The 72,089-nt window shown below is 36.5% G+C and overlaps 3 protein-coding genes across 3 annotated transcripts; 1 reads left to right on the forward strand and 2 right to left on the reverse strand.

The window, feature by feature from the left end:
- Window positions 1–28,428: 28,428 nt before the first annotated feature.
- LOC133800203 (uncharacterized) lies at window positions 28,429–29,127 on the reverse strand. Its single transcript, XM_062238154.1, has 2 exons — window positions 29,089–29,127; window positions 28,429–28,998 (listed from the first exon to the last, which is right to left on the reverse strand). Exons 1-2 carry the CDS (start codon window positions 29,125–29,127, stop codon window positions 28,429–28,431), a joined length of 609 nt encoding a protein of 202 aa, XP_062094138.1.
- Window positions 29,128–30,826: 1,699 nt separating this feature from the next.
- On the forward strand, window positions 30,827–37,594 carry LOC133800703 (uncharacterized). Its single transcript, XM_062238731.1, has 9 exons — window positions 30,827–31,482; window positions 32,565–32,750; window positions 34,120–34,212; window positions 34,405–34,587; window positions 34,673–34,775; window positions 34,855–35,040; window positions 35,275–36,419; window positions 36,582–37,003; window positions 37,104–37,594. The coding sequence occupies exons 1-9, from the start codon at window positions 31,198–31,200 to the stop codon at window positions 37,162–37,164; spliced, it is 2,664 nt and encodes an 887-aa protein (XP_062094715.1). The 5' UTR covers window positions 30,827–31,197; the 3' UTR covers window positions 37,165–37,594.
- A 16,723-nt stretch (window positions 37,595–54,317) lies between these two features.
- On the reverse strand, window positions 54,318–55,088 carry LOC133802240 (uncharacterized). The gene is made up of 3 exons (XM_062240511.1): window positions 54,928–55,088; window positions 54,615–54,833; window positions 54,318–54,537 (listed from the first exon to the last, which is right to left on the reverse strand). The coding sequence occupies exons 1-3, from the start codon at window positions 55,021–55,023 to the stop codon at window positions 54,379–54,381; spliced, it is 474 nt and encodes a 157-aa protein (XP_062096495.1). The 5' UTR covers window positions 55,024–55,088; the 3' UTR covers window positions 54,318–54,378.
- Window positions 55,089–72,089: the final 17,001 nt, after the last annotated feature.

Genomic DNA, 72,089 nt, shown 5'->3' on the forward strand with positions numbered 1-72,089 from the left:
TAATGGTGATCAATCGTAGTTTAAAAGTTGTCTTTTTCCTAACAACGATTAGGTTTTGAGGTTATCTTTTAAACTAGTAGCGAGCATAATTTGAAGTTATCCTTGATCAAAGTTCAAGGTTATCTTCTTTTCTAAGATGCTTCCAAGTTAGTGTATCACTCAATTCGAGCCTGGTTCAGTTAGGTTTAAGTGTTTGCTTAATAACCACCTGTTATCATTCAGGCCTTATACCTTGTTAAGACCAGAAACTTTTATAACTTCAATTTTTTTCATGTTAGTTTATTAAGTTTCATTTGGAATCATCCTTGATAATCCAAGTTATTGCTCTAGCTCGGTTTTTCTTTCCAACTTTCACTTTTATACTAACTTGAATTTTTCAAAGCTTGATTGCGTTATTTAAACTTTCAAGTACATCTACTTATTATGTTTATTGTCACAATCATTGTGCATACTTACTTAAACATATAAGTACGATGAGCTTATAACTGCTCAAAACTGATACTCATTTATTCATAGAAGCATGATAGGTTAGAATATTACTCAAAATTTTGTTGCACAAAAAATTTGTAATATTTTGCCTTTTATGCTCGGTTATCTCCATACTTTAACTTTTTTCCAAAAGTTCAAGACAACTTTTTAATTTAAAAGATATATAGATTTTCTCCGAGCTCGTGGTATGGTTATATTCAACACCTATATGCCCCCCAAGTAGCCAAGTTATAAGTCTTAGATTATTTTCTCCTCGGGTTCGGGTTGTTTTATAGTGCAGAATTCGAAGTTATCCTCTTTCATGATTATAATCAGGATTCGAGGTTATCTTCTTTTCCGATAACAATCATAATTCAAACTTGTCCTCTTTCATGATTATAATCAGGATTTATCTTCTATTCTGATCGCGATCACTTTATAAAGCAATCATTAATAGTGATCCCTCTGAGAAGGGGTCCTTGTTCATACCCCTAGCAGGCTTAGTTAAACCGGCTATGTGACTAGAAAATCCCTTTAAGGCCTGTCTTTAGGGTTTGGCTCGTGAGTTGATCTCCGAGGATAATCTCCATTCATTCTCCTAACATCTTAGGGTCGACTCTTCTCTCATCTCCTTAATAGAAGATTAGCTCGGTAAACCCCAAGCTGGAGAAAAGTGTTGGATTAGAGATGAAATGATATAGAGATAACGCTAACAGAGTTTTTAAAGCAAGTTTACATGCCTTGCCATTTTTTATCCTTGTTCATATCATGAAAGTAATTCTGAGCGACCAGGTTCTTTATTACCCTTACTTCATTAGTCTGTTAGTACCTGTTTGCAAAGGTAAACGAACAAAGTTGGACTATCAGTTGGTTCCTTATTAAGGCACATAAGCAAACATACTTTGTTTGTGGCTGTCGAACAAAGTATGTATCCATTCCATAAGCGAGTAGGATTGTTCTTTATTCCTGCTCATTTTCTATGTATATCATAAATGAACAAAAATGGAATATACAAAGTTAGGCAAACAGGCTCATCTTTGGGTTAGTGTGGTCATGACTTCGAGGTGAGCCCTGCAATTCTTTCGCCTTGCTTTCTTTATGTGGATGTGTAAACATGTGAAAACGAGCTCCAATCTACTTGGGTGTGAACAATTAGTGTTCTATTCATGTAGTATCATTAGTCTAGTTATTTCTTGCTTAGTGATAGTAACTTTTCCTCATCCTCGAGTATGATTTCAAGGTTCCAAGGTTGAAACTATTTTGCAAAATATTCCAACTGTATCGATTTATGAATATTGTTGGTTAATCTAGAATTCCAACTTTATCCTTATATCGATTCATTTGTGTTGGTTAATCCAGACTCGTTACATAGTCAAGCTCATGCTAATAGGCTCATTTGATCTCCTTGGACTTTGTTCGTTCCACATGTCGGCATCATGTATAAGTTATTTCAAAGACAACTTGTTCAAGTCAGCTCGAAAGTTATCTTGATAATGCATATTGATAAGCTCGACATCTCATCAGCAAAGATTACGTGCTTCTCCTTAGAATGCCTTTGATATATCATGCTCGCCCCCATGTGTGGATGTATGGGCGAACATGTTTCATTCATGGGTCAAACGAACAGGAAAAACTTCAAGATGTCTCCAACTCTTTTTTGACCTCGAAATGGTTCGAGCATAATCTTTCGAGTTGTGTGCATAAGCTTTCAATCCAACCATCCAAAGGTGACCTCGAAATGGTTTGAGCATAATCTTCCGAGATGTGCTCCCTTATTCCTGTTCGCCCCTTGTAAGAATGCATGGGCGAACAGGTTTCATTAAAGGGTTATGAAAGAGGCAAATAGGCTTCATTGAAGGGTTAAGTCAATCTGTCCCTTGTGCGTGCGAACAGGGTTTTGTGGCGACCTCGAATTGGTCCCGAGACTACTACTTTGAGCTGGGTTCCTTTATTCCTGTTCGCATAGCATGAGATTTTAATGAGCGGATAGGACCTCAAAATCCAAGTCATCTCGAATAGGCATTCATGTCATCTCGAAAACCACAAAATTGTTTGTCTAATCACTATCTTGAAAATAAGTGATGTTGAGAACATAAATTTATGTTGTAGTTTCAGCTCGGGTGATTACTGTCTCGAAGATGAACTTTGTCCCCAACTTGGTTGTAAACTGTGGTTTAGTTCGAAGATGAACTCCGTTTATGGCTCGAATGAATTTTGTGGAATGATGACCGGCTCGGGTATGAGTACCGGAAATCGCTCGGATAACTTGTGCAAAGAGGTGATCAACTCGAATGACTTATATGAGTGGCTCGAAGAGTACATATAGGTCAGCTCAAAGATAAATTTTGTTTATGGCTCGAATGTCTCCAATCTCAGAATTTTCACTAATGATTTTGAGCTGTTATTTCCATAAGATCCCTTTGTTTTTGAAGCTCTGTTTACTCCTAATAGCTTTAAAGGCTTATAAACGAACAGATAGACCTTTTTTCCATGAGAGCTCGAATTTGATCTTGAGTGTCATGAAGCATGCGAGTTGATGTCCTTGATAGCTCGTATACGTCATCTCAGAATTGCACGTGATTTAAGGTGAACGGGATTCTTTTAGGCGTGAGAACAAGATTTTGTTAGGCATGAGAACATGATTCTCTTAGGTGCTAGAACATGGTTGCATGAGTTTGAATCTTGCTAATTTTCTTCGCTTGGGTTCCTGTTTGTTCTCTGTATGTTATAGGCGAACAAGTTTCCCTTGGCAGCGTTGAAGAATTTTAAACATATTTTTACATTCATGTTCGCCTAGTATAGGCTACAATGGGTGATCAGGTTCTCTTTTCATGTGGAGACATAGAAACAAAAAGATTCTTCACATGCTTTTGACATGTTATTCCAGTCCTTCTTTGGTTGTTCTTGCCACTAATAAAGACATAGAAGCAAGTAAAATTCCATACACCAGCTTTGCAAGGTTTCCTAGCCCTACTGGCTTCTTGTTCGCCTAGTATAGGTCATTATGGGTGAGCAGGTTTCCTTTTTCGGATAGCTTGGGTTGCCTACTCTTTGTTCGCCTTTGGAGTGTATGCACAGGCAATTATTTTTTGAGGATTTATAATTTGTACTCATAGGCGAATAGATTGCATACTCATAGGTGATTAGGTTGCACTTTCTGTTCTTATGGGTTGTATACAAGTGAACAAATAGAAGATCTTTTCTAAGTTTTCAAGCTTTGTTTTGATATCCATCGATTCCATAAATGCATAAATACAAATAGGGTTTCAAGCAATGGTTTTATCATTGTTAACAACTTGAACAAGCCGCCGGTATAAGTGGATCTTTCCTTGAACCGCCGTGATTGCTTCACCTTGTAACTCAAAATCCTTGGATTTTTAATTTCAGCATTGTGCCCCAATTTGGACGCAATTAAGTGAAATGATTTTTCACATAGATTTGCGACTTGTTTTGACAAATGTGGTGTTTGCTTACATGAATGAGTCCTTTGTGCCATTAGCTTTTGACACACACGAACACACATTTTTGTTAATATATATACCCAAGTAAATGATCAGGATGGTACTATTTGGATCAATGTAGCCTCTTAAATAAAGTCATAAGCGAACATGTATTTATCTTGTTTTCCTATCACATACATTCAAACGAGTCAGTTATCAGCTATCCTAGTAGTCTAAGCTCTCTTGTATGTGGATATCATGAACTGGTTTCAAATCCTGCATAAACCCTATTTTTTTACAGTACCTTTGTTTCTAAATGCCATGTTTATAAGAAGATTTTTCTTTAAACAGAATATAATTTTCTTTTTTTAGACTTTGAGACTTTTTTTCAATTGATTAAAGAATATATTGTGATATTTATTATTGACAAAATTCGTGGTAATGGCTGGATATGAAAAGAAAGATTAAAAAAAAGTAGTTTCATTTTTTTCAAAAGGAAACTTTGTGTAATAAAGAATTTTTTTTCAACTTTCTTCATTTAAATAATATTATATTATATTATAATCCTTTAGTGCAGATCATGGGCTAAACTAGGAAATTATTAGAAATTCAATTGATCAAAAAAATTGTTGTAATGAATCTGAGCTGTCAGTCTATCCAGATACACTATCTGTTGAGTTAATTTCCCAATTTGTAACAATAGAATCTAACAGACTAGAAAAATTTTCTATATAAAGAATTTGTGCAATTCTCTCTTTCATTTCTACATATTTCGTGGACTGCTTTAAAATATTATTTCAGCTATTAATAAAGGACCAAGCAACCACAAATCCTTAGCTATTTCATTTCCTCATTTTTTAATATCATTTGTATTTTTGAGAGAGTTCTTTTTGTGATATTAAGAGTGGATACATTAATCTAGTATCTAGGAGTTGTGTAGCTTCCTTTTGTATTAATCTATTTCGTGTAGAAATAGGTGTCAGCCATTGATAACAAGTTCAACAACCTTCAGGAGAAGATTTTGCTAAGACTTTCTTCTGGGGGAAGAAAGCATTCATCAACCTTTGAAGGGAGTTCAAGATCATTTGTGTCTCATCAAGAAACTAGATTTTTGAAGGGTGTATGTTGACGCAGTTCTTCGCCAACAAATAATTATACAAATAAATAAGATGGATTAGTGCTAATTGGTGAACCGTAATATGAAAATAGTTTAATTCTAGACTTGAGAAATTAATAATATGGGATGGTGATCACTCCTTTCTTTTTAGGTGGTTCGAAGGTTAAAATCCCTCTAGTCCACCAGTTGATATTATTGATATCTCTCTGTTAATCCTTACAAAGTACTTCTTTACAAAAAATATGCCAACCCCTCGCAATGCCCAGGGTCTTGGTATTTATAGGGAGAGGATACCTGGGTTGGCAAGGGGGTCATCCCGTGACCTCTTTACCCTTCACGTCATCTCTGTGACATTGATGATTAATTCCTAAAACCTGACAGTGAAGTGTGGTCTAATCAATAGGTAAGGAGGGATAATGGGCCGCATGGCCCAAACCAGACGTGGGATGTCTGAATATGCACGTTTATACTACGTGCCCAAGAATTCAGGAATGGAATAGACACGTGATGTCTGATATATGCACATTTACATTGTGTGGTTGTCTTTACAAGGATTCGGGTGTCAGATCTATGCCGCATCACGCTTGATGTAGCGCCAGCTCGTGATATCCATACCGCTGCCCCGCTGCCTTCGAGTGAACTGCTAACTCTCTAATCAGCTCGGGCTGGACAGGTGGAAACCCGTAAGAACAGCTCCGGGTGGACGATTTACACGTGGCGGATCGAATTAGGCCCTTTTCCAGCTCGCCAATAGCTCGCGGATATATAGGGAGTACATTTGCCCCCCAAGCCCTTGCTCGTGACCCATGACGTCATCTGTGACCTTCAAAACGGGGGCTTTTAAGTTTCCTTTTCGACTCTTCATGTCCCATCCACTGCGCAGGTATCGAACACGTGGAGCACCATGGTTCACGACTGTCCAGCTTCTGAGAATTGCATTAAATGGCCTAGCCTATCTTCAGCCGTCATTTCGCCTCTCGAGTTATGACCCTCGTATCTCGCATTAATGCGATCGAACAATCCTCGTTCCTTTGTCTCTTACGTATATATAAGTTTGGCCACCTTCCGCATTAGCCACCCTTTATTTGAAATTTTTTCCTCATCTTCTCTCCTTTTTAGCCTCATAAGTCTTTCTTCTTCCGGTTATCATCCCAAAGATCCCTACGCTCTTGCCACAAGAGTTTCTTCATGAATCCAGTTCTAAAGGCTCCACCAGGATTCTGATTCCTACGCTTTTTGTGACTTTCACACGGCAAAAACACTGTAAGTCCTCTGCCTGTTGCGCGTTTTGATATTTCCATTTCTCTGTTTGGTAAACTTCTTTCTTAGTCACACACTTTAGGTTGTTTTTGGCTGGTGTTTTGTGCATAGGTTTTGATCCTAGGAGTATTGATCATATGAGAACATGTCTAGGAATGTGATGTATAGGACAAGATAATTTATGGGTAACTTTTCTGGGTAGCGTTAGGGAATGCCTGTTTGGAGAGGGGAAGGTGAGAGGTTTCTGGGGTGCAAAACCGGGTAGCTTAAGGGTCACGCTTCCTAGGCGGTTTTGCTTTTTGAAACTTTCCCTCAAAGGCAAGCATTATCCTGACCCTCCTGACACACAGATCCTTAGCAATCGGGGATCCGTTGGAAACATGGGCGCATGGCTTCACACACCACGGGCTGAGGTTACCTCAGCCCGTGTGCGAAAATCACTTCTCGCACTATATTCCATTTTCTATTTTTAGGTCGCCTACTTAAAATTTTCTTCATCTTTGTTCGTTAGGCGACCAGATGGGGCCCAGGAAGAACATACCTAAAAAGATTGCTGTCGGCTCATCATCCCAGCAAGCTAGCAAGGGGAAAGAGATAGTTGCGGAATCTCCAATCCCCCACTTCGGTCCCACCGTGGAGAAAGAGGTTGAGGTGGGACCTGACGTCTTCTTCGAGGCAGAGAGGATAGTCTCGAAGATTACGACCCAAGGGAGGGTCAACAAGATCCTGTTGTCCCATAACATCGAAATTGGGACAGGCGCTCTTGTTGCCCGACCTCCCCTCGAGGGCGAGAGGAGCTGCACGCCCCTCGACGAGGAGTTCGCGGCCTGGAGCGACGAACACCTTAAGGGCCGGGCCTTCCTACCTCTGGACCAGTACTTCGCTGATTTTCTGAATTACATGAAGCTAGCTCCCCTCCAACTGCCCCCTAACTCCTACCGTCTGCTAGCGGGGCTGAGGTACCTCTTCCTGAAGCATGAGTGGGAGGTCCCTACATCAGCGGGCATCCTTTATTTCTTCTGCCTTAAAGCCAGCCTGGATCAACGAGGGCAAGGCGATGGGTTCTACTACCTGACCCGTTTTCCCAACTCTTCTGCAGTCATCGAGCTGCCCAGCCACCCCAACGATTTCAAGGACCATTTCTTCATGTCGACGGGGTTTCACAACTGCGATCACCACTACTTCAACCATCCTCATAAGTTCTTTCTATCCTCAGCTCGCAAAATCGCCACATTGCTTTATTTCTTTTCATGTGTATTGACCTGAATACCATCGTGCAGCCATTTTTGCGAGGACGGCCAAATCAGTGACCCTCGGGGGTCAATATGAAACCTTAGCGGGGCTCCCACCAAGTGAAAAAGACTACCACCAGCTCGTATCTGATGAGATGATACTGGTGTGCAAGTTAATTTCTCCGGGCCAGACCCTGGCCTTGAGAAGGTCGCGGACTATCCCAGTAGCTCGCGAGTTGGTGCCCATCCCCGAGGGGGATGCTGCGGAAAATGACAAGCAAGACGAGGTGCCACTCGTACGTCTGAAGCGAGCTCTCGAGGTTGCCTAGGGCCTCAACGCGGATCGGATCCAATCCGGGGCAGCAGCCGACCCCTCCGGCCAAGGTAACCCATACCTGTTTAGGGACTTAGACAGGGCGGCTGCAGACCTACGACTTGCTAGGTTTAACCCAAGCCATCTCGTACATCGTCATCAAGGTGACCCAGACCTTAACATAACCCTACTCCAATGTGTAGATCAACTAGTGTTGCGCCATGACATGGGCCGCCCTAGGGGCACTGTAGTAGTAGACAACAACCTGGCTTTTAGGTCGGCCTTTTTTGAGGAGTACGGGACCAACCTTAGGTTGTGGCCCTCCCTTCTGGAGGGTGTAGTCGCTCTAGGGCTTAGGTAGTATGTAGAGGAGTCCAGTCCTGAGGCGGATCCGGACCCAGAGCCCCCTCTCACTCGCGAAGTTATAAACTTAGACTCCCCCATAGAAGCTTCGTGGCCGGAGGTCGTGGCAATAGATTCCTCCTCTAGCTCGAAGGGTAGGACCTTTTCAATACACCCTTAGATTTTTCTTGTAATCAAGTAACCCTACATGTATACTAACGCTCCCTTCTTTTTGTTTCAGGCGAAGAGATGGCACAACTCGGAGACAACGTCCTGCGGTCCATCTTCCAGGGAGGGAATCCTCCCTCCTGATTGTCCGGGCCATTGGTCAAGAAACCTTGGCTGACCAAGAAGACTCCTCCCGGGACCACCTCCAAGCCTCCCGCTAAGGGGAGGGGCCAGGTCCCTGCAACCGTAGAGAACATGCCCCCACCTCCTCCACGACCTCCGGTCCCTACTCGGTAATAGGAGGCACCAGCTGGAACCCCGCCAGCTCCCACTCCCACCATGCATATACCAGTTAACACTCAGGCTCTGAAGAAACTCCCCGAGGCCTTCCGAGGGAAGGTCTATGAGACCGCGTGTTATACGGTGGAGCATTACTACAATGCCACCCCGAGGGACTTGTGGGAGATCGAGACGAGGAGCCCCAAGAATGTCATGGAGTCTTTGCTGGGGATGACCCTCACGGTAAGTTTACTTAGTTAACTTAGTTAACTCTTTGCTTTCTCTCTAGTACATGCCTTACTATCTATGCCTTTGCAGGCGGCTATGGCTCTACACCACAGCATAGCTCGGTCCAAGGCCAGGTTTGATGAGATCAGGGGCGAGTTCCATACTGCTCAGGCCGCTCTCGCGTCTGCACAACAGCAAGAGCAAAATGCCAAGGCTGCCCTGACGGCTATCAAAGAAAGCAAAAAGGTCGCGCAGGTCACCTTGGCTGCTGCGAAGGCCGAACTGGAGGCGGTCAGGGCTAAGAAACTGGAGGTCGAGGCTGCACAAGTCGCCTTAGCTGCTGCGAAGGCCAAGCTTGAGGAGGCCAAGGCTAAGCAGTTGGAGGTCGAGGTCGCCACCGTGGCAGAGAGGGCGTCTTCCAGTAACTCTATGGAGGCCATGCTTTATCACTACTGGGCCTTCAACCAGGATGGTGACTTCTCCTTCCTGGTGCCTGAGGTGAGGGAGCCCTTCCTCGAGAAGTTCAAGGCCCGTCTTCAACAGGAGCCGCCCTCTGAGACCGAGGAGACTTCCGCTACAGGCAAGCAGGAGACCAAAGGGGTGACCTCATCAAAATGGCCTGGGGGGGCCTAGGACTTGTTTTTATTTATTTGTAACCTTTTACCATGAGGTTTTTTCTCCTCGAGACAATTGGTTTCCCTGCGTTTCATTTTAATCTATTTTTATCATTATTGTTATTTATTTTCAGCGCATTTGGTAAAAACTTAGTTCGCATTAATTTATTGACTTTTTCTTTGAAGCCACAAAGCACTGTCAATCAATTTTAACTAACTTCTAAGTTTCGGGACCTGGTTGTATCCAGGAAGGTTAACTTTAAAAAAACTTAGTTCGCGTTAATTTTTTTATTGATATCTCGTGCTTTTTAAGAAAAACATCGATTAACCAATTTGAATCAACTTCTAAGTTTTAGAACCTGGTTGTATCCAGGCATTTATTTTAAAAACTTAGTTCGCGTTAATTTTTTATTGATATCTTGTGCTTTTTAAGAAAAACACCAATTAACCAATTTGAATCAACTTCTAAGTTTTAGGACCTGGTTGTATCCAGGACATTGATTTTAAAAACTTAGTTCGTGTTGGTTTTATCGACACCTCGCGCTTTTTAAGAAAAACACCGGTTAGTCGATTTAAACCAACTTCTAAGTTTTAGGACCTGGTTGTATCTAGGACATTGATTTTAAAAACTTAGTTCGCGTTAATTTTTTATTGATATCTCGTGCTTTTTAAGAAAAACACCGATTAACCAATTTGAATCAACTTCTAAGTTTTAGGATCTGGTTGTATCCAGGACATTGATTTTAAAAACTTAGTTCGTGTTGGTTTTATCGACACCTCGCGCTTTTAAAGAAAAACATCGGTTAGTCGATTTAAACCAACTTCTAAGTTTTAGGACCTGGTTGTATCCAGGACATTGATTTTAAAAACTTAGTTCGTGTTGGTTTTATCGACACCTCGCACGTTTTAAGAAAAACACCAGTTAGTCGATTTAAACCAACTTCTAAATTTTAGGACCTGGTTGTATCCAGGACATTGATTTTAAAAACTTAGTTCGTATTGGTTTTATCGACACCTCGCGCTTTTTAAGAAAAACATCGATTAGTCGATTTAAACCAACTTTAAAGTTTTAGGACCGGGTTGTATCCATGATATATGCCCCCCAAGTAACCAGGAAGGGACCTTTCTTGGTTACTTGGAACATGCTCTTCTAACACTACACTCACGAAAACATGCAATGATACGAAGAAACTACTTCTCATTATTTAATAAAACAAGGTGGCTTTCATAACTAAGCCTTACAAAAGTATTACTGATAATATTTCTTTAGGTGTACAGCGTTCCAAGTCTGAGGGACTGCTTCTCCATTAGGCCGAGCTAGTTTAAAGGTTCCTTCCTTCACAACCTCTATTATTTGATAGGGGCCTTCCCAGTTTGGTCCCAACACTCCGTCCTTAGGATCCTTACCGACTAAGAAGACTCTTCAGAGCACCAGGTCGCCTAAGTTAAAGATGCGTTTCTTGACCTTTGAGTTGAAATAACGAGTGATCTTTTGTTGATAATGCGCGAGCTGTAGCTGCGAAGCTTCTCATTTTTCGTCAATTAGGTCGAGGGACGCGCATAGCAATTTGTCGTTATGGTCTTGGTCAAATGCCCAGACTCTATGCGAGGCTATCTTTGTTTCGATAGGATGGACAACCTCACTCCCGAAAGCCAGGGAGAAAGGAGTGTGACCCGTCGAAGTTCAGTGCAAGGTCCGGTATGCCCACAGCACCTAGGGGAGCTGTTCGGGCCAAACTCCCTTGGCTTCATCCAAACTTTTCTTAAGGCTCGCTTTTAGTGTCTTGTTCATAGCCTCGACCTGCCCATTAGCCTGGGGGTAGGCCATGGAGGAGAAGCTTTTAACTATGTCGTGCCTCTCGCAGAATTCGGTGAAGAGATCGCTATCAAACTGGGTTCCGTTATCCGACACGATCTTCTTTGGCAGCCCGATTCAGCAGACAATACTCTTGACCACAAAGTCGAGGACCCTCTTTGATGTAATCGTCGCCAGGGGCTCTGCTTCTACCCATTTTGTGAAGTAGTCAATAGCCAGCACCGCATAGCGAACTCCTCTATTTCCCTTGGGAAGGGCACCAACTAAATCAATCCCCCAGACCACGAACAGCCAAGGGGACGAGATCATCTTTAGCTCGACTGGAGGGGCTTGGGCGACCGTGGCAAACCGCTGGCACCTGTCGCACTTTTTGACATAAGAGATCGAGTCCTTTGATAGAGTGGGCCAATAATATCCTTGCCTCAATACCTTCAAGGACAGGTTTTGCCCCCCAGCGTGGTCTCCACAAAATCCCTCATGCACCTCCTGCAGAATGGTTTTCGCTTCGCCTGGCGAACACACCGCAGAAGAGGTAAAGAGAGACCACGCCGGTACAACGTCTCGTCTATCATTGTATACCTTGGAGCTTGGTAAAGTACCCTCCTTGTGTCATTTCGTTCCTCAGGTAACTTTCCTGTTGTGAGGTACTCGATTATGGGAGACATCCAGGTCGCCTTGGTGTCGATCATTTTGACCTCCATCCCGGCTTCCTCTATGCTTGGCCTTTCCAAGAATTCTACCGGTACCAGGCCCAAAGTTTTGGCCTCCCCGAAGGTGGCGAGCTTTGCCAGGGCGTCAGCATTGGCATTCTGCTCCCGAGGTATCTATTCAATTAGGTTGTGTTCAAATGCAGACAGCTCCTTCTTTACCTTGGCCAGGTAGGCAGCCATCTTGGTTCCCCGCGCTTGGTATTCTCCTGATACCTAGTTTACCACGAGTTGGGAATCGCTGTAACACTAGACGGAGCTGGCCTTCAGCTCCTGGGCCACCCTTAGCCCAGCCAATAAAGCTTCGTACTCGGCTTCGTTGTTGGATGCTTTGAATTCGAATCGCAATGCGAAGTGGAAACGATGTCCATCCGGGGATATCAAGATGATTCCAGCTCCGGATCCATTCTCGTTAGACGAGCCATCTACAAAGACTTTCCACGAGGCTTGAACCGGTTCTTCCACTGGTTCTTCTCGGAATCCCGTGCACTCTGCCACAAAATCAGCCAGAGCTTGGCTTTTTACTGCAGTTCGCGGTACGTACAGTATCTCAAATTGGCTGAGCTCGATAGCCCATTTCAAAAGACGCCCCGATGCCTCAGGTTTCTGCAAAACCTGCCTTAAAGGTTGATCGGTTATGATGTGGATTGAATGGGACTGGAAATACGGCCTGAGCTTTCGGGAGGCCATAATAAGGCAGAAAGCCATTTTTTCCATCAACGGGTATTGGGATTCAGCTCCGAGAAGCCTCTTGCTAATATAATAGACTGGCTTCTGAGACCGATCTATTTCCCTGACTAGTACTGCGCTAGCCGCATCTTCCGTGACAGTCAGGTAAAGGAAAAGAGGCTCTCCTGCTGTTGGCTTAGACAACACGGGCGGCTCGGCTAAATGTGCTTTCAGGTCGAGGAAGGCACGTTCGCATTCTTCGGTCCACTCAAATTTTTTATTTCCCCGGAGCAGGTTGTAGAATGGCAAACACTTATCGGTAGATTTGGAAATGAACCGATTAAGGGCTACTACCCTTCCTGTCAGACTTTGGACGTCTTTTCGCGACCGAGGTGATGGCATCTCGAGTAGGGACCTAATTTTATCGGGGTTTGCCTCTATTCCTCTGGTGTTGACTATGAAACCCAGAAATTTCCCTGACGCAACCCAGAAAGTATACTTTTGGGGATTCAGCCTCATGCCGTACTCTCTTAAAATCTTAAAGCATTCCTTCAGATCGGAGACATGGTTATCGGCAGTATTTTACTTCACCAACATGTCGTCAACATACAATTCCATGTTTTTCCCGATCTGATTAGCAAACATCCTGTTGACCAACCTCTGGTATGTAGCTCCTGCATTTTTCAGCCTGAAGGGCGTGACCTTGTAGTAATAAACGTTAGTTGGGGTCATGAAGCTAGTGTGTTCCTGGTCTGTCGGGTTCATGGCGATCTGGTTATAGCCCGAGTATGCATCCATAAAAGACATATGCTCGTGCCCTACCGTGGCATCTACCAATTGATCAATCTTTGGCAAGGGGAAGCAATCTTTGGGGCAGGCTTTATTCAGATCGAAAAAGTCGATGCAGGTCTGCCACTTCCCATTGGGCTTCGGGACCAAAACAGGATTGGCGACCTAGATCAGGGACTTTGCCTCGCGAATAAAACCGCACTTTAAGAGCTGGGCTACTTCCTCCTCTAAGGCCTCAGCTCGGGTCATGCCTAGGCGCCTTTGTTTCTGGGACTTCACAGGCACATTCTTGTCCAAGTTGAGGGTGTGCATGATGACGCTCGGGCCGATCCCTATCATGTCCTCATGAGACCAGGCGAACACATCTAGATTATCTTATAGAAATCTAAGCAGCTTCGTCTTCCTTTTATTACACAGGTTTTTCCCGAGCTTTACCACCTTCGAGGGGTCTTGTGGGTTGATGTTCACCTCCTCGAGCTCTTCGATGGCCTGGAGCTCGAATCTATCTTCGCCTATCCTGGGGTCAATATCATCATTCAAGGTGATATCCTCCCCATTGGCTCTCTGAGGTTTTTCTATCTCAGGAATAGGTCCTACTTCCTGAGATTCCTCATTCCCGTCCTGAATGGTCATCATCTGCTGTCCAGGTCGTGACTTTCCCTTCATGGAAATGCTATAGCATTCCCTGGCAGCGAGCTGATCACCTCGGACCGTGCATATCCCTGTGGAGGAGGGGAATTTGACTGCGAGATGGCGGATGGAGGTTATTACGTCAAATGCTATCAACATAGGTCGGCCCAGAATAGCATTGTAGGCAGCGGGACAATCGATGACCACAAATTTGAGGAGTTGAGAGATAGTCCGGGGACCCTTCTCCGGAAAATCTATACAGCATCATGGAGGTGGCCTTCAACTCGGTGACAGACAACCCCATCTTCTCCAGTGTAGACCGAAACAGCAGGTTCACCGAACTCCCATTATCGATCAGTATCCTCCTAACTCTCCGGTTGGCGAGTTGGGCAGTTATGAACAGAGGATCGTTATGGGGGATCTGGACGTGACTAGCATCCTCCTCGGTACAAATGATTGGTTGCCTCTCCAATCGTTGTTGTTTGGGTAGATGCTGCTCCGAGACGAATTCCACTCCGTTATGAGCCGTCAACTCATTGACATATCTCTTCTGGGAACCTCTGCTCGTGCCGGCCAAATGGGGGCCTTTGGAGATTGTGGATATCTCTCCCCCTATCACAGGAGGAGGGGTATCCTGATTTATTCGGGGACCGGGCTGATTTACCGAAGCTTCCGGGGTCAGCTGACTGGTAGGAACTCTGTTCCACACGTATTGAGCCAAAGGTCCAGCTCTGATGAGTGTCTCGATCTCATCCTTCAAATGCCTACAATCGTCAGTGTTGTGGCCAATGTCGTTGTGGAATCGACAAAACTTTGAAGGGTCCCTCTTGGCCTTCTAGTGCTTCAAAGGCTCCGGCTTTCTCTAGGGGAGGCGGGCAGAGTTTGCTAGGAAAATATGTTCCCTAGTGTTTGTGAGCTCGGTATAAGCCGCGTAGACTGGCTTAAATTTTTCCACAGGCTTGTTCTTCTTCGGATCATTTTGGCCGCCCTCGTTGCTCCCCTTTCTCTTACCTCCGCCCCCTTGGCTGTTCTGCACAACGGTTTGAGTCGTTTTAACAACATCCGTTTCCACTCCAATGGGCTGATCAAGGGCCTGGCTGGTTCCCGCGACCGACGCTCGCGCCTCTTCCAGGTTTATCCATCCTTGGGCCTTGTTCAGGAATTCAGCCACGGTGCTGACACCTTTTCTCTTTATCTCTTTCCACAGCCCGCCTCCAACCAGGATTCCAGTCCTCAAGGCCATAAGCTTGGAACTATCGTCTGCGTCCCTGGCTCGAGCTGCGACATTTGCGAACCTGCTCAGGTAAGCTTTCAGGGATTCCTCGGGCTGTTGCTTCACATTCGCCAGGGTGTCGACTTTGACGCATGCAACTTAAGAAGCTCGGAACGCCCTCTTGAAGTCAGCAGAAAAGGTTTTCCATGAGCTGATGGACTAATTTTTACACTGCTTGAACCACTGCCTAGCTGACCCAGTCAAGGTGGAAGGGAATATCAAACACCTTAGCTCGGGGCCGATGTTATGGGCCATCATCAGGGTGTTGAACATACCCAAATGATCCGACGGGTCTCCGTCTCCATCGAACTTAGACAGGTGGGGCATCTGGAAACTTGGCGGGTATGTTGCAGTCGCTATGCTGGGGATGAAAAGCTCGAGTTCATCCCTCGAGTCGTACTCGTCTTTTTCCTTTTCTGACAAGAGCTTCTTCATTAGCTCCTCCATCTGAGCTAAACGCTCCAGGGTTTGGTCCTTACTTCCTTGGTTGTTCTGGGGCTGTTCAACAGCTCCAGTTCCATTGTAAGCGTTAGGCGGGTTATTGTCCCTCCAAGCTTGAGCTTGGTTAGGTGGGACATTCCCATTGTCACGTACTTCGGAAAGACCATCCCCTCGGTGAGCATGACTACCATTTCTAGCCAGATCTCCCCTCTGTGAGTTGAGGTGATCTTGAAGGTCGGCCGTCGGGGTGGCCCGAGGGCTTTGCACCGAACTCAAGCAATTGCGCAGGTCTTCACCGGATCTGCCACTTTGGTGGCTCTCGGTCCAGTAACTCCCATTTGAAAAGCTTGGAGCCCGCTGCTGGAAATGAGAATTTGGGACCTCCCCGCGTGCTCGGTTGCGATGGGAGGGACCGGCGGGAGGAGGATTACTTCTGTTGTCCCCGTGTGTCAGAATGTCTCGAACTAGACGGGGAGGAGATGGGTATCTTATTGGCGACGGGGGATGCCTAACTAGTGACGCGATCCTAGTCCCGTCTGGGTGGATCAAGTTAGCTCGCGACCGTTCTACTCTACCATCTCCAGCATCCTATGCCCGGTGGTCGGACCGCGGCACTAGAGGGCTGGCTGGAGCAGTCTTTCTTCACGAGCCTTCCCCGGATCTCCTCTGCGAGCTGCCTCAAGCCCTTCTGGGCGCATTCAATGGTGGAATCGAACTAGGGGTTGAGGTTCGGACTGATCGGCTGAATTGTTGATTGGCCCTAGGAAACTCCTCAAACACAGTTTCCCGGTGGTGGTGTGACGTGGGGGTAGAACTCGGAGTTGAGGTTCTGACTGATCGGCTGGGCCTCGAACGGTTATCCCAGCGGGACTTGTGAGTCCCACTTTGCCTCTTTCCGACGTTAGTGTCGGTTGTAAGAGGGGGTAGCCGGGCCAAGACTTTTTCGATTTGCTTGCTTGCTCTGGATAGCTGACTCCTCAACTGTATGTTCTCCATCTCTATCGCCGTCAGGAAATCCGAGTTCGGATTTGGCGGCCGGGGCGCCGAACTCCCGGTGTCGTCCTGGCCCATCGGCTGCTTTCCCAGTCGCTGCTGGATCTCGGGGTTTTGCTCATCGGATATGGCGGCATGGTGGGCCTCCTGCCTATCATGTTGATCCGCCTCGTTACCATGTCTCGAACAAGTAACCACCATGATCAGGTTTTTGCGATAGCACCAATCTAAATCCTCTCAATGAAAGCACCAAACTGTTGACGCGGTTCTTCGCCAACAAATAATTATACGAATAAATAGGATGGATTAGTGCTAATTGGTGAACCGTAATATGAAAATAGTTTAATTCTAAACTTGAGAAATTAATAATATGGGATGGTGATCACTCCTTTCTTTTTAGGTGGCTCGAAGGTTAAAATCCTTCTAGTCCACCAGTCGATATTATTGATATCTCTCGGTTAATCCTTACAAAGTACTTCTTTACAAAAAATATGCCAACCCCTCGCAATGCCCAGGGTCTTGGTATTTATAGGGAGATGATACCTGGGTTGGCAAGGGGGTCATCCCGTGACCTCTTTACCCTTCACGTCATCTCTGTGACATTGATGATTAATTCCTAAAACCTGACAGTGAAGTGTGGTCTAATCAATAGGTAAGGAGGGATAATGGGTCGCATGGCCCAAACCAGACGTGGGATGTCTGAATATGCACGTTTATACTGCGTGCCCGAGAATTCAGGAATGGAATAGACACGTGATGTCTGATATATGCACGTTTACATTGCGTGGTTGTCTTTACAAGGATTTGGGTGTCAGATCTATTCCGCATCACGAGCTTGATGTAGCGCCAGCTCGTGATATCCATACCGCTGACCCGCTGCCTTCAAGTGAACTGCTAACTCTCTAATCAGCTCGGGCTGGACAGGTGGAAACCCGTAACAACAGCTCCGGGTGGACGATTTACACGTGGCGGATCGAATTAGGCCCTTTTCCAGCTCGCCAATAGCTCGCGGATATATAGGGCGTACAGTGTACAAAAGCTTGCGGCATAAGTAGAGAATGAGTCTATTTATGTATAAGTCAATTGTGATACCTTACTAATCCGTTTCATCTCTAGGCGTGACCCCGTGGACTAGGTTTTCTAAATCACGTAAAAATCTCTGATGTTGGTTTTATACTCGTTTTTATTTCTGTAACAATCTAGCCAAACAACTGTCTTAGTTGTTAGATCAAATTATGATTCTGTCCTAACAACTTAATCATTATTCCACATTTAATTAACTCGTTTAATTCTAATCACTTGGCAAACATAAAATGTGGAATTTCAAGCATAAATTTATTTATAATTTAAAATTGAATTAAAAATAAAAAAACTAAAAGATAAATAAAAATATATTCTCTAATATAATATAAATTAATTAAAGTTTTTTTAAAAAACTTAATTAGAACAAATACAAAAAAAAAATATATATCTAATCAAAGTATTTAATCTAAATCTAATTTAATTTTAATTGAATATATATGATACCTAAACTTTCTTGAGATGATAAACAAACCTAGAAAAAAGAACATATACTCAAAACATGTATTATTCTATTGATCTTAAAATCAACAACAAAATTTCCAAATTTTAGCATTTAATCCAACAATCACATTCAAAATCCCAAAAAATAATAAATATTTTTTCTTCTTCATCTTCTATCCCCAAAACTTTTTTTTCTGCTGTATTTCTATCCCTAAAACTTAAAAACAATGAATTATACCTTTTATTTAAAAAAAAAAATCATTTCCTTAATTCCACAAAAAAATAACCTTAAAACGAAATTATAACTTTCATTAGAAATCAAATCACCCAAATTAGAAAACAAATATCATCACCCTATCCTATGTTTACGAATCACCCAAATCAGCATCCAAAACAAAATTTAATTCAAACCAAAATCTCAATCTTTTAGATTCATTCATATCCCCAAAATTCAAATCCGACCTCCACCTCAAACTTCACTTTATAAGTCGCCATGGTTTACGAAGGAAAACTTAAAGCTATTGATTTGATGTGAATTATTGAACGACCAGCTTTGGCCAAAAAGAGTTGGAAGTCTTTGTTTCTTTATCTTAGGGGATTCCCTAAATAGACCTCATTGCCAAGAAGCTTCTCCACTTTCAACAAGGAAAAGATCCAATATTTAGTTTCAATGTTTGTATTAGGAGAAAATAACACTCCATATTTTGAAGATTAATTAGCTGGTTCAATCACTTTTCATAATATTCTGCATATAATAAATGAGATATACCCATATCGATTTGAAACATTAATTCCATGTATTTTGTAATCATGTTCTTCCCTAAGAACACTCTCAATACTTATGTAAAATATAAAGAAGTAGTCATTATCATATATTCAAAATGAACAAAAAAATTTTGGAAAATACAATATTTAAATAATATAAAAAAATAGAAAAGCTAGTGTGTTGTAAAAGTTAGGTGTAAATAAATTAAAAAAATAGAACAGAGTTTTAGTGATGTATTTTAAAAAATAAAGTACAGAATTATGAGTGCTTCGAGCAAGAGTTTAGCCAAAACTTCACTACAAAGAAGAAATAAGAATTGTGAAAAGAGATCTTCTTGATGGAGACCTATTTGATGATGAAAGTTATGAAAAAAGTAATTGTTCAATATCACTGAGTAGTTGATAGATCACGACAAACAAAATATATTGGTTACACCAAATTTTTTAGCTTATTTCTTGCGTATTGTAGCCAAGAGACAACTTGGGTTTATAGGTTGGGAGATCCTATTCACATATTGATCTTAGTAGAACTATGAACTCGTCGGGAGCTTGTGCAAAAATTTCAAGATGAGACATCCTATCGAGCTTGTATTTTCTCAATGAATAATGAAATGGATCGAAATGTGGGAAAGATATACCTGAGTTAGGTTTTCTCTTAACTCATGATGGTGTACACTTCTCCCAGCAATTTTACTAAGGTAGTTCCACATTATAAGGATTTTTTTAAATATTTGCATTAATTAATTTAAATAGATTAATAAATAGTTATTTTTTCTTAAAATGTAAGAAAATTATTAGTTATATTTACTATAATTAGGGTTATTGATATGTCATTAATTACATCCATTTTCACATATATAACCTTCCCATAAATTATATTAAAACTCATAGTGAAATGATACAAACTCGTGGATTAAGCTTTGTTAATAACTCAACCATGAAAAATCTTTTTTCTTTATTTCTATACAAATCACTTAATCGTTCTCTATATTTAGTTGGTGAAAAACAACATCAACAATATCTAAATTAATAAATTTATTAAGAAAATAAGCATGAATAGTAGAAAGTTTAACAGAGGCTTCATTATCCATTTTCTATCAATAAAAATTCTTAATAAATTCATTAGAAAAGTACATTCACAAGTGAAGGGGTGGAAAAAAAGATAATTTGGCTAACATTGATAATAAAAGAGAAATTTTATACTATATGCATCATAATATAGTTAAATTTTTTAACATGCCATCATAAAAATTCTCCACTAATGTGCCTCCTCCCCTATTTTGGACAAAAATACCCTCATCAATTAAAAATAGGGGAAATTTAACACTTCACACATTTCTCTCTTTATCTCTCTCTTTCATCCATCATTTACAGCCATTTTCACAACAACCTACATAACATTGTTGAATATACTGAAATCGGTGAAGAAAATGGACTGCTCAGATCTAGAAGTTTCATTTCAAGTGAAGAAATTGTCATTATTGGCGTATTTGTAGAAAAAAATATCATGGGCAAGTATCATTTCATTCTATCTACTTGTGAATATAGAATGTCATGGTTAGATATTAGATTCGAACTGTTCTGGTGTTGAGTGTGGTATTTTTTCTGCTTTTTTTGATCTGTTCTTCGGATTTGGAAATATGTGGGTGCCATTCAAAATCGATGGTAAATCAATGGCATTTTGATGGTACATCGATGGAATGTCGATACTGGGTCGAACATCTAATTTAGATGTTATTTTTTATATAATATCGATGGTATATCGATGTTGAATCAATGCCATATATGTTGCTTTGTTTCAGCATCGATATACCATCGAAATGGAATCGCGTACAGATGGTGACCATCAGCATCGATGACATTTCGATGGCACATCAATTCCATATCGATGGTACATCAATGGAATTTCGATGTTGGGGCAAACATATAATTTAGATGTTATTTTCAATATAAAATCGATGGTGTATCGATGCCATATATGTTGATTTGGTTCAACATCAATATGGCATTGATATACCATCAAAATGGAATCACGTACAGATGGCGACCATCAGCATCGATTATGCATCGAAATGTCATCGATATGGCATTGATGTTGAACTGCAATACAGATTTACATAGGCATCGATTCATCACCGATTAACCATCGATTCATCATCGATTACACTTTATTTTTATAATTTTCTTATGTTTTTTTGTGTAAATTTGTAGGTTCTAGAGTTAATATAATTATTTCTTACAACGGTGTTTGGGAACGAAAAGCAGAGAAATGGAATTTCAAAGCTGGTTTGAACACTACAATACTCGTACCAATTGATGTTGGTTACATAGAATTATTGGAGAAGTTGTATTCAAAGCTAAAAGTGGATATGTCATTGTTTGACTTAAAGTTGGAAGTGTCATTTACATGCAATAATTTTAGCGTAGATCTCATTGAAATCACGGATGATAAAGGAGTTAATGCTCTTATTCTTGAAAATTCGAAGTCCTTAAGACATTGGGTTCCTTTATGCGTTAGTTCGATTGCGAAGAACATTGTTCTTCTTAATCCATCTCCTAGAGCGAGTGTTAATATGGAAAATCATAATCAATCCTGCATGGCTGTTCCACAAACAACTCCTGGGAACTTTTTTTCCCCCAACAAATCTTGGGCATGATGATGGGTATGAATATGAGCCTTATGTCAATTACGATCCAGTTGCCCATTTTGGTGATGATGATGAAAGAGTTGAAGGGTATAGTAGTTCTAATGATAACTCTGAGGATTGGCTGTCGATGCTACCTGTGGTGCAAGTAGATAATTTAAATGTACGACCCTTGCCAAGACGTCAAGAAAGCCAAGGACATAGGACTCCTGGCTCAGAGAGCAGTCGTCCAACTACACAAGACGATAGAAATAGATGGAGTTCTCCAGCATATACTGCTGAAGATATCCCATGCCCCTCTTATGTTATCCCCACGTTATCTAGAGTGAGTTGTGGAGCAATTGAAGTTGGGAAGGTTTTTTAGAACAAGTTATAGTTGAAGACGAAGGCACACTTGTATGCAATGAAGCAGAACTTTGAGTTTGTGGTGAAGAAGTTAGGTACTGAAGTTTGGTATATCACATGCAAGGATTCTAATTGTGGGTGGAGATTGAGGGGGAAGAGAATGCCTAAATCTAATATGTTTGAGATAACTCATTTCACCAATAAACACACTTGCTCACTTGACCTCCGACATAAAGGCCATCGCCAAGATGCACCTTGGGTTATTGGTCATCGCATAAAGAAAAAATATTAGATTGGATCGAATGCGTACATGGAAAAAAACATAAGAGAAGACATTAAGAATGATTATGGCATTGAGTTGTCATATGGAAAAGCTTGGAGATGTCGAGAGAAGGCTCTTTCTTATGTCAGAGGGACACTGGAAGCATCCTACCAGAAGTTACCATCGTATCTGTTTATGTTTCAACAGAAAAATCTTGGGACATTGACATATTTTGTCACTGAGGAGGATCGGTTTAAATATTGCTTTTTCTCACTCGGAGTTAGTAGAAGAGGGTTTCGTACATTTCGTTCTCTGTTATGTGTGGACGACACTTTTTTAAAGACAAAATACGGTGGGCAGATTTTATGTGCAGTCACGCTGGATGCAAATAACCATCTATACCCAGTTGCATTTGGTATTATGGATAGTGAGAATCATGATTCTTGGAAGTATTTCGTGTCAAAGCTAAAGGAAGCGATTAGGGAAGTTGAGGACCTGACATTTGTATCTGACAGGCATGCAAGTATTACACATGCCTTGAAAACTATTTTCCCCGATGCCTATCACGGTGTTTGCTACCACCACATTAGTATGAATGTGGTTGCTAAATTTAAGACTGATCATTGTCATGTGTTGATGTATAATGCGACATATGCTTTCAGGAAATCTGAGTTCCATGCTCACTTCGAAAAAATCAAATCAAAAGACCCAGCTATTACTCAATACCTCGAAGGCATGGGTTTTGATAAGTGGTCCCGTGCGTACTTTCCTATAAATAGGTATGTCATTTTGAATTGTATTGTAATTTATCAAATCTTGTAAATGTACATTACTATTAAATGTTAGTTTTCCTGGATACTAGGTATAATATAATGATAAGCAGTTACGCTGAAAGTTTCAACAATAAGATCCGGGATGCTAGGAGTTTTACGATAACTACATTCGTCGAATTTATTCGCTTCACACTGCAGTCTTGATTCTGTGATAGGAGAGAAACTAGCGAGAAGACAACTACAACTCTTGCACCAACCTATGAGAAAGATTTGGTGGATATGGCTGAGAAAGCTTGATTCTTGATCTCTTATGCAATAAGGAGACATGAGTTCCATGTGTTAGATGGTGAGCTGAACAGTGAAGTCGAACTCCTAAATAAGACATGCACATGTGGCGTGTTTCAGCTTATTGGTATCCCATGTGGTCATGCACTATCTGGATCCCTTAAGCAAGAGGTGAACTTTTATTCGCTGTGTTAAGATTACTATAAAATTGAGACATGGAGGTCCTCTTACACAGAATCTATATATCCTACTGGTAACGAGGAAGAGTGGATTGTTCCACATGACATGATGTGTAACGCCCAGGGTAGCCAAGACCGTTACAATGTGTGTTTATAAAGGTACAAAACTTGCTAATCAAGTCGTTTAGTTGAAAACGTGTCACTAACTATTAATGAACTAGGGTTAAAAGATTTTGGTCACAAAAGATACATTTCATTTAAATAAACGTTTTATACATGGGATCCCAAAAGTAATTGAGTTTAAAGGATAGTTTACAAAATTTTCGGATATATAAAACCACTGGCCGTTCTAAGGGCAAAACAAACATTTAATTTCTTCTGTTCCTGTCCATCCCTCGATCGTGGCGGTCGAGCAGCTGACTATGTACATTCCGCCTTTAGAGCTCTCCAAATCAGGGCTGATTAAGCTTACCCTTGCCTTTACTTGCACCACGTAGCACCCATGAGCCAAGGCCCGGCCAGAAAACCATATTATCACAGCATGATGAATGAAAATAACCAGATAACTTATAAATCATAATCGTATACTCAATCATACATAGCATTCACATAGTCAGACATTTGGCATACCCAAACTCATCAAATCAACATTAAAAAATAAGTCATATAATAATCAAGGTCGATTCCCTTAGGCTGTACCCTCTGTTAACCCCCACTGACTCCAGTCCGCTTAAACCAAGCTCAATGAATATTAAGCTGTCCTCAGCTAATAGTGGCTGAGTTGTGCCCTGTGCGCCAACATTAACTCCAGAACTCTTAGGCCGTTTGTTTTATATTCACATGGCATAATACCATCGTACAATAATGCTTACAGGTATAGGGAACCCTTAGTCCCATCATAACTCACAACCGGGTGCAATTTTCTTACCTTTAACTCCGAACACTTTGATTATGAGAAATGACCCTTGAGCACGATCCCTTTCTCGAGCCCTAGCGCACCTAGTCACAACCAAGATAAGGAATTCCATAAATAATAATTGAATAAAGGTTTTCGGTCCAAGTTTTAGCCTTCGAAACATCGAATTCCACCAAACATGGTAGTGGAATCGATCCCGAGCACCCTAGGTTAGGTCCCCGCACCTAAAACCTCCTCAAAGCCAAAAATTCCCTTAAGAGTCGCGACCCTAAGCCCTCTATGCCGCGACCCGCCTCCATCCAGAGGCCCAGCCTCCCCAAACAACAGACACGGGTCACGGCCCAACACTCCCCATGTCGCGGCCCGCCCTTCTTCTTCAGCTCCCACCTGTTCTAGAGGGTCGCGACACACCAAGAACAAAGCTGCGGCCCGACACCTTCAAACCCAGGAAAAATCACCATTTTTAACAGCCAAACCTCAATCAATTTAACCCAAAACCATCCCAATATCATACTTTAATTATCACAATAGTTCTAATATACTCCCAGCAACAAAACCCATAGGAAAACTAGCTTAACAACTCATCAAAATCACATTTCAATCCTTGAAACCCCAAAGCTCAAAAACTACCTAGAACAGCCAACAATTCCCAGAATTCAAGTGCTAAACCATAATTAGAGACTTACCTCTACTGAAGAACAAGTCCACCAAGTTGTTGCTGAGCTAATTCCCAAGTCCTTAGCCTCAATTCAATCTTCAATATCAAGAACCCAAGAACACTTAATACCCAGCCAAAACTACAGAATTTAGACAGCTAAAATCATAATTCAATGCTTACCTAAATTCTTGTCTGAACCTTCAATTTGCTACTGAGATACTCCCCAAAATTCCAGCTAAAATCCTTGAGTTTCTAGCTGAATCTTCCTTTGGTTTCCATGGTTTCCTTGAGAGAGAAAGTTGAGTGAGCTGAAAGAAGGGAAGGGTCGGTTTAGGTGTTTCTACTATTTTCCTTGGTTTTTTTTTATCTATCCTTAGTTAATTAAGTTAATCCCAAGGCTCGGGGTACCAAAAACGTCCCCGAGGGCAAAATGGTAAATTTCCCCAATATTCCCTCCTAAACTCTCTAACTTCAAATATATCTCCAATTATTTATTTTCATAACCTGATAACCCAAATAAATATCTAATATCTAAAATACCCATTGACTTGCCCCGAGTCAAGTATTGGGTCTCCTTGTGACTTTCCCGCTAACTGGCTCCCTAGGATCGCCTTAAGCCACATGTTGCAAATATATCCACATAATAATGTGGTCTCCACAATTATAACATATAGTCACATAAGCATGCTTATCACAGAATCATGCATTAAAATCATTTAAATCGCATATAAACCAATTATGCCCTCCCGACACACTAATCAAGGCCCTTAAACCTTATTAGTGAATTTGGGTCGTTACATTATGACAATAAAAGTGAGAACACCTGCGAAAAAAAACCCAGTTGGTCGTCCAAAGAAGAAACAAGGTAGGCCTAAGAAGAAACGCCATCCTTCCAATGGACAGAAAGTGGTTGTAGAATGCAAGTACAACATATGTGGAGGTCTAGGCCATAATAGGGCAACTTGTAAAGTTCGAGTTTGAAATTTATGGCATCGATGTTAAAAAATTTATTTGGGTACTAATGGTCTTTGTTAATCTTTTTATTTGTGTATTAATGGACTTTGTTAATCTTTTTATTTGTGTATTAATGGATTTTTTTTAATCAAAGTGACATTGTTTATATACAAAACTAAGGAGAAATATACTATTGTGTACCATCGAATAGCCATCGAAATGATATTGTTTATATACAAAACTAAGGAGAAATCAAAATAAATGTTCTAACATATAGAAAAAGTCAAGGGTACACATTCTCGTAAAAAATGTCGATGCATAATTTATCCCTGAAGTACTGAATGTGGTCCTCGATGGCATATGATAATAGAATGTCTCTAAGAATAAACTCCAAGTGCTTGATGGAAAATACGCCACAATCTCTGCTGAAACCAAGAAATCGTATTTGTGAGTGTATTGAAAATTAAAGGAGAACAGTGTTATGAAAAACTGAAGTTGGTACGTCTAAATACCTGGTTCTAGACTATGAGACAATATCAGTGGACATGCACCGCCAATCAAAGTTTGGAACGGTGATCTTCGGTCTAGCTATTTTCAACCCGGGGTGTCCTTTAAACATACCAGAAGCGTTGAGTAAAGATGGAAGCATCCTAGTCCAAGGCTCGATCAACTCAGACAACTTATTATGGCTAAAGTTGGAATGATCTGAGTCAAATACAGTGATCATCCAATCAATGAAATTTATTTCACAAAGGACCCAATGACGATTTTCCAAGCACCAGTGGAAGTAGACCTCGTTGCAATCACCCCAAGGCTTCTTGTATTTTTTAGCATCGCCTTTCATGAAATTAAGAATGTCCTCATCCCTTTGGTAAGTCCTGCTCTTGTTCTTGAAGTCCTCATATCTAGCAGGAATATACTTTGCAAATGATGAATCAAGTATGGTGGCTTTCATGGGGTACGTCTTCGACAACTCAAAAAGACGTCTCTGTATAAGATAATTCGCAGCGTCGAGATGCTGCAAATAAATAGAGTATCGTTAAGGAAGAGTGGATTGTTAAAATGAGATGAATGTGTTGATTGCAAATATAAAAGACTTACTATTTCTGCCAACCATTCTTTTGCCACCTTCAACTTCAGGAACCAAACAGGGGTGCCATCACAACATTCCAACTTCCTCGGTCTGCTGTTGTCAATTTCACTGAGTACCCATCGGTTAAAATTTGTCAACATATCTTTATCCAACACCTTTAAAGGATGGATCGTAACTGGGTCCTTAAACTTTGGTTTCTTGGCTGCTGGAGTATAGTCCTCGTACCTTACTGGTCTCTGTTTAGTGTGCTTACCTGTAACAGGAGCATATAGTATCTAATCTCTTTAAAACATGTAAAAACTCATGGATTAGTAGTAATTAAGACCATCTACATTGGCTGAGGAGGTGTGGCTTCTCCATCAGGAGGCTCGTAACATGTGGGGAGAATGTCGTGCTCTACATCCTCTGCTAGAGTAGGTGCATGAGTAGGTATACCACCAAGTGTTGCCAGCTTCTCCAATATGACTTCTTGATTCTTAAGGATGATACCTAGAGTGACCTTAACCTCGTCCACTACACCTGATATTCTGGCCATCTCACCCAACACAACCTCATAAGCCCCATGAGCAGGAGCAGACGTAGGTTCTGCACTAGTATCTGGAGCAGTCTCCGTCGGGGCATCCTCCACAAATATGCCAGCCTCCACGGCTATCTCTGCTACCACAGCAGCCTCAGCCTCAGGATCATAAGGTCTTCCATCCTCTGGTGCAGGCTGGATCATATCCTGCAGCATCGCATACCTAGGAGCATCCCCCTCTGTCCTCTGATATATGGTGCCGAAGAAGTCTCGCTCGTTTGGTCGAGGCCTTAGGATAGAAATGCACGACAACTGTAATGGAAACAAAACAAGCAAATTAGAAATGACATAAGTTGATTAGTATAGTTAAAAAGGTCTTGAATTATTTAAATTTAAAATAGCTTACATGTCTCATCGCAAGTACATTCTTCACATGCAAATGCTTCAGCTGGCCTGTGCTCTCCCACTGTAGCATCCTAAGGAACTTGAATCCACAAGGCTTGGCGTATTCCTTCTACAAATCAAGAATCTTCTCGTATGCCCAATATTGCAAGGTTGGTGGATACCCCTTGTAGGTGTATTTTGCCTCCACTTGAACACCCTTAGAAGACTCCACCTCAATGGTCTTCTTTGCCTTCTTACCAGGTATTGTAGCTCCAATCGCTTTCATATCTCTACTGAATTATTTCACAATTGTATCGAATGAAAGGGATCCCCATGGATACTTCTCAAACTAATCTAAATCCTCGGGCATCGACAATGAATCTCGCCAAATAGCATTGTCGTTCTCAGCGGCCAATAGTATCCCCTCCACAAAGTAAACAAAACCGAGCTTGTACAAATCATCAAGTACATCGCACATACTAAAAGCTTGTTCCAACATATTGAACCTAATGTCCTTCTCGGGTTCCACATTGAAATATGTATCAAGTAGGTGGGAAGACGTAAGGTGAGGTTGAATGTCAGCGGCAAGTGGTGGACAGGAGCAGCTCAGGCCAGTCATAATGGCAAACTCATGCACCCCAAACTTACATAAGTTTGGGCCCATCAAGAAGTGCACCTCATCGCCACGCGGAGACTTCACCTTCCGCAAAAGCAGTGTATGCACCAATGCCCCAGAGAACGAAAAGATAGAGGTTGTGAAGAATGGTCCAAAAACAGACTCATTCACCCTCCCCAACAATCCATGCTCCTCAAACCTTTTTTTCAATTTTGTTAACCTCTCGGAATCCCTATAGGTCATACAACCGACATAATGATCCTCTATGGGGATCTCAAGCACTGGGATATGTTTGTGTGGCATCTACAAAATATCAAAAAAAAAAAAAAAGAATTAGTTGAATTTACAAAAAATACTCAGTCTGCTGTTGTCATCGAAATGCCATCGAATTACCATCGATTTGACATCAAAGCAAAAAGCAAAAATCAACATATACGAGCATGCATCGAAATACTATCGATATACCATTGAAACTGATTTTACAAATAAACAAACAAACTATCGATATGCCATCGAAATACAATGAACAAATAACAATTGACTAAGCCACCCTCGAATCAACATCGAAATACTATCGATATACCATCGAAACTGATTTTACAAATAAACAAACAAACTATCGATGTGCCATTGAAATGACATCGAAATACATCTAACAAATAACAACTGACTAAGCCACCCTCGAATTAACATCGAAATACTATCGATATACAATCGAAACTGATTTTACAATTAAACAAACAAACTATCGATGTACCATCGAAATACATTTAACAAATAACAACTGACTAAGCCACCCTCGAATCAGCATCGAAATTGCATCGATTATATACAAAATAAAATCAACAAATAATGTATCGATATGCCATCGAAATAACATCGATTATGCATCAAATATCTTTAAAGTAGATAACATATAAAAGCCATCAACATCGCATCGAATTAACATCGATGCATCACTATCAAACTAATGTGCTCGAATAACCATCGAAATAGCATTGAAATTAATAGATTTATCAAAATATAACTAAAACTAAGAAAGCATCGAAATACCATCAAACTAGAATCGAAATTGCATCGAAGTCAACATCGACATATCATTGAAATTTCATCGATTTTATACAAAAAAAACTGAAAACCATGCAAGCATCGAAATGGCATCGATGTACCATCGATTGCGCATCGATTGACTATTACCTTCATTTAATGGTCCATCGAAATACTATCGATGGAGCATCGTTGAACAACATTTCAATTATTTAAAAATATACACATGCATTGAATGTCATTGAATTACCATCGATTAAGCATCGAAATGGCATTGATGTGGGATCGAATGAACATCGACCCACAAATTTTTTGCAGAACTTAAACACAATCTTCCAAAACGATGCACATAGAATCAAACCCATTTAAAGCTACATTTTTGCAAAATAAAGATTAAAATCAAACCCATTTCATCGATTTAATACATTACGATTCAATTTTTTTTTTAAAAAAAACCCTAAAAACCGACTTACCGTTGTCGGGGATGGAGAAGAAGGTGGGGACGGCGGCTGTGACAAAAGAGAGAGCTTTGCTTGAGAGAGATAGTGAGAATGTGAGGAGTATGAGAGGTTGAGAGAAAATTCCACTAAGAGAGAAATGAGAGAGTTCGACTAAGATGAGAGTGTTAATGTTAGGAGTGTTTTTGTCCAAAAAATTAGAAATGACATATGTTTGGGAGAGTAAATTATCTTGGCATTTTCAAAAAATTAAGTATGTTACGGGACATATAGTATAAAATTTCCCTAATAAAATAAGCACACAAATATATATATATATATAAACAATATATTAGAACAAGTAGGTAATATAAGACCCTTTAAAATGTGCAAGAAACTATATTTACATGAAGCAAATCAATTATAATAATAATAATAAAAATAAAAAAGAAACAAACAGGTTGAGTAGGTGAAAGTTAAACATGTGCCGATATTGAAAAAACCAAATATGCCAAAAATTTAATTAATACAAAAGAAAAAAAAAACAATAGGAAAAGAAGAAATACAAACCAAAACGGGAGGTGGGAAAGGAAACAAAAGAAAATAAAAGAAAGTCATTTTAGCTTATTTTATTTTCGAGTCTTTTTTTTTTTTAATTTAGAAAAAAATAAAATTCGACTAAAAAGTTGTAATAAGCACTTTGGGATCCATTTCAACCCCTCCAGGAATCTGCAACTTCGTCTTCCCATCGTTAAAGAAGAGTTTTGGTATTTGAGTTGTCGTTTCATTGCCATTTGTGTGTCGTTTTGAAGGATTCGGTTTTCCCCTTCTTAGCAATCGGCTTATTCGGGATCAAGTTCCAATACCTCGATCAACAACCCTCGAACCCTCAATTGGTGCTCCCTCGTTCGTTCCATGGCCGTCGCCGGACTTCATCGGTTCCGGTAGAGGAGGAGGAAATTTGGGTCGTCGTTGTTGTTTTTTTTCTTTGTTTTTGGTTCGGGATTTTGTTTCTTTCATGGGCGATCTTCGGGATTGGTCGCCTGAACTAAACGGCGCCGCGTTGGAAGATATGCCGTCGTCTTCTTCGTCTTTATCTTCGTCGCCACCGCCTCCGCCGCTTCTTCAGCCGCCGCCGCTTTCATTGAATCAAACGGTGATTGGTTCGGAATACTGGCAGAGAGCGGAGGAAGCGACGCAGGGGATTATAGGTCAGGTTCAGCCGACTGTTGTGTCCGAGAAGAGGAGAAGAGCGGTTATTGATTACGTTCAGAGGCTTATTAGGGGTTTCCTTGGTTGCGAGGTGAGCATCTGTTTATATCTAATTTGTGTATGTAGTTTCTCTTCTTCGTGTATATGTGTAAAGATGTATGCATTCGCGTGTGTAGACTTTGGGGTTTTGTTCTGACGTTTGCGCTGAGTGCTAGTGAAACTCTTGTTGTAAGTATAATATATATGTATATATTGTATCAGCATTGCTATTGATAATTGAAATATGATGATTTTGAAGTCATTTAACAAGAAATGAAATATGAGAAAATAGGAAATACGTTAATGGATTTTAATTTGATTGAAGAGATATGAAAGCTTCCATTGGGTAGATTATGTTTGATTGGAGTTTTTGATATTAAGTTCTAGTGCTTGGGCCTTGTTAGTTTATCAACAGGAAAAGTTCATTAGCAAGATAGATTGCACTTCCAAAAAAAAAAAAAAACGGAAGCAGACGAAGAGAAAATAAGTAATTTGGTGGTACTTTGCTGGTATAAAGGTTGTTAAACTTCAAGTAAATGCAAGTTGGCCGACTATGTTGATGAGGTAGCTTGATATCAGTCAGAATATGTTTTCAAAGAAGACAAGTAAACTTTGTTGGGATGATTAGTTTGCTGGGTCGATATACAAGTGTCTAGTTTCATTTAGTGACTCTAGTCTGATGTTCCAATATAGAGTCTGGTGAATGAATGTCTGATTTGGCTGGTGAAAGAAAGGTTTTGGCTTGTTATGCCTGCTTAAATTCCTCATATCTGTGGCATCATGGGCATTTGGGAGGTTTTAGTTCATGTGTTGATTTGCATTAGCTGTCCTTTTTTGGGTTTTTCATAGAATTGCGGCCAGTGGTATTACCTAGGCTGTGAACTAGTTTTATTCCCACCAATAATATCAACAAAGCTTGCTAACCAAACTACATGTAACTTTATTGCTGACTGATATATATATATATATAGATATAGATATATTTATATGTATTGCCCTTTGGTAACTCATGCACCTTTTGGCATCCTTGTCTGATATCTTCTAACATCTCCTCAATTCATTACTTTTGCTGTAATATTAGTCATGGATTTTTATATCAATACATATATTTGTGCGTGTGTTTGTACTTTGCAGGTTTTCCCATTTGGGTCAGTACCTCTAAAAACGTATTTGCCTGATGGAGATATTGATTTGACTGCCTTTGGGGGTCTAAATGTTGAGGAGGCTTTGGCAAATGATGTGTGCTCAGTCCTTGAAAGAGAAGAAAAAAACAGTGCTGCAGAATTTGTTGTGAAGGATGTGCAGTTGATCCGGGCTGAGGTTTCTATCTTAAAACATAGCTTAAGTTCTTTGGTACATCTGAAATTTGATGATATATATTCTGTTTAATTCTACTTCAAACATGAATCATGCAAACATTGTTAGCCTAATCTATGTATTCTCTCTGTCTGTGCTAAGGAATCTCTTTATAGCACTCTCTTTTACACTCTCATTCATCAAAGCATGACATGTGAACATTAGTTAATTGTTTTATATTTTAAAAACATTATAAATCATTAGTGGAATACACATGTCATTCATTGATTTAAGGGAGTGCAAAAGAGAATATAAATATAATGCAGAGTGTGCAAAGGAGAGTTTAAATATAATACAGAGTGCATCTAGCAAAGGGCCAAGGAAACTCGCTCTTCTCTGAATTGCTATTTAATTCAGTGTTGTGCAATCTCTTCTTTAATATCCATTTCCTTGCTTCTTTAGCATAGACCTGTTTTCAATAAAAGTCATCTGTATATTTTTGTGTTTTGTATATATATATATATATATATGTATAATACTAATCTAAGATATATATATATCTGACGATTATTGTATTTTGGATTATTATATTAATTGGGGTTTATCAGCGTAATTTGGGATAATTTTTGTGCTAATGTCTTTTTCTTAGATTACTTATCTATACATATGCTTGATTATTTAAAACTTTTCATTGATGGATTTATGAAAAGAGCATTTTATTTTCTCTCTGCATTTACTCTCTTCTATCTAAATACATCTCTATCAAATTTTGTTTCCTTTCTGCCTCACAATGGCTGAGAACTTACCAACTTTCTTATTGCATTTATACAGACATTTCATAGTCAATGATTCCCTTTTTTTTTCATTGGTTCCTTTGATGTGCTCATTCATTTTTTTTTCTTCCACATGATGTTTGGAAGATAAATGTATTCTTTTCAAAAGTAGTTGAGGCCTCTCTCTTCTGCATCACTGATTCTATTGTGGTTTCTGGGTTATGTCTCATTGGATACTGACAGTCCTTACTGTAGAAATAATCTTTTTGTTTTATACTTATCCAGTGGAATATCTCAAATAATGAAAAAATTAATTAAGATTTGGTGCTAAACTTAATTACGTTGACTGTATGATACCATCGTATTTGATAAGTAGTCACCTGAAACTGCAAGTTCTTTACTAGTGTAGTATTGATGGTTTGGAGTTGTTATGATACATTACCTGAAAGCTTTCTAACTCTCATGTTGCTTTGCTTTAGTAATGTTTTATAACCTGCTCTTCCTGTATGTTGAATTTCTATTTTATTTTTATTTGTTTCCCTTCTTGATTGATATTGATTTTCCTATGAGTCACTTACACTATCATGTTTTCTGTAAGAACTGTGGCTTTTGTTTGGCAGGTTAAACTTGTAAAATGTCTTGTACAGAACATTGTGGTTGATATTTCGTTCAATCAGTTGGGAGGGCTTTGTACATTATGCTTTCTTGAGCAGGTATAATTCGACTATGTAGGAATAGAAATATATGGTGCTTTATTGACGTTTCATTTGTGTTGTGATCTTTCATGATACTCTTTGCCTTTGGTCTTTGCTTTATTCTTCTTATTTTCTGTTTCAAAACTTTGGTATTTCTGGAGCATAAACTCTCCTATATGCTCACTGCAATTTATATGCTTGTTGTGACAGGTCGATTGCCTCATTAGCAAAGATCATCTTTTCAAACGGAGTATTATACTAATTAAGGCTTGGTGCTATTATGAAAGCCGTATTCTTGGTGCTCATCATGGTTTGATTTCTACATATGCTTTGGAGACATTGGTCCTATATATCTTCCATCTCTTCAACTCTTCCTTGAATGGTCCTTTAGCAGTGAGTGCTTGATACTATTGGTCCAGCAAGCCTTGTATAATTGTGAATGAAAATTGACTTTCTTCTTTCCCCCTTTATAACTCAGGTTTTATATAAATTCTTGGACTATTTTAGCAACTTTGACTGGGATAATTACTGCATTAGCTTGAATGGACCAGTTCGGATATCTTCACTTCCAGAACTCATGTGTTAGTAACATCCTTCTGCATTTTCCTTATTTTACTTTTTTTTTAACCTAGATACTTATATCTTTTGGTCCTTTTGCAGCTGAAACTCCTGAAAATGCTGGTCATGACCTACTGCTTACTGATGATTTTCTGAAGGGATGTGTTGAAATGTTCTCAGCTCCTTCAAGGGGATATGAGACAAGCTCCAGAACATTTCCGCAAAAGCATCTTAACATTGTTGATCCATTGAAAGAAAATAACAACCTTGGGCGTAGTGTGAGCAAAGGTGTTATTTGCTTCCTTTCAATTAGACAGAGAATCTGAGATCACCTCTTTTCTTATTAGACTTGAGTAGGAAGTACTGATCTTGGTAATCTGCAAAAAAAATTTGCTTAGATCTTTCATGTATCATGACTATTATTTGTAGCATTTATTGGGATTTGAGGAAATTCTGCTGCTTTAAATGTTCTTTGACCAAACTAAATAGCCGGTTAAATAAAATGCTCTTTTTTTGATGCAGGAAATTTTTTTCGAATAAGGAGTGCTTTCACATATGGTGCTCGAAAACTGGGGCGCATCCTTTCCCAGCCTGAAGAGAACATCGGAGATGAAATTCGAAAATTTTTCTCCAACACATTGGAAAGGCATGGAAAGGGGCAGAGGCCTGATGTTCAAGATTCTTTCCACATGTCTGGACATGATGAGTTTAGTGCTGCATCATTCTCAGATGCAGAGTTACAAGAAATTCAGAGAGGTTATGAAGCTGAATCAAGTAGCATGACTGGGGAATATAGGTTGAACCACGAGAGATCACTGCTGCCTGGTGGAGACCCCGATGTTGAGATATCAGGGACAGAAGTCATGACTGAAAGGTATGTGGGTGAACAATATGAAAACTCTTCGAATGTGATGCCATCAATGGATTTGTCAAAACCCGAGAATTCCTCGGATGGAACTGCTGTTTCAGACAATAGTCTTCATGGGGATGCACAAGACCTTGCTATGTCAAGATTTCAAAGTCTTACTATTTCTAATGATTCACCAAAATCTTCCCCTACACGTCATGCACCTCACCTGTACTTTCTGCATTCACCAATTGCGAATGAAGAAACAAATGGTAATTGTCAAGTCAGACAGCAAAAAAACAGTGGTTCTACTGAGAATACGGCTGGTGATCAGGATGAGCACCAGTTCGTCAGCAATCATAAAATTATGTCTCCGGTTGGATCAAAGCAACATCTTTCACGCTTGAGTTCGATTGTTTTGTCCTCCGAGGACTTCTATCCTAGTTCTTCTAGTTACAGGCTGTCTACTGCCATTGCTGGAAGTCCTGAGCCTTTCAACACTTTGTCAGATCTGAATGGAGATTTTGAAAGTCACCTTAACAGTTTACATTATGGTAGGTGGTGCTATGATTGTGCCTTGAATGCATCCATTCCTCCTATGGCATCTATGGTTTCACAGTTTCACGGCAAGAAATCATGGGATGTAATACGACGATCTCTTCATCTTAAGCATAATGTTTTTTCCCAAATGAATACCAACGGAGTTGTCCACAGACCAGCTTTTTACCCCATAAATTCACCACTATTACCTGGTGGTGTAGGATTTGGGGTTGAGGAAATGCAAAAGCCACGAGGAACGGGAACATATTTTCCAAATATGGTATACTCATTCTAGCTTTTAGATTATTGAATTTCACACTTTTTATCATGGAAACCTGAATTTTTTATTGGGGTTCATATTTCTGTTAGTCTTGGTGCTAGTGGAGTATGGTGGTGTGACGACCATCTCATCTTAATGTGCTGTTTTGGATATCTTTTGCAGAATCATTATAGAGATAGGCCAATGACACCAAGGGGAAGAAACCAAGTGCCTGTTAGGTCTCCTCGGAACAATAATCGTATGGTAACAGTAGGTACGGAGAGTGGTTTGCTCGAGAGAAGTGGTCGCGATACTGCACAAGCACAAATTTCTACTCACAAAGTAAATGGGAAGTCTGTATCTGCAGACGACCTTTCTGGTTCTCCTCGGAGGAAGGTAAACACCAATAATGCCAATGGTTCAATGCATCCGTCCGAGCGTTTTGTTGAATTTGGGTCCATGGGGCATCCACCACCAGAGGCACCCTTACCGAGAGGAAGCTGGCAAACGAACTCTGGGTTGAGTCCCGTTCAAAACTCAGACACTAGCCTTAATTCACCAGCATCAGATAAGCTGAAACCGGTACTGAGTATGGATAAAGATAGGTATGGGAACTTTAACGTTGACTGATGCTTAAATTAATCATTCATTCATCGTGGCATATTCTGGGCCTCGTTTAAGCTTATGTTGTTTTGGCCCATGTAGGATTGCTGTAAAATCATACCATTTGAAAGATGATGATGATTTCCCACCTTTATCCGTTTGATCGCAATGGCAAGTGATTATCTGTTTATTTGGTTTTAAGGCAAAATCGAGTGACACAGTAAAATCTAACAAGCAGCTTGAGCCTGCGCTGTCTGCCTCACTGGCTCTTTAAACTCTTTTGGGAAGCTCTATGTGGAGTTTGATATTCACTTCTCTACATGTCTTGGAAAAAAAAAAAAGAAAAAAAAGGGCATTTTCTGTACATTTTTACTAATTATTTTGTTCTCACAAAAAAGGAAGAAAAAATACCTAGCATCTTTGCTTTGCTTTGAGGTGTTGTTTATATATAGGATGTTTGATTTTATAATATTTGCCCTACTAAGATTTTGCTCTGTAGGTAGATGTTTGAAACACAACATATTGTTGTTGATGTTGTTGTTGTTGATGACTGACGTAGCTTTGTATTTAAAGAAAATGTTGGTTCCCATTTTGCAGCGTTACAAAGGCACCTTCACTTATATTTCACTTCACAAGTCACTGCCCTCTCTTTTCTCTTGCAGTTATTTTGTTCATTGAATATAAAATGTTAACAGTGTTGCTGTCCAGCTGGTGAAAATAACAGCAATTTATATATTTTGGAATTTGAAAAAGTCATAAAGAAAGGTATAGTATGTGGGCAATGTGTTGGATCAGTTAGTCTCAATCTTATCATTTAGAATGATGATAAACTTGAGAGTTTTGTCTAGCGGCTTTTACAGCTCTTATTTTCTGCAGCTTGAAGATGGTAGTCATAATTGAAATTGTAACGGACGAGGCCCAAATTTTTATGGAATGGAAGTGGGGTAAGATATAAATATAAAATCTTCAAAGACCAGTACCTCTTTCTAAGTTCACCTCTCCGAAAAGATAGGTTCTCCCCTCATGCTGAAGAGCAATATAAGATGATATTGATGCAACTTTGGTCCTGGGATGTGTTGTTGGTATTGAGGCTTATATTCGAAGCTGAGAATATGGTGTTGTTATGAGGACTTTTTCCAGGTGGTTTGCAATCAAGGAGGGTGTGTTTGGCTATTCTTCATAGGTTGCCAATAGAGAACGGATGTTTTTAGTTTAGTCAACTATAACAATTGGAGTCCCCCATTGTCTAATGTACTTCATGATTTATACAATTAAAAATCATATAATATTTCTCAATATGTACATATATATATAAATTATAATCACACCAAATCATTGATTCATATACAATTTTAGTAACTGATCCAATTAACTTGATCGGAATGTGTCTCCTACTTATCTATTGGATTGGATCCATCCAATGTTTTGGAGTCTTCATTTAAGTGGATTTTTTATATATAAAATAAAATAAATAAGCTCAAAATCTAACTTAAATTATAATTGTAAGTCCTAATAATTTATAGGAGTCCAACATAAATATATGTTTTAAAATTATATAAATATGTGTGTAATTGGATTGGTCGGCCGGATTGAATTTTTATATATATCATTCGCCAACTGAATGATCTAATTCAGATTTTCAAAAATTAGACTTAATCCAATTTAATTACAATTGGTTATTCAATTTTGGGCGGTTTGTTTTAATTGGATTGGTTGATTTGGTAGTTTTTTTTACATGCTTTGCACACTTAATAATACTCAAATTTGAAATGTTATTTTTAGAGTTTCGATAGACATGATATTGTTTGAGTTTTTGATTTAGTAATGATATTGTTTTTGAGTTTTTGATTTAGTAATGACCCACCTTATGAGAAGTTAATGTTGGGTGAGTTCTTGGTTTTTGAGGTTGGGAAAGAGGAGAATTGAAATCAACTAAGAGAGTTTTTGATATTGTGAGTTTCAATATATCTAGTTTATTTGGTTTGATTTTAGGTATTATTTGGGTGGAAGGAATTAAAACAAAACATAAAAATGTGAATAATAATAAGAATAAGAATAGAAATAATATATATATTCATGGGGTAAGGAGATTTTGGACATATAAGAGAGATTGAATCAGATCTTCCTCAAAAAATAAAATAAAATAATATATTGAATTAATTTTATATGCATTTATTTTCACCACGTAATTGATGTAGTAGTGGCCCTATAACTTTGTAACTATGAGATATATGTTCAATCCACACCCGAAAGTAATTTGTACGTATTTATATATACATATGTAAATTTGTACCCTAGAATGGTGATGTTACATTATTTGTAACATATGTAATGAAATAATAATAATAATAAAAACTTTATATGCATTTATGATAAGGTATATTTTAGGCTGTTATTTAAGTTAGACTTTGAGTAATTTTATTTTGGTGTGATTGATTTGAGACATTTGTTGCTTTGATATTTGTTATTCATAAACTTTTCTTTTCATGTATTAAGATTTTTTTTTGAATAATTCACGTATTAAGATAGTAAAAATAGGATTAAAAAAAACGCATGATGTCACGACTTTATTTATGAGCTCATATGCCACGAAACACAAGCTCACAACCTAACGAACCTATTACTCCACTGGCTCTAAAAAAATTATATGAATAATGCAATGATGATGGTGATGTGACTGATTATGAACTTAATTATTAAAAATACAGTTTAAAAGCATTAATTATTGAAGCTCAGGTCAACAATAATTCATTAAATAAATCTCAGTTTGCGACAAAACTCATGATGCCAATCAGTTTCAGCCTTCAGTAGAGGTGTTCCACAGAAAGCATAAGAATAAAAATAGGTGGTTGTAAGAACTTAAAAATGGAAACATTTTGACAATAATGTAAATACGTACTTATATTTAGAATGTTGATCATTTTTATATATAATTTCATTTCAATTTCTCATTCTTTCTATTTGTATTCATTATAAAATTTATATAATATGGGAACAAATGTAGTCTTGATCTGAAACCGGTCACTTTTCATTTTGGAGTAATATACAACATTATCAAAGCAATGTTATTTCTAAATTGCTTCAAAAGTACTATAAATTATTCTAGATGAAACCGCACCACTCAAATAATAGGACTACATCCAAAGCCTATATATATGAAATTTCCCATACATACATATATATAATAAAAAATATACACTCATCTTTTTTTTTCTCATCTCACTCCTTTAAATAATTCTCACATAATTTTTTTTAACTTTTCACACGTTATCTAAAATTATTTAGTGCAAATTATCTATTAATAAATCATTTTTATAAAAAAATTATTTCTACCTATGTAATTTATTGTTTTTTAAAAATAGAACATCTTTGCTACTTTCAATATTAAAATTTGGTATGTATAAATTTATTTCTGTTTACCGAGTTTTTCGAAAACTAGAAATTTATTAAGAAGTAAGAGCTGAAAAGAAATAATTAGAGATGAACAATCAGAGTTTTTACGTGGTTGGACGTTAATGAGCCTTAGTCCATGAGCCAATAGTATTAGATTTTAGAGAGTTTCTGATAATGGAGCTTTCTACAAGTTTTAGCAGAGTTTTGCTTACAAGAGAAAATTCAGGGATCCCTGCTACAGTGCACAACTGACACTATTTATAGGCAGTCAAGCGCAGTGGGCTTGGGCTAGATTAATCCGGGCCCAATAGTGATATAATCATAGTTTGCTCGCTAATGGAGTCATAATACAAAAAAATGTTACATAATAACATGTAGTTAATCTGGGCCTATTAAGCCGGCTCAAGCGTGGCCAAACCTTACAGCTGCTCATTATACGTTAGCTCGGACTGGTCCGCGTGGGCTTCTAAGGGGATCCTGGGGACGGGATATGTCAGAGTAGTGGCAGTATTGTTTCCTAGGAACAATGTACGTTCTGTGTGTACCCTCTTCTGCAGGTTAGTTGAGGAGACCAACTGCTGAATTTCATGGGGACAGGTCAGCATTGGGGCTAGCTAGGCTTCCCCTATCCAGAAGTCTACTCCGAGTTCGTTTACTAATGTTCCTGTTCACTTACCGGAGTCTTGGTTCGTTCACCAGGACTCACTAGAACTCGAGTTCATTTTCCAAGGTGGACATCGTGACCCTGAGTATCTCCTTTGGATTCTTGATAAGGTCTATCTCCATCGACTAGTTAGTCTGCCACCTCAATTGGCATCCTGAAGGATGTAGGTTGGTCGGGACCAGGAAGATGAGTTAAGCCTGCATCTTAGTCCCGGTTCCTTTGTTATGCTTGCACCCATTGAGCGTTGTTGGGCTTGATGGTGCTTGGGCTATCTAGGGTTTCATCCTTTCCTGTTCACCAAGTTCAGGATGGGCCCACGGACCCATTAGGTCGTGCCATGTGTCACGGGTGGAAAACAGTGATAACAATTTCCAATAGTATATAATTTTGTCCATAATAGTATAAATTAAAAGGGTCAATTTTCTAAAAATATAGATTAAATGATCAATATTAATTAAATTATGAGTGCAAATAAGGTTATTATTTAGGGAAAAGTTGAGAATTACCCATTTTTAGGAGTAGTTAATTAAAATTAGACACTAAATATATTTAGTTGAACTTTACCCATTATTATCATGAGACTTCCCAAATTACCCTTATTTGAGCACATGGTTCTAAGTGTTGTTGTAATGTGTATTATATGTGACATATTATAGTTAAATTGGAAATACATTCTAATTGTAGTGTGTCATATATATGTGTGATAACTATATAGGAATGTATTCAATCAATGAAAAATTATTCTTTAAAAAATCAAGACTTAAAATGTAAACCATAAATCTTAAAATGTAAACAACAATCATTTAAAATATAAACCTCAAGACATAAAATCTAAACCACGACCCTTTAAAAGTTTAACCTCAAGGTTTAATTTCTAAACCACAACTCTTCAAAATGTAAACCACAAAGGTTAAAATATAAACTATCACTCTTTAAAATTTAAACTACAAGCCTTCAAATTTAAACCGCAACTTGTAAAAATTTAAACCATAAGGCTTAAAGTTAAACCACTAGAATTAAAATCTAAACCACGACAATATAAAATTTAAAGCATAATCTAATAAAATCTAAGTCACGATTCTTTAAAATTTAAATTACTAGTCTTTAAAATTTTAACCATCACAAGGCTTAAAATTGAAATCACAAGACTTAAAATTTAAACAACGTCTCTTTAAAATTTAAACTACAATTTTTTAAAATTTAAACTACGATACTTAAAAGTTAAACTACTTAGCTTAAAATCTAAACCACGACCATATAAAATATACACCATGATCATTTAAAATCTAAATCACGACTTTGTAAAATTTAAACTACTAGTCTTTAAAATTTAAACTACGACTCTTTAAAATTTAAACCACAAGACTTAAAATTTAAACTACGACTTTTTAAAATTTAAACCACAATGCTTAAAATTTAAATCATTAGGCTTAAAATCTAAACCAAGATCGTATAAAATATAAACTATGATCCTTAAAAATCTAAACCACGACTCTTTAAAATTTAAATCACTAGTCTTTAAAATTTAAACCATAAGACTTAAAATTTAAACAACAAGACTTAAAATTTAAACATCGACTCTTTAAAATTTAAATAATGCTTAAAATTTAAATTACGGTTATTTAAAATTTAAACCACAATGTGTAAAATTTAAACAAAAACTCTTTAAAATTTAAACCACAAGGCTTAAAAGTTAAACCATGTGATTAAAATCTAAATCGCGACCATATAAAATCTAAACCATGATCATTTAAAATCTAAACCATGGATCCTTAAAATTTAAACCCCTAGTCTTAAAAATTTAAACTACAAGGCTTAAAATTTAAACCATAAAACTTAAAATTTAAATCATGACTCTTTAAAATTTAAACTACAAAGCTTAAAATTTAAACCACAAGGTTTAAAAGTTAAACCACTCGATTAAAATCTAAACCGCAACCATATAAAATATAAATCACAAGACTTAAAATTTAAATCATGATTCTTTAAAATTTAAACCACAATGCTTAAAAGTTATACTACTAGGCTTAACAAAATAAAATGTATAGATTTTAAGCTATTAATTTAACTATGTATTTGTTGTATTTATGTGTTATTAAATATTATCCAAAGCTATTAGCTAACAGTAAAAAGAGTTGGATATAACGGTTGTGACTTCTTATGCTATCTTAAGGGGTATGAGTTTGACTCTTGGCAACTAGAATTGATACAATTTATGAATCCTCAATTAGTTTTGGATAACGGATAAAACTTGGATCTGACGTCACATGTTTTTTTGTTTGTTTTGAATTTGATGTAAAGAACTGTTTTTTTTTCTTTCAATAAATAAAAAACTATAGTTGATATCTGATTATTAAATAGTAATTCCTTCTACATGCTTAAAATCATTTCCTGTAGCTCTTATTTAAATAACATATCTATAGTTTTAATTATACTATATTTTTTTCTTCTTCTTGGTTGAGAATATATAATTATACTTTCTAATAATAATCTTGGTTATACAATTTGCACACCTGTAATGTCTCTCATCAACTATATAGTAACTTTAATGTTTTAATTCATGCACGCTTGGGTCATGAAAATGGCCCTATAAGAGTAATAAATGAATTAAAAACTATATCTGAGTCATATTAGATCTAAATTTGTATATGTGTCATTTAATATTGTCTGACCTCAACACCATTTCTCTTAATATTGAATAGATATATGACAAAAATAAAAGAAGTGCGTCTCTTAACTAAACATATCAAACATCTCAAACTAGGACTGTCACAATAATTAAATTTGGGGAGCTCGTGCAAAAATTTAATTTAGGGCTTTTACAAAATTAGTACAAAAGATTTAATAATCTAACCTTTTTTAATATAATTACTAAAATTCATAATATACTAAAATGACACCTACAAATTCAAAAGAAAAAAAAATACTAAATTTTAACTATATTTGTACAACCAACAATTTAAATTGTTAGAATAAGAAAATCACACTCTAAAAGTGAAGTGCACTACCTGAAACTGTCCGCCACCTCCCAAGATGTGGTTGTACTCCGTACAACCAGAATCCCTTGATGAGCTCTAGGGGAAGGGCTACTTGAGAAAGCGAGCAAATTGACTTACTTCCTATCAAGGGAAACCTAGTGTATTTCACATACTTGATACATTTTTCTTATTTTCTTCCATGTAAATCATGTATTTAATATGTAATTAAGAAAAACAATGTAATTAGCTCTCATTATAAAGCCCTAAGTATCCACAACACCACCTATAAATAGGGTTTGAATCTCTTTGTAAAATAAAGAAACACAACTTAAGCAACCCAAAATGCTGCCAATTTGTAACCTCAAAGAGAATTTGAGTATTTCAAATTCTTAAGTTAATAATACTAACTTGTGGGCTAGGCCTAATTAACGACCGAATTACGTAAAATTTTTTGTGTTAATTAGTTCTTAGCTCTACAATTATATTTTATTTCTCGTTGGAGAAATCTTGCATTAACATATAAATATTTGGATTTGGAACCGTTAGAGTTCAAATTTTGCCTATTATGTACATTAATTTTTATTAGGACACAATTTTTTTTTTATTTTTTAGCTACAAATAAAATATAACTTTGTGAAGGGAAAAAAACAGAATTCGTACCCTAACGACACCGAACCCAAAGATATATGTATACATGTAATAAAAATAGATTACAAAAGTTGATGGGACAAAAAAATGGTCCCATGATGATAAACTGTTGAGAGTTGAACTTGCATCATCAAACCGCATTACATAAATCGATTAAAGAGAAGTAGGAATAAACTTTTAGAAAAAGAAAGAGAAAGATGAGGAAAAGAAAATATTATTGGGATCCAACTTTATGTCATTATTATTTATAATAGCATGTGGAATGGTTAAGATCATTAATGTATTAAAAAAATCTTCCCAAGGAAAATATATAACACAATTCATGAAAATGTCGAATCATTAACTATATGTATTCTACAAAAACAATAATATAATATATATATATGTATATAAATAAATATAGACATACACACTTTAGATGAAAGTGAAACCTGGGTGGATTGGTAATAAACACCTTTTGAATTCTTAGTTTTGAATCCAGATTTATCACATTTGCAACATGTTTGATTTTAACTTTTAGTAGTCTAGTGTTTACTTATTATATATATATATATATTTATCTCATCATGATTCATTTCAATTATTGATCAATATATATGTACCTGTTAGTGAGTGGTTGTTTTGATAATTAATACATGTATAAATAAAAAAGTTTCAATTGATTAATTAACATGAAAATGAGTGATGATTATATTTAAATAATATCAACTGAAAATATAATATTTCATGTTGATCATTGATAATCCCATGGACAAAAATACACCAATCAGGACAAATATTTATTAGATTAAATGATATTAATTCATTTTAATTGATATAAAGAGAGATATATAAAATATATATAATTCCCTTGATTATGGAAATAGAATATTCTAACTATTTGAGAAATATAATTAAGTCATAATTTAGATCAAACAGGGATAATATAACTCAAACATGATTGACACAAAATTTGACTCGAATCTCAGCTTGATTAGTTATTTTATTTATTATTTATTAAAATATATCATAATTAATATTGTTTATAAAACATTTTTAACAATTTTCATGTAAATAAAATAAAACATATAAACATAATATATATAAGCTAATTTAATTTTGATAAGAGAACTATTTAACACAAATCAAATAAATAAATAATTATATTTATGAGAATATAATTTTTAATTAATAACAAATTGTACATAAATTCAAAATCCATATAATTATTATTAGGTTGATTGGTCACACAAATACAATACATATAATACATCTCTTCTATATAAAAAGTGTGTAGATAACGAAAATTCTTAGTTTTAACGGTTTTTTATTTTTTTCGTTAACTTTAATGAAATATTTTTATATTTAATAGAATATTCTTATATTTAATGGTATAATATAAACATGATTTAAACTTAAATAAAATTAAATAAATAAATAATTAAACAAATTAAAATAAGATATTTTTGAGATATTTTACCATGATAGTTATTTAAAAATAATAAAACCATACATTTTATAACTTAAACAAAATTTAATTAAACTTAAATTTAAACTTCACGTATTAGAATAATATCATATTAAACATATAATATAATATAATATAATGTATTATTAACTAGCAACAAACTTAACTTTAAAATTCACGTATAATATTATATTAAACATATAATGTATAATCTCTTATTGTCACTGCCAAATTAAAAAAACTAGAAAAAACATAAACTTAAACAAAAAATAATTAATTAATCAAAATAGTTCATTCATGTATACTACTTTATGTTATGACTTTTTCAATTCTTATTTTATTTCTATTATTAATTTTTTTTTTAAATATTATTGTAAGTTATATATACATGTCATGTAACCATGTAAATATATATATATCAATGTTGTATTTATATGTCATATATGTAGAAATTATTGATATAAATATTTATATATACTATAGAACCATAATTCATTCTATTATATATATAATTTTTTTTAAAAAGTGAACAAATTTTTATTAAAATTATAGACAATATTTTGCCCTAATTTTTTTAATACATTTATGTCATACATTATATTAAACATCTTTTTATTTATATTTATGATTTTTTTATTTATTTAAAATTTATATGATAATTAAAAAATATAATAAAAATAAATACATGTTTGAATAAGTATGTTTGCAACTTTAAAACTAAGCAAACGTGCATTGCACGTTGCTTCTACCTAGTATAATAATAGTTAGCTCCAATTATTACTACAAAAAAGGTTATATTGTATATAATAAAGTATAATATTATTTAAAAAAATGTATTTTACATATATATTCTAGTGAAATTGTTTACAACTATAATTGTGTATTGTCGACACTAATTTTCTACATTTAATAAAAACAAATAATAACTAAAATATAATCTAAGGTGATTAACATTTATATATATATATATAAAAATCATGGTTTCTTGGCCATAATATATATTAATTTATATATATACAATCTATTTAAGATGTGTTTTTTGTAAAATAACTATTTTAATTGTGACTATGTACAATAAGATTATTTTGATAATTTGTAAAAGGAGTTTCTAAATTTTGAAGTCTATTTTATAAAAAATTATATATATATATATATTATAATATGATAGATTTTTATTAGTCCCTTGATTGGTGTACTCCTTGTATTTTTGGCATGTGGATAATTATAATTTCATTTTTTTTATAACTCTTTACATTGTAATTATAACAGACATCTAATTATTTTTCGAAAAAATCTGAATAATTTATAGTGTCGAAATCATGATTTAAATAATCTATTGCACGTGCGTACGTATAGAAAAACAGGTACACACATAATATTTGAACCCTATTTTCGGTACCTTAAATTATTCGAAATTTCTCGAAAACTAGTGGGATGTTTGTTATATCTACAACACGCACAATCATATAAAAAAAAATAATGAATTTGACATAAAGTCCCAAAATTGACACAATTTTTTACAATTTTACCGCCACACGACAATTTTTACGTTTCTACTATTTAAGTTTAACTTTTATACAATATTATACTTTTATAAATTACACATATACTATCTTCCCTTTCACTCCACTCTTTCTCTTTCTTCTTCTTCCTCCATCATCACCTTTTCTCTCTTCTTCTTCATCATCATCATCATCTTCTTCTTCTTCTTCCTCCATCACCTCCCTGCCCAAACTCGTTCCTCCTCAATTTCGATCACTAAGTCTCCGACGTGACAACCACAATGATATCATATTTTCGTTTTGTTGATTTTTTGTTAATTTGATTTTTTTATTCCCTTAGTTGTTAGTGTATTTTATTGTGTTGCTGCTTTTTATGTTTATGTTACCTTTTTTTTGTTTGTTTATTATATTTTGTATATATTAGTACTATTTTTCATTATGCATGCAATGTGTTTGATGTAATGCTTGAATGATTGAGAAAGATTGTTTAGTGTTAGTTTTTATAATTATTTTGGTATGTTTATTTTTTCATTTTATTAAGTGTTATTTTAGGGTTTATGTTGGGCTCTTTCAGTGTTTAGGTTGTGTTGGTGTGTTGTTTTAGGGTTTGTCTGAGCAAGAAGATAAACAAGTATCTATTAAATTTTGTTTATGTTTCAAGTTTTATTCTGTTTTGTTGGTTTTTCATTTTTTTATTAGCTATATGTTATTTTTATGTTGTTCTGTAGTGATTGTGATGTTTTTGTACCGTTCTTTGTAGAGTACTTTTGTCAAAGAAGCAAGTGGTAAATGTTGACAGTGATTTTGGTTTTTTTTAATTAGTTGTTTTGATGTTGCAGTCAAGTTGTGATGGTTATTGATATTCCTGAGATAGATGTTTTCCAATTAGTACCTAAGATTAAAGTTACTCCTGATATTCAAAAAAGGAGTACCAAGCCTGGAGTAGCTTTGAAGTCTCCTTTCAGGAAAGACTGTGAATCTTCAGATGCTGGAGTTGTTTTGTAGTTTGTTTGTTGTTATACTGTAGTTATTGTTATGATATTTGTTGAGTTTTGTTTTGTTGTGTGTATTTTTTTTTTTGTTTTTTTTTTAAATTTTGTTTATTTGATGTGCATCATATAAATGCACCTTTTGTTTTCGTTTTTAAAATTCTAAATTATGTAAGAATATTTGTTTAAAATATTTTAGTTAGGTTATGCATATGTGATTGTAGACATGTTTTATTATCAATGCTAAGTTGTTTTTCAAATTTTTTGAGTTATGTTTTTTTTTTTGAAAAAAAAAAAATGCTAAAGCACCTTAATAGCAACTGAATAGAACGAATTGTAAGTGATGTTTATAAGTCACATAAATAGTGCAACAACAGGGCATAAACTATATGACAAATTATTTAAAAACTAACTGTTAATCTCAATTAGTCAAGTTGTGAAGGTTATTGATGTTCCTGAGATAGATGTTGTCCAATTAGTACCTAAGATTAAAGTTACTCCTGATATTCAAAAAAGGAGTACCAAGCCTGGAGTAGCTTTGAAGTCTCCTTTTAGGAAAGACTGTATCTTCATATGCTGGAGTTGTTTTGTAGTTTGTCTGTTGTTATACTGTAGTTGTTGTTATGATATTTGTTGAGTTTTGTTTTGTTGTGCGTGTATTTTGCTTCTTTTTTTTTTTAAATTTTGTTTATTAGATGTGCTTCATATAAATGCACTTTTTGTTTTTGTTTTTAAAATTCTGAATTATGTAAGAATATTTTTTTTAATATTTTAGTTAGATAATGCATATGTGATTGTAGACATGTTTTATTATCAATGCTAAGTTGTTTTTAAAATTTTTTGAGTTGTGTTTTTTTTTTTAATAAAAAAACAACGCTAAAGCACCTTAATAGCAACTGAATAGAACGAACTATAAGTGATGTTTATAAGTCACAGAAATAGTGCAACAATAGGGCATAAACTGTATGACAAACTATTTAAAGACTAACTGTTAATCTCAAGGAGCAATTGCAAAAAACTGTAAAGGATTGTATTATAATAATAATAATAATAATATAAAATTGATGAAATGGAAGTGCATGATGCAAATGAAGAGAGAGAGAGAGAGTTCTTTTTCAAAAAAAAAAAATAAAGAAAGAGGGAGATAGGGAATAGGTAAAAAGTATTCTTTATATATTTTTATTTCAATAAAAATAAAAGTTGCATTTGTCAGACATTTATGAGAATTTGACATGTTGCGTTTTTTTTTACTTTATTCATTCTTATCTTTTCTTTTTCTTTTTCGATGCTTGATACTCATTATATTTCTTTTTTCTTTTCAATGCCCAACACCTCTCTCTCTCTCTCCATCTCTTTCTTTCCTTATTTTCAAGAATGGTTGATGTTGTTGTTGTGTTGTTGACTGTATTCACACAAAATGGATATCTTGTCAAGTATGTTTCCTTGATTTTTAGTTGCATGTAAAAAATGAGACTACCATCATCCATTATTTTCAGGGGTGGATAGCCTTCTTTAACTTGATACTGTAATTGAATGTGTGTTGTTTTGGGGTTGCAATGTAGTTTATGCAACAATGTTTGTACCATGTCTTCATACTTGCAATCTACCGGTTCCCCATTGGCTTCAAAATCAATATAATTCTTGTTTTCATTCCATTGAATGTTGCTCTGTATCAGAATTGGTGTTGACTTCATTCATTGTAAGACAGAAAAAATAGTTTTTTGTAGTGGTTATATCACAGTTTCGAAATGTCACAACAATGCGACATCAAAATTATCGCAATGCCATAGCAACAATAAGTATATTGCGGATCGTAAACACCGTTCTTTTTGTGATAACACTTCCTAGAATGTCAGTTTAGTGTGTAATATTTCCATCTTTGCAATAATAATTAGAAAGCGAACTACATTTATACACTACAAGAAAAAGACTCTACAGCGACGACATCTATTGCGACGATTCCAAAGTCGTCGCTATATGTAGGAAAAATCCATGAATTTTTTTTTCTTAATTTATTAAAAATATAAGCGACGATATGTCGTCGCTGTAGGGCACACGACTAGGCTCTTCGTCACTGTAGGGTTCCAAGAATTTGGAGGGAACATGAGGCGGGAACAGACTCTACGGCGAAGACATGTCGTTGCTGTAGGGTCTTCGTCAAAAAAAGAGAGGGAAATATGTTTGTCTATAGCGATGATTTGTCATCGCTATAGGATGCTCAGGGAACTCAACCACCCAGAGTTGGTTTCCTATCTGCACCCCCTATAGCGACGACTTGTTGTCGCTGTAGAGTCATCGTGGAAAAAAAAAGGGAAATATGTTATTCTAAAGCGACGACATGTCGTTGCTATAGGATAGAGAGGGAACTTAACTGCCAAGAGTTGGTTGCCTATTTTCTCTCCCTATAGCGACGACATGTCGTCGCAATAAGACCAAAAAAAATATGGGAATGTGAACCGCTAAAAAATTTAAGTCAAATTTTCACTGCCTATAGTAACGACAGGTCGTCGATGTAGGGTAGACGCGTAGCACACGAGGGGATTTGTGTACTATTCACTATCCTACAATGACGACATGTCGTCGCTGTAGGGTCTCACCGTTTCAGTGAAATAGTGCGTTTGAAATCAACGACGATTGGTCATTACCTGTCGTCGCTATAGGTCACAACGATATAACACCCCAGGTAGAGCCTTCTTCTTCATTTTCTGCAAAAAATTATGAAAAAACCAGAGAAAACCAGAGAGTTCTTCACTGGTCCAAGCCTTTTGCTGCCATTTTTGCCTTGTTTTGGTTATCTAATCCTATTTTCTTTCTATTTTATAGTTTAAAATGTTTTTTTTTGTTAGTATATGTGTGTATTTTGTGTTTGGTATGAGTTTTGAAATTTTTTGAGTTATTTTTTATTTTTTTTGCAGATTACTTGTGTCTAGCTCGAGCCTTGGGATTAGATTATTGATGGAAGATAATGCTATAGCCTGAATTTTGGGTATTGTTTTTAAGTTTTTTATTATTGATTAAGTGTTAAATTAAGTTTTCAATTGTGTAACTGGTTATTTTATATTGTGTTGAATTTTGTTTTTTAGGTTAGATTTGTATATTTGTTCATTTAATTATATTTGTACTTTTTTAGGGATAGATTGTAAATATATTTATTAATTTGATTTAATTAAATATTATGTTATAAAAAAATGCATAAGATAGGTTTAGATATTAGATGATATAATTTTTTTTTATTAATATATGTATGTTTATTTTTTATGTTTACATGAAGGTATATGTATATAAATATGAATAGGTATGTATATGTATATTGTACGCCCTAAATATCCACGGGCTATTAGCGAGCTGAGAAATGACATAATTATATCATCCATGTGGATGCCATGTACCCGGAGCTGCTGTTACAAGGTCCTACCTCTTTAGCTCGAGGTAACCAAAGGCTTAATGAGATTACTAAGGAGTCGGGTCAGAAGTATGGACACCACGAGCTGAGACTACATCAAGCTCGAGATACGAGCTTGAGTTGGCACCTCTGACCTTTCATAAAGTCAACCACGCAATGTAAACGTGCATATATATCAGACATCACGTGTCTGATCCATCCCTGAATTCTCGGACACGCAGCATAAACGTGCGTGTTCAGGCACCTACGACTGGGTTGGGCCGTGCGACCCATTATCCCCCTTACCTATTGATTAGACCACACTTCATTGTCAGGTTTTAGGAATTAATCATGAATGTCACAGAAGTGACATGATGGGTAAGAAGGTCACGGGATGACCTCCCTTGCCAACCCCCAGGAGCCCTCTCCCTATAAATATGGAGACCCTGGGAGTTGCAAAGGGTTGGATTCTAATTTGTAAAGAAATACCATATAAGGAATATCAGAGAGATATCAATAATCACTACAAAAAAGGGGACTTTTGCCGGCGCAAATTTGCGCCGGCAAAACCCATGGAGTTTTTGCCGACGCAATTTTGCGCTGGGAAAGAATCGCGTCGTATCTTCGTTGCTAATTTCACTTTTTCCGACGCAAATATAATGCGCCGGCAATGGCCTTTTTTGGCGACGAAAAAATACGCCGGTAAAAATATGGATATGCCGATAAAAAAATCTGTCACGATATTGTGGAAAACACTTTTAGCGGCGCAATAATGCGCCGGCAATAGTTTACTTTTTTAGTGGCGCATTTTTGCGCCGGTAAAGGTGTATATGTGAAGTTAAGATTGAAACTTTTTGCCGACGTAATTTTGCGCCGGTAAAAGTATTTTTAAAATAATAATTTTGATTAAATTACTAATATTATTTTCAATATATTAATATTAATTAATAATTTTCAATTTTAATATATTAATAATTATTTAATTTTTTAGTAATATTATTTAATTAGAAATAAAATTAAAATTAAAATTTTATAAATAAATAAATAAAAAATTACAACTATTAATATTTATTGTCTCCACCAAACATGAAAATATAAAAGTAATTTAGTAAAATAAATGTCTCATAAATTAAATTTTAAATAAATAGAAAAAAAGTTCTACAAATGAGTACTGCCCGCCTCATCATTCCCGCCCCCGTCAGCATCATCGTCCTCGTCCGAATCCTGGTCTGGTAAGTCAACAGTAAAACCAGGAGCTAATTCACCAACCTGCTTCAACAAAGCACTAAGCAGGAGATCTTGACGCTGTTGACGACTCTCAAGTTTAGTCGTATGCTTCTTTAGGTTCTGATTTTCTAGCATAATGTCCTGATTTTGCTGCAAAATGGTGTCCACTTCAGGTGGCAATTGCCCGGACATTTGAGAAGTTAACGAAGATGCTGCCCTCTTTGCGCCAATTGCCTTCAACCTAGGCAACCCCCCAAACCCTTTCTTATAACGCGAGCGGGGTCCAAGGACATCCGTGACAATATCCATATCAGGCGGGAAATGACCGTCGACATTATCGCCGACACAAGAAGCAGCAGATGATGCAGGGGCCGTACTCTGCGATGCTCGACGTTCGGTCATCTCATTCTGCACAATAAAAAACACGTATTTCGAATTCCAATATAACATTATTTGAAAACCTAACTTATAAATTTTTAATATAACAACATATAAAATATAACTTTATTATCTATCTGCCAACATCCTATCATTAATGACTGCAGACCAGTGATTGAAAAATAATGTAATTAATTTTGTTTCTGTATCAGGGAGCAAGTGGGCTAAAGTAAATTTGGTCATGAAAATCCATTTTTGATTGAAAATCATGAAGATATTATTGATATATACGGTAGGTGCAGTTAATTCCATTAATGGGGAATTTACGTCTCCAAACATATACATCAACTACATTTGCATGTTTTTCATTCAGAAATGGATTTTCATGACCAAATTTACTTTAGCCCGCAAGCTCCCTGATACGGGGACAACATTAGTTACATTCTTTTTTTTATCTTAGTCCACAATCATTAATCATAAAAATATTGGCACATAGATTATAAAGATTTCATTGTTAAAAATTTAATTAATAATTAATAATTAATAAATATTTACTAATTGACAACAACCAATTAATAATTAATATTTATTAATTATTTACTAAACTTTTTTAAAGTTAAATGATCATAAATTAGTTAAGGTTATGCAACTTACATGTTTTGTCGCCACTGCATCACTAATCCACTTATTCTTCTTCTTGTGGAGGTGCTCGAATGTGTCGATCATGCTCGGGAGCTGGCCAGTAGATGGGTCCATCTAAAAAAGCAAATTATTTAAACATTGTGACATTTATAATATTTTCGTAAATGTAAGGATATAAGTTATTATAATTTACGTGATCATAAACATGGGCAACGATGGATTTGGAACCGTGTCCTCCTGGTATGATCATTTTAGCTCGAGCTTCTTTATTTTTCTTCGATATACGCTTCAAAAAGAAAACAGTACTCATTAATCTATATTGTAATTTTATAATTAAAAATTAATGTAAAATCTACGGCATACCTGGTGAGAATCAGAAGCCCAAAAATCACACAGAATTGCCCAATCAGAAGAAGTAATCGACACAAAAGGTTTTGACTTCGCTCTCTCATTGTCCACCTCTCCTCCAACATCTACCCAGTGTTTCTTCATCGTGTGGCGCCAATCAGTCAGATGTTTTTGCATTTGTCTTACCATGGCATCGTTGATTACTGGATTGTCTTCTGGATAAATGAATTTTTCCTAAAATCATAATTAAAATTGGAATTTGTTAAAATATTATGAAGATAGACAAAATATTTAATAATGAGTTATTAAAGGTTTAAAGAATGCTTACAGATAGTCTCTTTCGAATAACTTCGATATCAGCTGGTTTTACTTGTTCCCAAGCTAGTGTAGTTGGGGGTACGGTGCTACGCAAATAACGAGCCATGGAATTGTTGAACCACTTGCCGTACTTTTGAATAGCTTTTCCAGTTTCTTTATCAAACTCTACTTTCAAATGACTAACTTTTTTGATGGCCAGCTCCTTCTCGATATTGGCACCGTAATAAGCTCCTCTGCCTCTCTTGGAGCCACCACCTGTGTCATTACTTGTTTCGACCATTCTACATTAAAATATTCATTAATTAACTAATTCAAATTATGTATGTCTGTTGTTTTTTGTTATAAAATTAACATTTATTCATTATGGTATTTCCAAACCTACCTTATTCCGACATAGTGGATCCCTTGGAGATAGTAAGGAGTCATGTACTTCTCCTCATTTTTTTAAGATGTTTCTCAAACATCTTGAAAAAATGAGGAGCAGTACATGAATACATTGGCTATCCCCAAGGCATCCACTAGGTGCATCACTATTGTTTTTTGTTATTAAATTAACATTTTATTACTTATTGTCTTTCCCAACCTACCCTATTCCAACCTAGTGGATCCCTTGGAGATAGTAAGCAGACATGTGCTAATACTCATTTTTTCAAGATATTTCATCAAATATCTTGAAAAAATGAGTACCAGGACATGAATACATTGACTATCCCCTATCCCCAAGGCATCCACTAGGTGCATCACTATTGTTTTTTGTTATTGAATTAACATTTTATTACTCATTGTCTTTCCCAACCTACCCTATTCCGACCTAATAGATCCCTTGGAGATAGTAAGCAGACATGTGCGACTACCCATTTTTTCAATATATTTCATCAAATATATTGAAAAAATGAGTACCAGTACATGAATACATTGACTATCCCCAAAGCATCCAATAGGTGCGTGTGTACCTATATCTGATACTATCATTAATTAATGATAATAAATAAAGTTTTCATTGAATTAAATAAAAAGTTACATACACTTGTTTAAATTACATATCACTGTCCTCATCACCACTAACTACAACATCATTACGAACATCACTATCACTATCACTATCACTATCAACTAGAACATTATCGTCATCCTCATCGTCTTCATACTCGGCCAACGTGTTGTCTTCAAATTCAACTTCCTCATCGACAACAAATTCATCTGAACCTTCGCCAACCAAATCATCAACGTTGTGCACTTCAGTGGCATTGACATCAACCCGATCATACTGAAGATTATCAAAAATTGGAAGTTCTACCCACAACTGAAATGAAGAAGATTTAACTTCTTGCAATATTGGTATATCATTTGTGGTCTCAGTATCATCAACATCGGAATTTGAGAAATCCCATACATTCCTTGGAATGTATTCATTAACGAGCCTCCAATCATCCCCATTTTTCACATCTCGAAGATAATACACCAACTTCGCTTGAGATGCGAGAACGAAAGGATCATCTTTATAACATTCTTCTTTCACATATACGCTCGTAAAATTGGATTCCACTTTAATTCTACTTGTATTGAACCATCTACACTTGAATAGGACAACACTGTAACCCATCAAGTAGGACAATTCAATTACTTCTTCCAAAACTCCATAGTAGTTCACTCCTTCCTCACTTGGCACCATTACACCGCAATTTTGTGTTTTAAGCTTCATATCACGACCACGAGTCACAAATTTCACACCATTCACTATCATCCCTGGATATGAATACACGGTGCCGCTTGATTTGTTTGCGAGAGCATACAATTCATTATTCACTTCAGTAGGTGTTGACTCATGCAAACCGTTCACCTATCAACATTAACATTGAAAGTTAGTTTTGGATTGATTAAGTGGGGTTTCAGAAAAGAATTGACTAATATACATACTCTTTCTTTGAACCACTGAGGAAAATCAGTTTCTTGTTGAACTTCAAGATTCGAGCCCCCTCGTCTTCTTAATTCATCCATATGCTCACTACAAATGAACAACAATATTATGATTTTGGCATTTACTCGGTATATAAACCAAACATCATTATTGAAAAAATACTAGAAAACACACCTAAGGTACTCCTTAATTTCGGCACAATTGTTCAAGATATACCACTCAGGCTTTTGCTTTAACTGCGGATTGAGGAGCATACTTGATTTCTTACCAAATGGACGACCAACAACCTTATAAATAGAATATTCCCGATTTGGTTGGGATTCAACGCGATCGTCATTCCTCTCAGGTCGATTGAATCGAGTCTCAACCCCCGCAGGTACATTGAGCAAAAGGTTAAAGCCTCGTTCACCACGTAAGCTTCTGCGATTGAACCTTCCGGACGTGCACGATTTCTTACATACTGTTTATAAACTACCATCAAACGTTCAATGGGATACATCCACCTAAAGTGCACGGGACCGCCAAGAATTGCCTCTTTCGGAAGATGCAAAACCAAATGCACCATAATGTCGAAAAATGCTGGAGGAAATATCATTTCCAACTTGCATAAAATGGTGATAATGTTTGTCTCCATCTTCTCAAGGTCTTTCACATTCAAAGTCCGTGCACAAAGTTTTTTGAAAAAACCGCACAACTCAATAATTGGCTTCCGAACTTTAGGAACCAAAAACGACCTAATTGCGGCGGGCAACAACTGCTGAAACAACACGTGGCAATCATGTGATTTCAGCCCAGTTATCTTGCCATCATTGACATTGACATTCTTCGAAAGGTTTGCAGCAAAACCGTCCGGGAATTCAACTGACTTCACAAATTCACAGAAAACTCGACGCTCCGAGACACTGAGGGTGTAACTGGCGTGCGGTTTCTTCCACTTGTTTTCCTCTTTACGGAGGTGGAGTTTTTCCCTAATTTTCATGTCTGCTAGATCAAGTCTTGCCTTGTCAGTGTCTTTAGATTTTCCCTCTAAGTTCAACAAAGTTCCCAAGACACTGTCGCAAACATTCTTCTCAATGTGCATTACGTCCAAATTATGCCTCAACAATAACTCCTTCCAATAATCAAGCTCGAAAAATATGCTCTTCTTCGACCAATTAAGTTCAATCGGAGCCCTTTTGCGTTTCACACCACCAAATTCTTTGTGTTTCCCAGGATGTCTAATCAGCAAATTCTCTAATTGCTTCAACACATCATCACCGGAGTAATCTTTCAGTGGTGGCCTGAGTTCCTTGTTACCGTCGAATAGTGCTCGTTTGCTCCTCCATTCACGATCCATATCAAGAAACCTCCTATGGCCAATGTATGCAATTTTACTTCTTATCCCTACAGAGGGAGTTTCTTCATTGCATGTGGGACACGTCTTGTACCCTTTTGTGCTCCACCCAGACATCATAGCATAAGCTGGGTAGTCGTTAATGGTCCACAAGATTGCTGCACACATATTGAACAAGGTACTATTGTATGCATCTCGTGTCTCGACACCATTCACCCATAACTCCTTCAACTCGTCAACCAAAGGTCTCATATAGACATCGATATCTTTTCCAGGTGAAGAAGGACTTGGAATTAGAATAGACAACATTAATGACTGTGGTTTCATGCACTTCCACGGCAGCAAGTTGTATGGGACAAGTATCACAGGCCACATGCTGTAAGAGTTGCTCATGTTCCCAAAAGGATTGAAACCATCTGTAGCCAACCCAAGCCTAACATTTCGAGGTTCGGTTGTGAAAGATGGGTACAACTCATCAAGGTGCTTCCACGCCTTACTGTCAGCGGGGTGCCTCATCACACCATCTTCCCTTGGCCTTTTAGAATAGTGCCATCTCATATCCTCTGCAGTATATCTGGAACTGTACAACCTTTTTAATCTCAGCGTCAACGGAAAGTACCGCATGACCTTATGGGCCACTTTTTTCCCGTTCCCACGATTATCTTGCCAGCGACACTCACCACAAACCGGACAGAATTCTAAATTCGCATTCTCCTTCCAAAACAGTGCACAGTCATGCTTGCAAGCATCGATGGACTCATATCCCAATCCAATACTCCGCAACTTTGCCTTAGCCTCATAGTTAGACTTAGGTAAAATTGTTCCGTCAGGCATAGCGTCGACTAAAAATTCCAGCAAACCATCAAAGTAATGATTGCTGCACTTGTTAATAACTTTGAGATGCATCAGCTTCACCAAGAAGTTCAACGCGGAATACTTTCGGCAACCCGGGTACAGTTCACTTGACATATCCTTAAATAAATTGTCATACTTGTCGCGATGTTGAGGATCATCTTGGGGAGGATCATTATAGTTTCCAGCGGGAACGTCATCTTCAGCGTAAACATCCTCCAGGATATCCGCTATCTCATCTCTATCATGATCTCGTACCACAGCTGGTGGCGACGGCAGCGCCTCTCCATGGTAATGCCACACTTTGTAGGACTGTACAATGCCATTGTTGAATAAATGCATCGAAATTTCTTTTATAGGCTGGAACTTAACATTCCCACATTTCTTGCACGGACAGCGAACCAAACCCCGATCGTTCAACTGATTTTTGGCGATATCGAAGAACTCCTTAACACCATTTATATACTCCAGAGACCAACGATTCTTCGCACTCATCCAGCTCCTGTCCCTCGCCATCTTTAAGCGAAATAATTAAGAAATTATTAATAATTGTCTTAAAATGAGGGAAGTGATAGTCAAAGTATTTCATGACTGTTTGTCTCCCTAATTATCACTAACTGATAATAATATCCTATCTCTGGCAAATGACACGTGGCACCACATGATTGGTACACATTATTATTATTATTTTAAATAATTTTTCATAAAAAAAATCATTTTATATTTTTCATTTTTAAAAAAAAATCCAATTTATTGTTTTTCAATTTAAAAGTAACAAAAAATAAAATTTTCTCATTTTATAAAAAAAAATATCAAATTTGTTGCTTTTAATCAATTATTTAAGATTAAGTAAAAAAATATATTTAATCTTAAATTATTGCTTGGATTTTAAACAAAATTACTTAATCTTTAATTGAAAAAAAGTAGAAAAAAATGATAAATAGGAAGATTTTAATAATAATAATAATAAATTAAAAAATTTGAGGATATTAACAATAAAAAATTAAATTAAAAAAAAATGTATTTTTCATACTTAATCTTAAATTGAAAAAAAGTTTGATTTTTTTATTAAAAAAATGTAAATTTATTTTTTGTTAAATTGAAAAATAAATTGAAAATTATTTTAAGAATAATAACAATGTGGACAAATCATGTAGTGTCACGTGTCATTTGACTAGTCAACTTTAATATTTACTTATTTATTACTTTTATTTTAAAATTAATTTAATTATACATTAATTTCATTTTATAATTTTTTATTAAATTCTTCAATTTGTATTGGATTATTTACTTAATCAATAACAATTTTATTATATTTATATTTTACTTAATTATATTTTATTAAATCATTTATATTTTTAACTTTTTTCAATTACAAAACATCTAATATTAATGTTAAAACCAATTATTATGATTGGTAATTTTATTTTATTTAAATTATAGTTAAAAATTAATTTTTTGATGAATTTTTAATTATACTTAAATTTTTATTTAATTAATTATTAAACTTTTATTAATTTTACTAACTCTAACAAAATTTGGGCAGCATAACGACAATATTTCAAACTATCCCAAAAATTGAAAAACCTACAAATTAAACACATATATACCCAGAATATTCCCAGATCATACAAAACATATATATGCATTAACAAATACATCAATTTACATATATACAAATATTTAACCACAAAAAAACATATACCAAAACTAATTTTTTTATTAATACAAAAAAAATTATTAAATACATATTTACAAAAATATCACATTTAATATAAAACAATTTAAAAATATGAACATACATTATTAATCTGGTTTTTTTAAGTTCATACTTTAACTAAAATACATATATCGCAAAATACAATATAATAAATAATAACAAGAAAAATTAAACAAATACATATAACACATTAAAATAAAAAAAAATTCATATTCAAATCTGTTTTTTAAATTTTACAAAAAAAATTAATAAATACAAAAAACATATATTATAAAAGTAACTTAAATATAGTTGTTATTAAGATAAACAAATACATATAAAACATTAAAATAAAAATTAATGTTAACGATTATATTTTTTGTAATTAATGTTAATTTTCCTAAGACTAACAAAATTTGGGCAGCATAACAACTATATTTTAAACTATCCCAAAATTTTATAAAACCTGCAAACTACACACAAAAATATACATAATATTACTAGATCAATATACAGAATATTCCCAGAGCATACACAACATAAACATATATTTACTTAAAATTTCTAAAATATGATTTTTAATTGCTAAAATTTAATCTTATTATAATACCAAATCTAATCTCATAATCTTAAGATTAATCGAATACTAATTAAATTAATTTCTAATTATGAGATTATATTAGATCATCTAATGTAATTATTTTTACTATACTATCATGCACAACATAAAATTTGATTTTTTTCTTGTACCTCTTTTTTTAAAATTTAAAACAGAAAATAAAAAAAATAAAAAAAAAACAAAAATTAAATCATATATAAACAGAAATAAATAAATAAAAAATAAAAAAAATACAAAATAGAAAAAAAAAACATAAATATAAATATAACCATACATTTTTCGGTTTAAATATATATATTAGTTTATATATAATATATATATTAATTTAAATATATAATATATATATCAAATTATATATAATATAATATATATATCGGTATATAATATATATAAGTTTATATATCAGTATATTATAATATATAATATAACACATATATATAATATAACATATATAAATATATATATATATCGGTATACCCTCAGTTCAGTCGGCGTGGTGGTCCGGTGGTGGCGCAGTGGTCCGGTCGGCTAGGTGTGGCGGAGTGGTGGTCCAGTCGGCGTACTAAAACAGAGAAACAAAAAATGAAATGAGTAGAAAATTTAGGGGCAAAACAAACAAAAAAATAAAACAACTTACACTTGAGAGAGATGGAGCCGTTGAAGAAGATAGTGTTTGAAAAAAAATGAGAGAAAGAGCGTCGGAGAAATTAACAAAGGAGAGAGAGAGAGAGAGTTTTTTCTGAAAAAAATTTGAGAGTGAAATGGGGAAGAAGAAGGCTTGCGGCTGTGATAAATCGTTATGACTTTTGCTGGCGCGTTTCGTTGCGCCGGCAAAAGTAAAAAAATGCGCCAGTAAAGGCACTTAGTAAATCCTACCACAAAACAGCGTCGTTTTACTAATGCCCTCTTTTGCCGGCGCAACGAAACGCGCCGGCAAAAGTATACCCACCTACTTCTTCTAAACGTGCAAAATTAAAAAACACGTTGACTTTTGCCGGCGCGTTAGGTGAAATGCGCCGGCAAAAGTTTGTGGGTTTTTACATATAAAAATCTGATTGGAGTTTTCCCGGCGCAATTCGGGGTTGCTTCGGCAAAGGTACTCCATTTTTAAAAGTGATCACTTTTGCCGGCGCAACCCCAGAATTGCGCCGGGAAAAGTCACCTTTGCCGGCGCTAATTTGCGCCGGCAAAGGTGCTTGTTTTTGCCAGCGCAATTCACCAGTTGCGCCGGTGAAAGTTGCTTTTACCGGCGCAATTCCAAATTGCGCCGGCATAAAGCTTATTTCTTGTAGTGAATATTGGCTGGTGGACTAGAATGATTTTAACCTTTGAACTACCTAAAAAAGTATTCGAGTTATAATTTTACTAAGAGATCATTCATCTATTACGGTTCATTATTTAGCACTAATCCCACTCCTTATTCTATTAATTATCTATTGTTGAAGAACCGCGTCAACATATATAAATGTAAATATGTTTATATGAATATTAGAATTTAATAAAAAATAGTTTATTAGGTTAGATAAATCTAATGAAATGGTTATAATATGATTTATGTTGTTAATATGAAATTTAAATTTTTATATTCAATTATATGTATGTTCTGGGACTGGTTTTGTATATTTTATGCAGATTTTAATTTTTGGGATATGTTAGATTATAATCATTATGCTGCCGAAATTTTAGTAGATTTTAATGTTATCAATAAATTTTTTATAAAGTAATAAAAAGTAGAATAAAAATTTATAATAACGTAATTAATATAGTCAACTTTACTCTTGAAATTTTATTAAAATAAAAAGTAGAAAATAAATTAATAATTTGATGATTATTAAATAAATTAAAATAATAATCTTTAATGGTAAATTAATAAGATTATAATTAAATATTTATTTATTTAATGAATTTGATAATATATTCATAAAATTTGATAATATAAATTCATAAAATTCAATAAGATTTCACAATTTACTTAAAAAAAATTAGTGTTTTGGTGATAAAAAAATTATTATCAAATAAATGTAGTTTTTTTATGATTATCACATTGTGATAATTTACTTTCCACTTGAATCAGTTATGACGATTGACAAGAGTTGGATAACTAATAGAAAACATAACTCTGATGACTTTTGGAATGGTCTTCAAGCATTTATTCAAATGAGCAAGAATCATGTGAATGCTTCGGGAGAAGTCAGATGCCCATGCGTTCAGTGTGTTAATATGTTGAATCAGAAACTGGATGTGGTGGAGGCTTACATACACAGATATGGGTTTATGTAGCGATACGTGAAGTGGACCTACCACGGTGAATTTGATATGCCTCCAGTAGTGGACGACAGGGCTCCAGTGACTGATGAGATGATTGACATTATCAATGATGTTATTGGTGAACAAGACACTAACGAAGAAGGTGTAAATGAAAGAAATTTAGATGGTGGTGGAAATAGTGTGGAGAATCAATTTGATGACTTGTTTCAAGAGGTTAAAGCTGAGTTAGACCCTAGATGTACTTGGTTGTATTCCTTGAACTTCTTGGCGAAGATGATGCACATGGAGGTTATGAATAAATGGAAAAATAGTTCATTTGTTGAACTTTTAAAGTTTATGAAATTTGCATTCCCAAAGGAGAATAAGATTCCGACTTCATTCTATGAGTCTAAGAAAAAAATGAGGAAGTTAGGGTTAGGTTATCAATCAACTCATGCTTGCAAGTACGACTGTTGTTTGTTCTGGAAGGAGAAATCCCAAAAACAGGGTTGTCCTGTATGTGGTGAGAGCCGATGGGTTGAAAAAGACACAAAAGGGAAAAAAAGTCACCCACAAAGTGTTGCGGTACTTCCCTTTGACTCCTAGGATGAATCATCTTTATGGTTCAAGGCATACATCAAATGATATGACTTGGCATAGTACGGGATGTTCGAAAGAAGATGGTGTGATGCACCATCCTGTTGATGGGGGTGCTTGGAAACTATTTGATCCAGATATCCTGATTTTTCCAAAGAACCCAGAAACGTTCGATTGGGTTTGGATGCTGATTGTTTTAATCCATTTGGTAACACGAGTCTATCTTACAACATGTAGCTGGTAATATTCTGCACGTACAATATGCCTCCTTGGTTGTGCATGAAAGAGTCATGACTCATGCTGACCTTATTGATTCCCAGTCCGAAATCACCTGGGAAAGACATGGATGTCTTTTTTAGGCTTGTGGTAGACGAATTGAAGGAGTTGTGGGTTGAAGGAGCTCAAACCATAGACGCTGCAACGAACAGTGTATTCAGAATGCGTGCAACACTATTATGGACTATCAATGATTTTCCGGCCCGTAGAAGTTTTTCTGGTTCGAGTGGTCAAGGATATATGACATGTCCTTCATGCAATGAAGACACTCCTTCATGTCAGGTAATTGGGAAGACGACTTCTGTTGGTCATAGAAGATTCTTATCTTCTATGCATAAGTGGAGGAAGAGTCGCTTGTTTGATGGGAATTATGAAAAAGGACGTCCTTCAAGAAAATTCAGTAGTCAAGACATACTCGAACAATTAATGCATGTTCCAGATCCTTTGCCGGGTAAACATGTCAGTTTCGGGGGTATGAAAAGAAAATGAGATCCAAAAGAGCTTAATTGGATTAAAAATAGTACGGTTTTTTTGTTAACTCGTAAAAGGAGTTAGACTTCCTGATGGCTTTGGTTCAAATTTCTCTAAGAAAGTAACTGACAATGATGGCAAAATTGTTGGGTTGAAATCCCACGGTTTTCACATTCTTATGCAACGTCTGTTGCCAGTAGGAGTTCGAGGCTACTTGGATAAATCTATTTCGAAGACAATCATTGAGCTTTGCAATTTCTTTAAGCAAATTTATGCTCGTACATTGGTTGTTAAGGACATGGAAAATGTAGAAGATCAAGTGATACAAATTTTGTGCAAGTTGGAGTTAATTTTTCCTCCAGTCATTTTTGACATAATTATTCACTTAATTCTTCATTTACCGCAAGAAGCTATCCTCGGAGGACCAGTTTACATGAGGTGGATGTATCCGTTTGAACGGTATATGAAGAAGTTGAAAAATTATGTCAAGAATAAGGCGCGCCCTGAAGATTCTATAGCGGAGGGTTATGTTTTCGATGAAGCTCTGACTTTTTGTTCGCAATATCTTCAGGGCATACGGACTAAATTTAATCGTTCGAAAAGAAATACGAATATTGTTATTCCTAAAAGACAGTTGTCAATTTTTTAATCACAATGTCATCCAAGTAGCAAAAAGAAAATCACATCCCTTGACTATCTTCATCGAAAAGAAGCGGAGTGGTTTGTATTCAACAATTACCCTGAAATCCAACCATATATGGAGTAAGTAGCTCAACACATATATGAATTCATTAAATTTAATTCATGGCAAATTATTATCTTGCCTTAATCCTTGTGCTATACAGTGAATGCCTTTGAGAAAATTCAAACATAAATCTTCAAAAAGATTTCCCTATCTGGTTTATATTGAAGGTAAATTATCGAAACTGTAGAATTCTTACGAAATTCGTATCTATTAATACTCATCTCATTGTGTTTTCTTTTTTTGTGCCATGCTCTATAGATGGGTCGTTTGCGACAAGTACATTCAACTGAGTGTACTGATGAATTATTTGCTTTAGCAAATGAGTCCAATCAGAATGCATACTCCTACACGGTTTGCATTGTTAACAGTGTGAAGTTTTTGGTCCATAGTCGTGACGAAAGACGTACCACTCAAAATAGTGGAGTTTCGGTGCCAGGAACTAATGGTTTCACTTTCTATACTTGAGGAGATTGTAGAGTTATGCTATTCCCATGGTTACTCGGTAGTATTGTTTCGATGCAAATAGTTCAACACCGATGCAGGGAAGGGTCGAAATGTGACTGAGAATAACATAATTAGTATTATGATTAATTATGAATGGTGCAAGAACGATCATTTTATTCTTGCCACTCAAGCAAAACAAGTTTTCTACTTGGAAGATCCTTCAAGAAACAAAAATTAGAAGGTAGTAGAAGAAGTCAATCATCGAAAGATCTGGGATCATCCAAGTATTGATGATGATAACGAGGTTGATGTCATGCATGATAGCACTTCATCAAATTTTGTACTCACTGTGGAATTAGGAGAGTTGGAAATTATGCATTTGGATCGACCTAGTCACACTAGCATAATTGGGGAAATGTCTCGATCTGTTCTGGATGTGGATGATGATTTCATCAATGACGATGATGATGACGAAATTAGTGAAGATGATTTAGAAAATACAGATGATGATGTAAGAATCAACATTGATGGTGAATAATTTTTTCTTATGCATATTCATATTTGCATGTTTAATGTGTATGTTTTAATTCAAAGACTTTTCAATCAATATATGACTTTTCTCAACAATATTTGTTTTTCAATAGTTTCAACTGCATTACCGAAATTATTTAAGTTATGTAATTAACCTCCAACTATAACTGAATTTAAGTTAATAATTATTTAAACTGCAAAGATATGTCTGCTATTGTTGCTCGTTCTCATGGCGGTGATGGAGCGGATCCTCCTCCTTCAGATCCCATGCGAGTTCCTACTTCCTGTGAGATAGGTAGTATACTATAGTCTATATTTTATCAATAAATGACAAATTGTTATTATTTTATTCAATTCAATTGTATTGTTTAAATAACATATGCACTGACTTCTACAAAAAAAAAAAGAGGTCGGTCTCGATCCAGAAATTTGCAGCAGCTCGTCAACAAGAATAAATGTCCGTTGGATCTACAATTTGGTCTGATAGGAGGGAACCTAAAAAACAATTGGTGATTTTGGGACATTGTTCACAAGACTTATTGGTAACCTTATTGGTCACCATGTCCCATTATATTATGACTCGTGGCAGAGTGTTCTGGATGAGCACAAGATTGGATTGATGAAAAAACTTGAGGTAAATTTATCTACCTATTCACATGTAATGTTTTTTTTTATAATTTAAAAAATCTCACCATTTTTTTGAAGGAATTTTTCATTCTTCCCCGAGTTCTCCCTGAGTGGCGACTGATAGAGACGGGGATTAAGCGAGAGTTTCGGGATCAATACAAGGTTAGAAAAGGTCGCAAGAAAAGATACTTTGATGAACATGGAGGGTATGATGATATCGAGATTGTTGGCTTTTATAGATCAAATAAGAGATTATACACAGCAGAACAACAATCAAAATTGTTAATTTAACCTCACAAGATTTCTAGATCTACTTCTTCACATACATATATATATTTATTGAATCAAAGATATGAATAGAAAATTACCTCAAGTCCTTCCTTGCTGCTATCTTTTTGTATGGCAAAAATCCTTGAGATCTCACACCAAGATCTTCCAAAATGTTCTCAGCACACAAAGAACGAGTGTGGGCTCGCTATACAAAATAATAGGCAAAATCTATTTATCAGATGTTCTCAATACATGAGATCTGATAAAGTTTGGACCTAAGTTTGTGAAGAACAGTGACCTATGCTTGGATCACTGTTCTCTTTCTCTCAGAGAGATTTCACGATATATTTTCTATCCCTGAAAAGTATCGTTCTGAAAACTGATATCCTATATTTAATATATCCAATATATTAAAAATAAAATATTAGTTATTTTAAACAATTTGAAAATAACTAATCAGTTATCAGATTTTGTTTAAATAATAATATTTTAATCATATTACAACATCTCATTATTTATTTAATATTTAAATAACTAAAATTGTGGAACCAAGAAACTGTCATGAGCTTCTTATGCGTGTAGCATAATGACTGTGCACTGTGCTACACGTGTACCACATGCCAAGGAAAGCATATAATTTTTCCCAATTTTTTTTCTTATTATTTATATACCAAAAATGAATTAATTCAAAATTAATTATATTTTTGTTAAATCAAATAATTAATTAATTACACATAGTTATACAATAATTATGTTTGGCGCATAGAAAAATATTTTACTTATCAAATAAGTCCTTTTGCCCATTTTTGCATTTACCTTTGTCAGTGTTTATTTGAGCCATTTCGAGGACCATGGACCTATAACATTAAGCTCCAATAAATTGAAACTAAATAATTAACTCTTTAATTATAATAGTTAATTTATTAATTATGATATTTCTCCACTATAAATTCAGAATTGCACTATTTATGTTATAGATATACTTTTACAGAAATCTTATTCTAAGCTATCCATTGATATAACCATCTTACAATAGTTCAACCCTCTAATTAATTAGTTCATAAATTAGAATGGAACAATTACCATTTTACCTTTCTAATTTACTTCTTATTCCTTAAGTGCCATTAATTCACTAGTGAATAATTAATCTATAATCTAATTATAGATTTGAGCTCAAAATCATTCAGTTCTAGAATTAACCCTTAAGGGAACTAATATACGATCCGTTAGGAAAGATTAGATTCCGTATTGTTGATACATGTTCCCAGCTGTTGACGCCGTTTTTCGTCAAACAGTGAAAGAAGAGCACGTAAACAATGAATGGCAATGGCTAAATGAAATAAAACAAATCAAACACGCGATTTTTACGTGGTTCAGCAGTTAAATCTGCCTAGTCCACGAGTCTCTGTTATTAATCTTAAGATTATCTCTGAAAATTCTTTAGCATGAATTCTGCAGAGTTTTCTCTCAAGCTTCAGAATTTCGATCCATTACAATGGTGCACGGCTTCTCTATTTATAGAGAAGGATGCAGAATACTATCCCACATATTTTGGGTAGTTACTCTTTTGTGAATAAAATAAATGGCTTTAAATGCCTATAATCAGATATAAAAGGAAACGTCCTTGAAGACCAGGAAACGCATAACTGACCAAATAATATCCCACGATTCTTAGGTATTTACATTAATAAATGAGGATTACATCTCATATTTATAATACTTGTAGGTATCCAAGGTGGTTATCGCGTATCTCTAAGGCTTTAGCATCCCAGGTCTCACGTCATTATGCGAGCTAATGACATCTCCCGAGATCACGTGTCTTTCGAGATCGTACGTACATCGAGCTCGAGACCCCCAATCCGAAGTCGTCCCCGAAGATGAGTGTCTTCTCGGAGCTACCTTTCGAGATCGAGATCGTTTCGAGCTCACCATATTCGAGGTCATATATCGTACTTTGCAGGCTCGATATACAATCCTGGAGCATACTCTAATCCTTACGAGACCATTTGTTGCCAATCCAACTTTCGAGGTCACATTTACCATGGCTCGAAATCTGGGTATAACATCTTGCCCCCTCAAAAGTATTTGTTCGAATCCTAAGAGAAGGAAACTTTTGAACTACTTTCTTTGAGAACTGTACCGTCATACACTCTTGAAAATGGACACGCGTTAGCTGGGTATTGCTCACTTTAGGTACTTGAGTACCTTGGAAACACGCCCACGATCGTCCGTCTGACAACTTTTCGGCGCCTTCTTGTCATTGATCCCCATCCGTTCGATCTAGTGAGGATTTCATTCGACGCTCCTGATTAATTCCTTTTCCCCACCTATATATACAAGACCCACTCTTCATCTTCTTTACTTTTATCTTCATTCGCCATAAGCAAGAAAAGAAGAAAAACAAGCCCAAAGACCTCTTTGCAAAGTTCCTGTTCCGTGCATGTTTTCTCGACCAAAGAAACAAAGGAATCCTGGTCTGTTCGAGTCAGTGAGTTCTTTCCTGCAACCTCTTCTTCAATCGACAATCTCTCTGCAATCGCCATTACTGTGTAAGTATGCCGTTTTTGTTTTCCATTTAAAATGTTCTTGCTGTGTGTGCTAGTTTACGTTCTTAGCATGATACGATAGGAGGTTTTGAACCGATAGGCTCTTATGCTTTCTAGATTTTCATTCTGGATGTTCGTCTCTGGTTTATACCCAGTTTTGACGTTTGAGCGTGGTTCCCATTTTCTGGGTTTTGAAATTTTTAGGCAACGTTTCTTGTACACTAAGCTTTCGGATAAAAACATGGGCCTTGACAAATGCACGAAACTCAAAGACGCCTTTCCTGGTTAACCGCCATTCTTCTTTCCCTTGAATTTCGGGATTTTCAAAAAATTATCCACGCTCCTTTTATTTTTCGTGGAATACACGCCCCTGACTCTTCAATAAGGGTCTTAGTATTTAGTCTCGTTCCTAAATTTCCGAGCTCATTCCATTGAGCTCGTGATTCTTGCATGCATGGCCCTCACCATTTTTTCTTTCTCGTTAGATGTCACAGAATCTGGAAAGATGGTGGGGGTCATTGCGGGCAATCCCTTACGAGCCAAAATCTCCGAGCCCAGAATCGCTCTTCGCCCGGAACCAACGTCGGATAAGAGAATACGAGCTTGCACGCGAGCAAGAAGACATTCGAGCTCACTACCGCCGTCAGATAGACGAAGTCATCGAGGGGAAGAGGAGAGTTCTTCGGGAGGTCATCTATCCGGAACCTAATTCAGGCCCTAGGCCGATTCCTCTCGATCCTGCTTTAAAGGTTACTGTCGCATACCCCCCCGGAGAGCTCAAATTTTCATTAATGGGGGAACCTTCCACCTCTCAACCGAGGAGAGAGATGTTCGAGGCCGAGCTTTACTGGAGCACGGTTACCACAACCAGTCAAATATCTGAAATCCTGGCTTTCCATGGCCTTAGTTTGTCAGGCACCTTGAAGTGTCGACCTCCGACTGGTCAAGAACGGAGCTGCTTCGCCCCTGGCGGCTGTGACGCCATAGTGAAATATGCGGCATGGAGCCAAGAACATATGAGGGCAGGAGCATTGCTGCCCTTGAAGTCTTTTTTCAAAGGCTTTATTGATTTTGTTGGGTTGGCTCCGTTCCAACTCAACACCAATTCGTACAGGGTGCTGTCTGCTCTGAGGTCCTTGTACCACGAGCTGGGGTGGGAAGGACCTTCACCTCAAGAGATTTTATATCTCTTTTGTTTAAAAAGTAACCCCTCCCGAGCTCGGGGAGGGGATGGCTTTTACTACCTCTCGAGCTACCCAAAGGAGACGAAGGTTTTTGGGGACCTTCCCAACCACCCGCCTGATTTCAAGAGAGCCTTCTTTTGGACAGATGGTCTGTCCCCTTCTTGACATTATTCGTTCAGGCGGATTCGTAAGTATTCTCGTTACTTTCATTCCTGAGCTCGAGACTTTAGTTCTTAAATCCATATTTAGTTGAAATGTGCTTCGCTTTTCAGCTAATTTTAAGAGTCCCACCCCTACTGAAGCGATGACGAGGCACAGAGAAGCCTTGCTCCGACTCCCTTATGGCAGGAGATCTCTCTCGTATCTATTACACGAGGACAAGCTCCGAGCTTGCGGGCTGTTGGGAGAGGGCCAGTCAACCTCTGACTGGTCCAGTAAAAAATATGAACGCTGGGAGGAAGTGCCACTGCCCACAGGCGCCCTTCCTCCGAGGAGAGAAAGGAGACCATCACTCCCAGTTCGCCTGAGGAGTCCGCGATCGGGGAATGAGGCCAATGACGAAGCCTCGAGCTCGGATTCAGATGGAGGTAAAACCCTTCCTACTTCGCGAATGTGGTCCCCCACTTTACTAAAACACAGGCCCAATAGGTTAGTCTCGTGCCCACAGGATAGATACCACTTCTACATATGAAGTTGGGTAGATGACTGTGTCCATAGGTTCGACAGTGGGCTCGGGAAATACGATACCATGTACACCACGGACGAGGTGTGGAATGGGATAGCTGTGCAGTACGGGACCAATGATTATAGGGA

The sequence above is a fragment of the Humulus lupulus genome, chromosome 9, assembly GCF_963169125.1.
Source record: "Humulus lupulus chromosome 9, drHumLupu1.1, whole genome shotgun sequence".
Lineage (NCBI taxonomy): Eukaryota > Viridiplantae > Streptophyta > Magnoliopsida > Rosales > Cannabaceae > Humulus > Humulus lupulus.

Excerpts from the sequence above, each read along its gene's own strand:
- LOC133800703 (XM_062238731.1), top strand. The coding sequence starts at position 31,198 with ATGGGCGATCTTCGGGATTGGTCGCCTGAACTAAACGGCGCCGCGTTG. Across the intron at positions 34,776-34,854 it reads TTCACTTCCAGAACTCATGT|CTGAAACTCCTGAAAATGCT; the intron begins GTTAGTAACATC and ends GTCCTTTTGCAG. Across the intron at positions 36,420-36,581 it reads GAACATATTTTCCAAATATG|AATCATTATAGAGATAGGCC; the intron begins GTATACTCATTC and ends TATCTTTTGCAG.
- LOC133800203 (XM_062238154.1), bottom strand. The coding sequence starts at position 29,127 with ATGTTGATTTTTGCTTTTTGCTTTGATGTCAAATCGATG. Across the intron at positions 28,999-29,088 it reads GCTTTGATGTCAAATCGATG|ATGCCACACAAACATATCCC; the intron begins GTAATTCGATGG and ends GATATTTTGTAG.
- LOC133802240 (XM_062240511.1), bottom strand. The coding sequence starts at position 55,023 with ATGGCTCGTTATTTGCGTAGCACCGTACCCCCAACTACACTAGCTTGG. Across the intron at positions 54,834-54,927 it reads TTATTCGAAAGAGACTATCT|GAAAAATTCATTTATCCAGA; the intron begins GTAAGCATTCTT and ends TTATGATTTTAG. Across the intron at positions 54,538-54,614 it reads GGGCTTCTGATTCTCACCAG|CGTATATCGAAGAAAAATAA; the intron begins GTATGCCGTAGA and ends TTCTTTTTGAAG.